Raw genomic sequence first — 72089 nt, forward strand, 5'->3', positions numbered from 1 at the left:
ACCTTTATTAGGACGCTAAGATTTCTACATCAATCTTTCAACTTTAGGGTTGTTAGATACATACAAATCACTTGCAAATTAAAATTAGTTACATTATTAATTACTTAGAAAGTATAAGCGACATTTTTTTCATAGACGAAACAGTAATAACTAATAAAAACTCACATCAGAGTTCCAATCTTAATGATAACGTCTAAATTAGTAATATTACCTTCTGCCAATTGAATTAGGATTTGCGGAGGTATAAGCATCATTCTATTATAGAAAGAAAGTGGGTAGGGGAAAATGCAATTGAGGCAAATGAAATTGATAGGTTTTTATAATTAAGTTGTTCATATAGGACTTTCAAGTATTGCAAATTGCAAGTACTCCACAATAAAGTTACAATTCAAATAAATAAATAAATCAATATATAGCTATGATTGTAAAGATTAATATCTGAATAATAATTTGAAAAAGGGAACCATAGGGAAAGAAAGAAAGTATGACTATGACAAATGAACTACTAGAGCAGCTTTTGGTCACAAATTGTGCTTTGTTATTTTAGGTAACATCCAATAGAGAACAAGTAACAATAAATGTTGTCATATATTGTAAGTTGTAAGTTGTAATAAGTGAGACATTTGGTCTGCCATTGTTCAAATGGCCATGATGCATAAAAATAGGAATAAAGTCATTAAAATGATATAGATTTGTTCAGAATTCATTTTAATACTAACTTCAGCTTCCATCAACTTCAATGACTATCAAAGTTAATTATAACCATTGATGCATGTTAATCATTTGTGCAATTTAAATTTGAAGTAGTGCTATTACATTAAACAAAACATGCTCCTCTTCCATTTGGCACAATTCAGTTGTTGCATAAATTCAACTGTTACTCTTCTTCACTGATTTTCTCTAACCATTAGACCAAATGATACATAAATCGATCTAATTTTACAGTGGTCTAACTTGCAATACCAAAAATTCAATCAAAAATAGTTTAATCGGTTGAATCGCGAATAGACACTATCTATAGATCGATTATTTGAGTAGTTTGAACTTGATTTTGTTCGAGTTTGAACCGTTTAAACTAGTTGGGTCATGATTTAGGTATTTCATTGATTTAATGCCTGGTTTAATATTTAAAATACAGTTTGCAATCACAATTACTCACTAGTTTTAATTCCAATGAAACATGGTTTTAAAATACAGTTTGCAACCGCATATACGACCGTAATATTGTTGATGTAATATTCTATACAATTTGCTACTAAACAAAAACATAAACTAAAATTAGTATCCTTAAATCTTAAAACTAAAAATCTTCAAGATCAAAATGATTACAATCGCAATATCCTCAAGTCATGAAATAAACATAAATCTAGTATCCTTAAATCTTAAAACTAGCTACTAAACAAAAACATAAACTAAAAAGTCAACAAATACTGTAAAATACAAAATTCAGTTGACATACTAGCATAACAATTTCATTAAGATCAAACAAAAGGTAACAAGATTCATCAAATTCTACACACACAAACACAAAAAAAAAGACTAAATTTTTCATGAAAAAATCAAAAACTGAACACTCGAGTAACAGAAACAGTTGCACTTACAAACCCCATAAGAGAACCGAGAGTGATACGAAAAGATCAAGAACGAAGCTCAGATTTTGACGAAAGAGTTGTTGTGGTGGGACCCTCAAATGGTAGATGAGAAAGAGGTTTGGTAAGCATGAGAGGACGATCATCATTGATGTTATCATCTTCAGTGTCGGTGGTGCTAAGGTTGATGCAAGAACAACGTTCCAAGGAAGCAAAGAAAGCAGAAGCCACGTTGGCGCCGACCCAGCTGGCAACTCTGTCGAGTTTGTCGCAAGAAATCAAACCAGATGTGTTGTTGTTGTTGTTGTTGGACATTCTTGATTTATCAGAGAACTGTCGGTCGTAGGTGGTTGTTGTTGTTGTGGATTGGAATGGAATATGTAGTAGAGAGAGATGAACTTAGAGTTAGAGTTTGGAATTTGTCAATTTGGTTTGTAGATACTAGAGAGGTGGATTTTGTTTGGAATGTGATTGTTTTTATGGAAAGGGAAAGAAAATATTTTATATATTCTTGTGTTAAATTTAATATTCTCTCTAATCCTATAAGAAAAAATTTATTTTAAATTTATTAAATAATCAATTTATTTAATCTATTATATTTACTAAATTTATTTCTCTTATAAATAAGATCATAAATAATAAATTAAATTATTATTATTTATTTATTTAATTAATTATTTTATTTTTAATAAATAAATTATTTAAAACTTACGTATCTAAGTCGTCAAGACAAATATATTATGGATTATCTATTAAAAAATTAAAATACAATGCTAAGTAATACATAGGTGTGAACCGTGATAGAAGAGTGAATCAAGCCGCTCAAGAAAAAAAAATAGAAATGACCTGGTGTTAGGTATTAAATTGTGTTAATATAGAGTATAGTTTTTGGTACCTTTCGACTATTTTCTCGCATATTCATGTGATCCCCTTTTATTTCAAAGTAAATATTAGTAGTTTAGTTAATTAAGCTTTTGTTTTCTATTAATCTATTTTCTAGTTGATTTTTGTACAGGTTTTATCTTTTAGGTGGAACTTGGAGCTTGGAAAGTAGAAAGATTCATCAAGAAAAAAAATTCAAGTCAGCTTCAAGCGCGCGTCGCGCAGCTTGGGACTCATTTTTGGCCTTTTTGGCTGAATGCAGCGCGCGTCGCGCGGTCTGAAGGGCGCGTAGTGGAGTTAGGGCGGTTTGATAATTTAATGAGGTGGCGCGTCGCGGGCTCTAGCGCGCGTAGCGCATTCTGTTTTTTTCTATTTTCCTTATATATAGATCAGACAAGATATTTTGTTTGGTTAGACCATTTTGAGAGCAAAGAAGAGCATATTTCACTGTAGCAACATAGAATCGAAGAATCAGAGCATTGATCGTCGAGAAATCACCGTAGATGCTTGCTATTATTCATCATTTCCTTCTTGTACAAGCTACCATGTCAATGGATAGCTAAATCCCTTTTGTATCAAGACAAGATGTAATCTTTCTTTCATTTTGTATGTCTTTCCATTGAATATCGTGTATGAACAAGTTAAGAATCAATATAAATGATATAGTTTGTTTATTCTTGGATTTCTATGGTTTAAATGTTTGTGAAATACAATATTTACATCTTGACCTAACTTTATCATCTATCAAACATTAAGTCTAGATATGAAATTAATGGTTGATATTCACTTTGTATCGGTTTATAAATGTTATTTGTGTTGTTTGATCGGTTGAGAAATTGTTGGTTTAACAATACGGTAAAAAAATTTATACCGTTTCAGATACGGACGATATAGACGAACAATACGTGATAATATTGATTAGTAACAAGTTCATATGCATGATTAGTAGGAGTCATACAAATAAGGTTGATGAAATCAAGTCTTGATACTTTTTTATAACCTTAGAACTTTCCTTATTTAAATCTTTGCTACTAAAATTTGTGAATGATCAAACCAAACCCAAAGTAACTTTAGCTCAAGACAATCTAAACTGTAGAACAACGGTAATATCATACAAATCCATGTGGAAACGATAAACTAAAAGTACTCCAAAATACTTTCAACACCAGGAGGAATTAAAACTCTAGAAAAACTTATCTTTAGTGAATGGTGTCCATGATATTATTGTCAAGTCAGGAGTTGATATCAAAATAGTTAGAACTTCTAGCTATTGAGGAGTATGATGAAAAAAGTGGACCCATATGAGCACCTCATTTTCATAGATGTCTTGGTGACCTTCATAATAGACATCTGATCAAAGTCAGTCCGAATCATGTTACTAATAATAACAGGTAGGTCATCCTACAACCTTGTTATTGAAAAATCTATATTGAAAGCCCTTGGAAGTCGATTTTCACCCTCATATAGATAGAAAACATTCTACCTACAATGACATTTTCTAAAAGAGATTACAAAGGTCAAGACAAGAAATAAGACAACTCTAGAGTATTCTTAAATGATATAGAGAACTGCAACATCAAAAGGACTTTGATCGATCAAGGCAGTTCAACCGACATCATATTTAATGAGACATACATGCAACTAGGACTACCTAAGACAAACCTAAAACATTACAACAGTACATTGGTCGGATTCTCAGTAGACATCACAAAAGTTATGGGATTAATATAGGTACTGATGACCTTCACATTAGATGTTGGATCCAAGTGACTTCAAACGATGTTGCTAGTAGTTCAAGGTATGTCATCCTACAAACTTGTAATTGGAAAATGTACATTGAACGCGCTTGAAGTCATTGTATCAACAATGCAGTTGATAATAAAATTCTCTATGGAGAATTATATGACCACCACCATGCACCCATATTAACATGTGGCTAGAAAATTTTATGTCGAAAGCCTCAAGGAAAACCTAAGGGACCTTAATCAAATTTTGAAGCCCGTTTGATCATGAGACTTAGAAGGAAGAGTGCAAATTCATACAACTAAATCCAAGGGAGAAGCCATAAAGATTGACACTTAATTTACAATAGAATATGAGTCCATGTTTGTTCAAACATTAAGGGTCAACTCAAACTTATTTGCATTGAGCCTTTTCGATATTCGAGACATTAATTTTAAAATAATCTCACATAACCTATCCATCAACAAGTTGTAGTTCAAGAAGAAACTCAAAATCTATTGAAAACAAGTTTCTTTCAAGAAATCACGTACACATCTTAATTTTCCAACATTACATTAGTAAAGAAGAAAATTCTTATAGTTCATGATAAAAGGGATAAAAGTAAATTATGATAATTGAAGGTAATATTGAAGATATAAAATTCTACTTTCATCAAAGAAGTGTTGTATCTAGTGGAAAGTATATCATTTTTATCCCATTTCTTTTCCAAGTAGGCCAGTCTCCTTGAAATTTTATCAAGTTCTTAAAAATTCAAAATGTTATCAATGGATCCCCTTAATGTGAAAAATTCTTCAAAAAATTAAAGAGATTCCTTTCATTCCATTTAGTCTTAGTCATACCTTCTTTATGTGCTTAGCTAACTATTTATTTAATACTTGTATTAGATGTCATATGTTCAACTCTCGTAGAAGAAAGAGAAGAAATCAGTACCTAGTGTGCTTTGTTTGTAAGGACTTACAAAGAGAAGAGGTGTGGTACCAAAAAAATTGTAAAACTAGTCTTTAGTATAGTAATGTTAGCTTGAATTATCAAGCACTATTACCACTCATATATTGTCGTCAACAAGATTGATTTCCTCATCAACATCTTCATAAAGCTCGTAATTTCAGGAACAATGGTAATTTGGCTGGTAGAACTCTCAATGTTCCAAATCAACTTTGATCCAAGAGTAGTGATCAAGTCTCAAGTTTTGGCAAGCATCATGGTAGAGATGACACATCTACCAAACACTGGCCTTTAGACCACCTTTGTCGATGATTCATCTAATTCTAATGGAAGCGTGAGAAGAATTATTCTTGAAGGCTCGTGAGTCCTTAATATACATCATACCATACTTATCAATTACAAGAGGAACAATAATTAGGAGAGTATGAATTTTTGGTTGCAGGCCTTCAATTTTCTTGGGAAATGGGGTTTTCACTCCTCCAAGTCAAAAATGACTGTAAAAGAGTATCAAGTAAAGGCAGATTTCTTGATTAGCTACTTAAACAAGGTTAAGTCAATACTGGGGAAGTTCAAGGAGATAAAAATCAACCATTGAATTCTTTTCTAAGTGGGTAAAGTTTGAGCCCTTATACACCATAATTATAAGGAATAAAAGAGTTTTTTTTTTAGGAAAAACACTGCATGTTGTCATGGTCTCCTGTATTTGATCATCAAAGACAAGAAATCTCAATTTAAGAGTTAAAGGCTCCAATATTTCTGCAAAAACTCATTATCTAGCTTAAATTCACCTTAGTGGAACATTTGCAAACAAATGTGTAAGCCAAATCATCCAATAAAATTATCCATATGTAAACTGATTTTAAAAAAATAAATTAATTTTAATTAAACAGTTTTAAGATCCAAATCAAATTATATATAATTTAATTTAGTTTGATTATTGATCCATGCACACCGCTAATTAGACTAAAGGGAGAAGAGACTCGATATTTTTCCATTAAACTTGTAACGCTCGGAAATTCGATTATTAGCTTAATCTAGACGTTCGGAGTGTTTAATGAAGTTTTCGTATTTTGAGACGATTTAGTCGGTATTAGTTAGGGATAGCGGATCGATATTCAATCAAGAGTTTTGATATTTTCAGTATTAGAAATATTATTGGAATAATATTTGAAGTTTCGGGAATTTTCCGAGTAATTAAGATTAGACCGAAAATATGATATATTGGTCGAATTTGGATTGTCGGTGTTATTTTTAAGAAGCGTATTTGAATTTATTAAGTTAAAAGTCGGATTTTAGTCGGACGATCGAAGAATAATATTAAGAATAATAGTATTTACAAGTCGGAATTTATTATATTGTTGGAATATTACTAAGAGTGATATTTTGATTTAATTGGAGTTATTTATCTTATTGGGCCTAAATTGGTTTGTGGAGTATAATAAAGAAGAGTTGTTATATGTTAAGCCCAATTGGAATAATAAATTAGGGTTTTAGAGATATGAAGAGTAGTGTTGTCATTTGGGAGAAAATAAGTTGTGAAGAAGGAGGCTAGGTCTTGAAGAGGAGAACCAAGTTTAGAGAAATCCCAAACCAAGAGTTAAGATTGGTAGAATTTTTTTCAATCCAAAGAGGTAAGGGTGGGATTCTCTTCCTATAATAGGGCTCATGAAACTTTGTATGTGGGGATTTAGAGATTTTGGTTGTTGCTATTGCTTGTGTTAATTGATTGCTTGAGGTGATTTTACTATAAAATTGTTTGAATATATGTTGTTGTGTTGCTAAATTCTGTTAGTAAAACGAATTTAAATGTTGAAAAATGTGGAAGACGCCCATACCATATGTTGGGGGTGTCTGCCCAAATTGATGCAACTAAATGTTCTTCTTTCATTCTAATATGGCTGGTAACTAGTTTCACGGACATTGGAGATGTCCGCCCCCTGTAGCAATAGCAAGTGCATCTATGACTTTTCTTTTTAATATTTGTTGGCATGAAAAATTGGTTTAATAATAACTAGCTTCCTATGATAAGATGACCGCCTCCACCTGTTAATCCTTGTTAATCCTTGATGTCGCTGTTTTTCTAACATAATCAAATAATTATGATCTTGAATGCAACAGTTAACTAAACCATGCATACTTGTCACACTTTAAATCTCTATAACTAGTATTATGTACCCCTTTTATTTCATGGTGTGATAGACTTTGGTTATTAGATACAGAGCATAATGAATAAGTAAAGTAAGTTAGTAACATGGATAGAACAAATATAATTAGTAGGAGGTGTGTGATATAGAATTAACAAAATGCAAAACAGTCCCCTTTAATTGAAATAGTCGAATTAAGCGGTATAATTAGTTGTCCGGAATTTGATGAAAATTTACGTGGTAGCTAAGTTTAATTAGTATATTAACACGGTAGTGTTCTTTTGTTGAAATTGTGATATTAATCGGTCGATTAAATTAATAGTTGAATTAATTTTTAATAAGCCTATTTATTTGGAATAAACTTGAACTTAGATTAACTATTCGGTTTATCGGTAAATTACGATATCTTGAGAATTTAACCGAACGAATCGAATAACCGGTAGAGAATAGAATTGTATCCGAATTAAGCGGTTGAGCGGTGTTTTTAGTGACTTGGTAGTATAACTCGAAAATCCGTAAAGTCGTGAACATTATGGATTTAACCGGAAATTAGATAACCGGTAGTGACGCGTGATGTATCCGATTAATTAGAGAGTATTAGGTGATTAATTTTGGTTAGTTGATAGTGGATTAGTGAGTTAATTAGAAGACTAATTTATAGAGGATTATGAGACTTATTTGAATTGACTTAATAAGTCGAATTGTTGTGATATACCGAAGCATGACGTTGTCGTTTTGATACCTAACATGATATCTAATTTAGTTAAATGTTAAGTGGAAGTTGATTCGGTTTACGTGATAAATTAGCATGTTGAGATTACTCTATGAACCGACCTAAAATTGTGATTTCGGTTTGAATGCCTTTGTTGCGAATAATGTTGTGATTGCCAATATGTTTATTAATGTGCATCATATGTGATTAGCCTTATGGCATGAACCCTAGCGAGTTGTCATTAGTTTAGTCGATTACGATGATAGTTGTGATAGTCCTGATGAAGTGTGTATTTGTGATGACGTGCCGAACATGATGATAATTGTGATGATCTTGTTTATATGAGAAGTTGTATAATTGCGACGATGTGTTGAAACATGACGATATTTGTGATGATTGATAATATGTGATGTTGTATATATTTGTGATGATAATTTTGTGACTAAGTGAAGATAAATGATTAATTGTGACGTTGAATTACCTCTAATAATTGATAATTATAAGTGACGTGGGCGCATGCCTAGTGATGATGTGTGATTGTGATGAGTATGTTGTGTATGTCTTGTTTGTCGAGTCACATTTCATATGCATACTCTGTGACGACCTGGATTGGCAAATTAGTGACGAAGGCTTATGCCTTATGTCTCAAATTCGGGCAATTGGTGACGGGGGCTGAAGCTCCGATTGGTACCACATGCATATACATGAGTCATGTTCCATGTGTCTTATGTGATTCGTAGTTTGTGATGTTTTGTGACTATATCGTGATTGTATTTCGTGACTCATTAAATGATGGAAGTATGTGAAGATGTGAATTGATGATTTTATGAGTAGTATGATGATATCAATATTTGTGAATGCGATTAAGTGAATATGTCTGGTGTGACTTATATGTGATATTTTGTGACTAGATGTATGACTTATATGTAATTGATGTGAATATGATTTGTGGTGACTTGTTGTGAGATGTAAAGTATGTGGGATTTGTGAATTAATGAAAGCATGAGTGTATAGCAACATTAATACTTGTGATGTGATAACTATATATGTCTGATTCCTAATATACAATTTATCATACGCTCACTTATATGATTTGATATCTCACCCCTTTCTCTTGTTCGTCGTTGCCTTTATATTGGTAACGTGCAGGTATTCAAGTATGAAGATTTAGTTGTCGTTAATCGAGTCGGTTGTCGCTCTGATACGTAGCACTTGGGGGAACGATTTATGATGTTATGATGTTGTTGTTTATTGTTTATCTTAGCTGAATAAGATGTTATTGATTTAAAGATTTAGAATTATGATTCCGCGATGTTCTAATGAAAGAAGTTATTCTGTTTTGAAAAGTATTATATGCTGAGTATTTGTTGATTGATTAAAGAAAGTGCTATGTATCCGCTAAATGCGATGATGTGATTTATTGTTAAATGAATATGTGACGCCTCATTTGTTTATCGAGAAATTTCTAAATACTCTGATATTTTCCGAATTATAATTGTCGGGTAGAAATGGGATCTTACAAAACTCAAGAGCTCATGATCTCTTATCATTGACCTTTTTAACAAAGTTAATGAAATATTTTCTCTTAGCAAATCTCGTTCTCTTGTGACACCTTGCTTCTTAAAATTTAGTATCATGTGTCAAGTGTCATCTGCCCTCAAGGAATTCCATTGCTATAGTGATCTTTTTGCCCTCACTTGTAACACCTATTTTATTACTACCTCCGTTCTTTTTTATAAGAGACAATTCACTTTTTAGGTTCGTTGAATAATCAATGTATCTAGTCTATAAACAGACCAAATACATTGGTTATTCAATGAACCTAAAAAGTGACTTTTCTCTTATAAAAAGGAACAGAGGTAGTATTATTTTAAATTAAAAAAAAACAGTACAAAAGTGTGGTTGCTAATAGCAGTGTGGTTGCTAATAGCATCACTTCTACTATCTACCCAATATTATTAAATTGACCATACTACCTAAAATAACCTTCTTGCAAAAATATATTACCCTTGCAAAAGGTTGTTTCAGTAATTAACAAAATGAATTTTTTCATTGGCCATGTGTGCTTCGCTGATTCGTCCATTAACACAAAATTGTACTTTCCCTCCAAACCTACTTTACTTTGTCTGCAGCTTCTCACGATTTACCTTCCTTTCTCACACTTCAATTACTTTCCCTCATTGATCAGTTTTTTTAATTATTGTACTTCCATAAACCTTTTCTCTTTCTCCCTCCCTACGTTTTTGTCTATTCCCAAACCCTACCTCAGCTCTGGTCTTCTCTCTCATCTCTCACGGGTTTTCTTTCTTCTCCTTCCTTTTCCTTTCAAACCCTAGCACAACCACCCCCTACCCGGCCCGGCATTTCTCCCAAAATTTTCCCCATTTCCTTGCAAAAAAAACTCATTCTTCCCCCACATTTTCACAAAACTTTCCCTCACTCTTCCAAACTTTTTGCGTTTCCTCTCTCTTGTCCCTTGCATTCAACATTCCGCCTCCAACCTTTCCACCACAATCATCCATCGGTAAACAATCCCGTCTCTTGAGAAAACGTTGATTTTTCTAAACTTGTATGATTTTCGCTCTCTTGGGTTACTTCGTTATTCTCTTTTGTTGTCTATTTCGGTGTTGTAGCTTATTTTCATGCCTTTCCATGACTTTTGTGTTTATTCAAGCTATTTTCTTAATTTTTGTGAAAGATTGTGCTTTAACAGAGAAAGATGTTGTTCAAACTTTCTGCGTTTTGTGCGTAATGATGTTGCTAACGATTTTTCATGGCTTAAGTGTTTATTCGTTTTCAACGAACATGTTTATACAAGTTGGTTGTTTTATTTTTCTAAAATACTTAGTTGGTTGTTGATTGGTGTGGGACGCATTTGATGTGGTTGTTTGTATTTAAAGTTGGTGTTTTGGATGTTTATTTTTGTTTGTTGTGTTTAACGATGTTACTATAGATGTTTATTTTTGTTTTGTATTTAATGTTGTTGTCTTATCTTTCAATGAATATACTATTTCAATATTTGATGAACACTGATAAATCAATTTTCAATAAGGCTGACCGGATACACGCAGAGTGACTGCATGAGAATTGATGGGGTTAATAAGTTTCATAGGCTGAAGGTATATTATTTGATAGGTTAATGAATAATAACTTCAAGTTTCTTTACAGGCTCCTAAGATTTGATGTTATGTTTTGTCTTCTTCCAGCATTTGTGGTTTTCCCCTAGAAAGCATTGGATGTCGTTCAAATGTGCAAAGAGGATCAAGGGCGAGCCTTTAAAAAACTCCTTACCGGTTAAATAATGTAAGCTTCAATTTTATCCTTTTACAGTTTAAACAATGTAAGCTTTTTGCGATTTCGACATAATTAAGGTTTCACTATAGCTTATGATTCTGTTTTGCTTTTGATTTGAATTAAATACACAGAAAGCAATTATGAACCTGAATCGGAGGGTTATTCACATGTTGATGCGACGAGGAGAAGAAAATTTAGCTTTCAGTCTTGCTTACAAAGTGTTCGATGAAATGCTTTCGCCGGTTTTTCGATTATTTCTTTTCTGTTTTCTTTGAGTTTTTGCTATAGCATTGTTGTTGTGTTGATTTTCTGTTGAGGCTTTGATTGCGGTTTGTGAACTGGTATTGAATTGTTGCATTAACTGTATAACTCAGCTTTTTATTCTTTGATTTCAACTTTCGTCTTTGTTGTTTGTAATATTACAAAAGCCTTTTACTTTCTTAGTCTTATGTTGTACAAGGCCAGAATATAAAGTACCTAGAATAGGTTTAAAATTTCCTGTACAAGGCCACAAAATAAAGTACATATAATACGTTTAAAATTTGTTTGTATGTATATCACAACAGCCCTGGTACGGTTTTTGCTTTTATGTGCTTTTTTGAATATTATCATGTTATCCGTGCTTTTCTGCTGTGCAGTTTTTACTATATTCCAGCCTAGCTGTAGTGTGCATTATGGTCGATGTTGACAAGGGGTCAACTAATCACTAAATACAACCTGCTACTTTAATCAAAGTTCACAGCCTACTGTTACTTTTTGCACGAATTGAGGTCTGCTTTGCTTCAAACTATGGTTGTTTTTCTGCTTACCACATAAGTTTATACTAATCCCTCATAAGTTTTTCTGCTGTTAATCAAAGTTCCAGCCTGTTGTTTCATTTTCATATAAGTGGTTGGTTTCTTTTCTTAACTAAGCATACATGTAATTCCGATTGTGGTTCATTGCCAGCATCATCATTGTTTTTTTTTTGTATCTTATGATCTACTATGTATTTAAGTAGCTTGCTTTGGTTTGGTTGTTGTAATTGTATATTGGAGAATGCAAGTTATAAGTTGTTATTAGCTACAAAAAGGATAAGGTCCGAATTTGTCATATCCTTGGCTGACGAAGAGTTTTCTCAAGCCAACAATAAAATATGGTGGTAAACCGAGGCATGTTTTGGTTGATAGAAACATTGATTTACCCTTCTACTGACTTTCATCCTGCAGCTTATAATCTTCCTAACTTGACTTTTATACATATGGCAGGCCTAATTTCTTCTTTAATTGAGGTGCTGATGAATATTCAAACACGTCTTAGATTCCCAGAAATGACACCGAGGCAAGTTACAAACATCGATTTTATCTCTATATACCGATGCATATGTACATATATCTATCTATAAATATCATGCAGTGCTTTCAGTCACTGCGAAACTTGGTGCATAGCATTTCAAAAGTTGATCTTGATTGGTTTGGGCGGGTTAAGTTTATTGATTGCATCATCATCTTATTTCACTACATCCTCAATTTGGTCAGATGGTTTTTATAATTTTCATGGCCTGTTTTTTTTAATGATTTTCTAGATACCGTGAGAGTGTCCTACCAACGAGAGAGAATTTTGATATTTTTATGGTGAAAATGCCTTTTGCTGTCTTATTTCAGAATAGAGGGCTGGTTTGCTGCTGATTTGGATACATTTTCACTGAATGGGTTGGATTAATAATTTGAATAAATCAACTTGAAGATATTAATCTTGTGTTGCCTATTAAGTTCCCCCTTCCGCACTTAACTTATGCACTAAATGATCTACTCTCTTTGCTTTTATATACAGGTAGCTCCTGCAGTGAAATAAATAATCTGTAAAGTCATCTCATAATGCACATTCTAAGTGTTCATTTTTAGTTGTTATCTCATAATGCATTCTATGTAGCTCCTGTAGCTTTTAATCGAATCTGAGCTTACATTTTTAGTTGATATTCTTTTGTTCATTTTTTCATTTGCAAATATGCTCTTGGGAATTTTGTGCTCGGCGTCATGAATAGATCATCCCCAGAAGATAGTTAATTCCTCATGTTGCTGATTGAATACTTTCTTTATAACTTGATTCTGTATCAAATATCAATATTAATGAATACCTCATTAAATACTATGCTGTGATGGCTGACATATTTTATTGAGTTAAACGAGTTTTATATTATTGTTTAAAATGGCCATAGCATATTTTCATATGGTAATATATATGCCAACCACCACCCATATAATCTATATAGTGGTTTTAACAAATTAATACTTACCGAATTAAATTGCTGTTTTCAGTGAGATGTGAAACTCAATATTGAAAACACATTAATTAGTCTTTTATGAAACTTTTCCATATAATTGATTTAGTTGGAACTTTGGTATACAACTAGATTATTTGACTGGATTTTTTTTGGTTGCAGAGCATGTACGATCTGTTTGGTTGTATTTCTCTTTTCCTCCATAACATCCTTGGATATTTCTCATCACTTTCCACAATTTTTACATGTTATTAGGCTGTATTTTACGGGTCATTATCAACAAAATACATATTTTATTTATTTTTTTAAATGTTAAAATTATTTTTATTCTCTTTCCGTCTCATGGGTCAATTTTTTATTTATATAATTATTTAATATTAAGTAATTTATTTCAAATTTATTTGTATTTAAATAATTTTATACCATATCAATTGCATGATAGTATTTAATAACATTAAAAACGTATTTATCTCACGGGCCACTAACAAGTAAATATTTATTTTACTTTAATCAATCATTATTTTAATTTAAGAGACAAAATCTTTATTTTTAAATATTAATTTTTTCTCCATCTAACAATTATATTTTTTCTTCTTTGATTATTTAATATAATTAAATCTATACGATTACTGCTCATTTTAAAAAAAGATAAATCATTTCAAATTTTACATTTGTATTTTATATTATCTAAATATTACGACATTAAGACTCATTCATGTGTTATCACATTAACAAATATTTTATTGTTATTTTTTATTTCATGATTAATATTTGAAGATTCTAAATTACTAAATATATTTTTTAGTTATTTATACAATATTATAATTAAATTACCCGTGCGGGAGCACGGGTCTCTTACTAGTTCTTTGTAAAAGAAAAAGAAAAAAACTAGCATCACCCTCTCACCCCGTATCACTTTAGCTATTTACTAAAAGTTCTTATCTTAAAATCTGAAAAATGAAAAGCTATTATTAAAAGTCCTTATAGTGGACCACTCTTCACGTGCCTTTTCTCCTCTTCATCTTGATCTTGAAGCTTTCATTAGAATTCTGCATCTCTTGCAAACCTAGGCATTCTTATATGATATTTACTATACTTCATGTATCAAATGAATCACATGTAGTAAAAAGGAGAAACTAAAGTACTTAACAACTTAATTTCTCCAAACAAACAAAAATTACTTGAGATCTTACTAAATAATGAAGACTTAATCACAAAGCATTTGTGCACTATTTGTTCTCTCATAACCCAACTTATGATAGCAATTATTTTCTTAGCAATGAATACAACTTTAAAATGAAAACTTTGTTACAAAGCATTCATATGCTCTTTAATTTCTCTAAATTATTATATGGTTGAAAATTTATCCTTTGAATAATATCTATACTATAGTTAAAAAAATAATGATAACTAATCATATTTTAATTTCACTATAGTAAAAACAAGTAGAATATCAAAATGAAACGTGTAAGCTATTGGATCCAACAACTAGTCCTGCATGTTGCATTCTTACTAGAAAAGTAAAGCATACTATAAAATTGAAAGACAATAAAAATTTGAACAACATTAATTTTCTCAAACTCCAAACTCAATCCAACAACAACAACAAAAAAACATCATGGATTTTGTGACTCTGTTCTTGCCTTTTTTCCTTGTGAAGCTTGTTCTGAAATTAAAGTATCCCAATTCCATGATTACAAGTCGTCTCTTCCAAGCAACATTCCACTACTACCATCCCTAATCCATTTCTCTTCCACCTTTTACCACTTTTTTTTCCTTTCTCACTCTCTTTTTCTTCTTACACTCACTTCTATACTCATTTCATTTCCGTTCCATTCTTCTATTATACTTCTTCCATGTAGATATATATACACATGCAAATCCTAGAATTCAGAAACATGGGCATACTCAAATTACATAAGAAAATTTCCCTTTTTTGAAAAACCATTTTGGAATAATGGGTATGAAGGAATTTTCATTTTTTATTCATTGGCATGAAAAAAGTTTCAATTTTGAATTGTGGGTATGAATAAATTTTCAATTTTGAATTATGGGTAAGAGTAAATTTTCAATTTTGAATCATGGGTGCGAAGAAAGTTTCAATTTTGATTCATGGGTATGAATAAAATTTCAATTTTGAATTGTGGGTGTGAATAAATTTTCAATTTTGAATCATGGGTATGAAGAAAGTTTCAATTTTGAGTTGTGGGTATTGAGTCTTAAGCCATGACAGGGTTAACAGTGAAACCCCCACCTCAAATGCAATCATTTGGAATTTTCCTCCGTGAACCACCGCAAAATGAGGTCACCAACGGCGAAAACCACCGCAACCCATCACCGGTGATAAAGAAAACCATCAAGAAGACACTGATCATGGATGAATCATCACTAGAAAACCCTGATTTGGGTCCATTTCTTTTGAAGATGGCACGAGATACCATAGCTTCCGGTGAGAATCCAGGTAAGGCTTTGGATTATGCAATTCGGGCATCCAAGACCTTTGAACGGGTATCGGGTCCGGGTTTGGATCTTGCCACGTGTCTGCATGTTGTGGCTGCGATTTATTGTAGTTTGGGGAAGTTGGATGAGGCTATTGAGGAATTGGAACGGTCAATTTTGTTGTTGGATGTTGAAAATGGGTCGGGTCATGGTATGGTGAAATTCTCTGGGTATATGCAACTTGGTGATACTTATTCTATGACTGGAAGGTTGGATAGATCCATTTTGTGTTATGAGTCGGGTTTGAAGATCCAGATGGGTATTTTGGGTAAGTCTGACCCGAGAGTTGCAGAAACTTGCAGGTAAAGTTAACACTTTTATACAACATAGTACAATGTAATGCATGTTTATTAGTTAGCTATATAAACTCGGCCACTGACACTGGGACATGACAGGACGCGTGTTAGACACTGCGACATGTTTATTTTTAGAGGTGTCTGTGTTTTATAACATTCATTTGATAAGGTGCTGAAATATTTTCTCACTAATTGGTTTCCATGGATATTAGATACTTAGCTGAAGCTCATGTTCAAGCCATGCAATTTGACGATGCGGAGCACTTCTGCAGGAAGACACTTGAAATTCATAAGGAGCATTGCTCACCCGCCTCCCTCACCGAAGCAGCTGACAGGCGTCTCATGGCCCTTATCTGTGAAGCAAAGGGAGATTACGAACCAGCACTCGAGCATCTTGTCTTAGCCAGCATGTCAATGATTGCTAACGGACAAGATGATGAGGTTGCAGCTATTGATGTTAGCATCGGGGATATTTACTCGTCACTGTGTCGTTTTGACGAAGCCGTTTTCTCCTATCAGAAAGCACTGACAGTGTTCAAATCCACCAAGGGTGAAAATCACAGTTCTGTTGCTTTGGTGTTCATTCGTCTCGCGGATCTTTACTTCAAGACCGGAAAATTAAGAGAGTCAACATCATATTGTGAAAACGCGTTGAGAATATATAGTAAGCCCGTACCCGGAATAACCGCCGGAGAGATTGCGAGTGGCTTGACCGAAATTTCAGCAATCTATGAAGCTCTAAACGAGCCTGAGGATGCGTTGAAGCTCTTGCAAAAAGCGGTGAAACTATTGGAGGGTATCCCTGGACAATATAGGACAGTAGCAGGAATAGAAGCTCAAATGGGAGTACTATTCTACATGGTCGGGCGACATGTGGATGCCTGGAAATCTTTTGATAACGCTGTCGTCAAGCTGAGAGCCGGCGGTGAGAGGAAATCTGCGTTTTTCGGATTCGTGTTGAACCAGATGGGCTTGGTGTGTGTTCAGCTCTATAAAATAGAAGAGGCTGCTACACATTTTGAAGAAGCTAGAGAGATATTGGAGAGGGAATGTGGAAACTATCATTTAGACACTCTTGGAGTGTATAGCAACCTAGCTGCAACTTATGATGCATTAGGAAGGTAAAAATCTTACGCAGTTATCAATTACATGATCTCGGCCGTTAATTTAGATCGGTAATAATTATGTTTAATATTGTTTTGTTGCAGAGTTGAAGATGCAATTCGGATATTGGAATACATACTGAAAATGAGAGAAGAGAAACTTGGAACTGCGAATCCGGATGTTGATGAAGAAAAGAAAAGACTGTTTGAGCTTTTGAAAGAAGCTGGAAGAGTTCGAAGTAGGAAGGGAAAATCTCTTGAAAACCTTATCGATTCGAACTCGTTGAAGATGAAGAAGGATGGAAGAAGGAGATGGGGTGCATTTAGTTTTAGAACTTAAGAGATGTTTTGTTCTTGCAACAGAAAATTGGTCTCTTTTGTTTTGCATTTGTGAGAGAATTTGTGAAGGTTTTAGACGGAAGATGTTTCCTTCTTCCTCATATATTTTTTAATATAATGCCAGTTTCATTTAGCTTTTTGTCGCATGATTTTTTTCAAAAATCTGCAAAATGGAACTATTATATTAATAGGCTGACACAAAAACTCTTAACAACAATCTCTTAGCAACATGCAACAAGCTCAAAACCATGTAAGCTAAACCTGTGGAGACTAACATTGACCTCCTATAAAATACTTGGAGCTTACGGAATACCTCGATGACAAAACAGAACCTCAAAAACTAGCACCACCACACATATTAAAACTCACAGGCTGCAAAAAGCTTCCTGCCGCGCCAACACCCAACTCGCTAGTTGATGCCATGATTAATTTTATGCTTAAATTGTCTCGTCTTAGTGAAGTTTCAGTTGGATACTCTATGAATTGTCTCCTTGTTCTTCCTATGAGACCTTCCTATCAGATCCTGGGTTATAATGTTTGCCAATTAATCATAAATGTATTATCTTATGCATTTAAGTTTATTTATTTTGTGGCTTCCTTTACGCTAATTTTGGGTCGGATGGATGACTCGACTTGGCCTCTTTTACCACGGGCACGCCTTCGTCACTTTGGTGAGTTCTTCAAACTTCATCCCATAGTTCAGTCCACTCTTAGGGTGTGCGCTTCTCATATACAGTTCCGACCTACTAAGAGATCAGACATTTAGTCAATCCCTCAAGCATTAGCTGCATAAGGGTGAAATATTTTTTCGAGACCGACTAAGAGATTAGACATTTACATAATCCTCAAGCATGAGTCGCGTATGGGTGAAATGCTTTCCTGAGACCGGCTAAGAGCTCGAATATTTACATAGTCCTTCAACCATGAGCCGCATAGGGGTGAAATGCTTTCTTGAGATCAGAAATGCTTTACTGGGACCGGCTAAGAGCTCATACATTTACACAGTCCTTCAAATATGAACCGCATAAGGGCGAAATACTTTCTTGAGATCAGAAAATCTATACTGAGATCGGCGAAGAGCTCTGAGGTTTACACAAGTCTTTCAAGCATGAGCAACGTAGGAGTTAAATGCTTTCTTGAGATCAGAAATATTTTACTAAGACCGACTAAGATCTCATATATTTTCAGAGTTCCTCAAGCAAGAGCCGTGTATAGATGAAATGTTTTCTTGAGATAGATTAATAGCTCTAAATTTACACCAATCCTTCTTTGGCAAGCTTACTATAAGAGGAAAAATTTACCTGTGTAATAGCTTAAGTTGTTGATAGTCCAGATATCAAGAGGAAACTCTTAAGGACTAAAGTAGGCGTGTGGTTTCAATTCAAACCAGGATAATCTCAAGTGTGATCTCTCTTACCCTATAAAGATATTTATTTTTGTCATTTATCTTATATGTTGCTTAATCTATTCCTATATCATCTTCTTAAAATGAATCTTTTTTAAGTCAATCATTTTTCAAAAAAAAATGAAAACCAAATATCACAATTCATCTCCCTTTCTTGGGTTTGAAGTTGCTTGTCCAACATAGGTTTTTCCTTAAGAAAAACTCTCCAACCTAAAAACAATCATGTAAGGAGGGGCATCCGACAAAGGGATAAGTAAGACATTCATCTTGGGTCAAGACATACCATTGTGATAGCACCCAAATGCCCCTAAATTCTACAGAAATCTATCACATTGCGGCTCACACTGTTCCTATAGAGAAGTCACTCAGTTTAGTGTTTTTCGCAAGAACAAAACCCCTCTAGGCTAAGTAGATGTAAGTAGTGCAAAACCATCAGTAGTGTAAATCAAGAAACGACTCTTATTAACTAGTCCTTCTTAAGAAATTTTTATTCATTTCCATCATTAATGACACAATTAATCTCTTACTTATATCCATTGATCAAGAAAACGATCATGAAATTATTTGAACGCTCAATATCAAATACAATCTTAAACCAATAGATGGCAACTTTGTTACATCCCCTTTAGACTTTTCACCCCCAATCGCTTTGCCTCTTACGGGACTACAAATTATCATGTTTTCGCCAGAAACCATGGCATCCTTATAGGTCTCGTGCTTGAGAGACTCGAGACAATCATGTTTTTGTCATATTAAAATCAAAATAAGTATAAATACATGGTGAGAGAACCAGAGAATGGTCATCTATTTTTTAGAACCAGGGAAAAATATATTAGGCCAAACTCAATCCTAGCCCTTCCAAAAAATGGACAAAACCTGCCTCTTTTCATGCAGAGAAAAATTAAAAGCTCCTTCGCTTGCCACGCCTACTGTTGATATCAGTGTTCCCCACAAATCGTTCGTCAAATCCAAGACCACTCTACCTTAGTAGAATTTGTTCATCACTAGTCACTAGTCACACCTACAGGCTACACCTCCCCTTGTATTCTACCATTTCCATTGACTTGACCATGCACATCTTCACCTATCGAGTTTGAATTCCCTACGGGGAACGGGATTCCATGCCTTTGACGCGAGAAAGGTATGTAACTTTAGTCATTATTATGCCTTAGATCAATCTTGAAACCATATTGTGCCACGTGTGAAAGAAAATATTTAAATACAAAAATTTAACACGATCTACTTCAACCTCAAACTCGATTTTACTTCACTTTGGATCATCTCTTTTCCTCTCCATCCTCTTTATTTCTCTCTCTTAATTTTATTTTCTCGATTATATTTTATTTTTTAATGATGAGTGAGAGTGAAATCAAAAAAGAGATAAATAAGATGGAGAGGGAAGGAGAGGAAAATAAAGGAGATGATCCAAATCCTTTTGTGACCATAGACTTGTATAAATTGTCGAATGACCCCTATTTTCTTACAACCAAAAGGCACCACTTTCATCTTTCCCCTTTTCAAACTAGTCACAGCTTTTACTAACTTTTTAAAGATTTACTCCATTGCAAACAAAGTAGTTAAAAGTGGCTAGTATTTTTGAATAACAATTTGTTATTTTTTCTCCCTTAATCAGTAAGATATCCCTTCCCCATAATAACATACTCCAAATAATAAAATGAATTTTTTTACTAAGCCCCATCTGTAATTCAACTAACAAAAAAAGGACCTTCTACATTCTACATATGAGATATGATAACAACAAAAAATTAACTGGAAAAACATGTAGCATGGTTAGAGTACATCTAAAGTGAGACCCCGTGTTCTGTTTTGTTCCTCTCCTCATCCCAAACTTTCAACACATCTTTCCTATTCTCACTCCCCACAAACTCATGCATATGTACCCTCCGCACAGCTTCCCCATACTTACCCTTCACAAACTTAATCACCTCCTCATTCAACTCCCTCACCTCCTCCCCCTTCTCACCACATTCTCCAACATACATATCATAACACCTCCTCAAAAAATCCACTTCATCCAATGGAACATACTCGCAAGCAGGAACATAACGACTCTCCACCTCCACCGCCTCCTTCTTCAGCTCCCTCTCCAACAACGCTATCCTCCTACGTTGCTCAGCAATCTCTGCTACGATATCCGCCCTCCGCCTCTTCTTTGCCGCAGCCAACTCCGATAGTTGACGCTTCAGCATCGTCACGTGTGTCAGGCCATCAGCATCGAGACCAGATAGTTTTGCTTTCTTGTAAAAACCGGAGAGGATTTTGGAGCCTTCTATGGTTTTAAGAAAGTCGCAGAACTTCATTAAGGTTTTGGGAGTACAGTTAGGGTTTTCAGTCCAGAAACCACGTTGGATTGCTAGGGACATAACATCGTCACGGACAGCATTGTTGGTGATGGAAGTGATGATTTTAACGTTGGATATTAGGCGTTTGGGTTGTACGAAGTGTTGGCTGAGTTCGGTTGTTGTCCAGGTTTGAACTGGTATGTTGGTTTCTTCGAAGGGTTTGAGGGCTAGCTTTAGATCTTCTGTGTAGTCCTTAGGCGCTAATGGATCGAAGACACGGGGCTTGGTAGTTGAATCGTCACCTGTTTCGGACATGTTTGTTTGTACACGAGAATAAGGAAAAGAGAAGGTGCTAGGTCAGAGGGAGTGATGTTGTTGTTTGTAAAGGAAGGGAGAGGTACGGTATAAGAAGACATCCATGATGATACGAGGGAGACTTGAATCGATTAGAGACAAAAACGGTTCCATAATTTAGGCGTTAGGTTATCCACAATCAAGCCCAGAAATGAAAAGGTGTTTTAATAAAAATATTAATTTTAAATAGAATATAAATATAAATAAACCCACTATGTAAAAACATGACTAAAAATATTAATAATAATTCAATTACAAAAAATATTAAAATAAATGATAAATACATTTATTTTATCAATTGTAAACTAAAAAAATATTATTGTTGGGTGTGTTAATGGTGAATGATGTTGAATCGGTGATGTTTGATCTTTAATACGACGATGTAATGGTGGACTTGCAAGGATAACACTATACAGTTAGTTCAGGATTCAAAATGGATGTAGTAATAAATAGAGATCAGGAAATGTGCCTTCAATATCGTTTGCGATAGCTTTTATGTAATGGGTTGTTTATAGTGGATTGGTATTGGATTGAGACTTAGTTTTGGGGGGCAGTTGCCCCAGAGGCTAGTCAAACGATTATTAGTCGTGAAAGTATTAAAAATCAAGGCTGGCCTCTGAGGATGTTGCTCATTATAGGTCAAAAGTTGAAACAGTTTGGATCAATTAAAAAAGTAATGGAGAACAGGTGCATTAAACGTCTTTCCATCATTTAAAAGTTGAAACACTAACAAAATTGTTCTTTCACCAATTGATTGTGACTTGCTAGGTTATCTTATCTATTGACAAAAAAACAACTTATATATAAACAAAAATAGGGAAAATTCTTTTGAATTACATATAGGAGTGGGAATAGGCCAGACCGGCCTATAGTCTAGCCTACTTAAGGTTAGGTCAGGCCAAGCCTATTTAATAAAGAGGCCAGACTTAGGCTTTTTTATAAGTCTATTTTATTAAATAGGTTAGACTTAGGGTATTAAAAAAGACTATGTTGCCTTATAGATCGGTCTATATTTTCATATATGTTAGAGATATGCTAAATAGGCTGACTCATGTATGCATATGTATTAGAAAAAAAGGGCTAAATAGGGCTAGCCTATGTATGCATATATATTAGAACAAAGGTTAAATAGGTCTGCTTATATATGCATATATAGGCCTACCTATAAGTCTTATTAAGTAATATAGTTTAATTGAAAATTTTAACGAGATACATGCTTTTAAATAGGCTTTCAGGTCAGACCAGACTTTTAAAAAGGGCAGGCCAAGCCAAAAAACTGAGCCTATGATAGGCCATATGTCATACTTAGGCCTTTTAAGCTTATCATAGGCCAGACTCACATCTTCTAAAGCCTAGCCTAACCTAGCTTATTTCCATCCTTAATTACATATTAAATCGTGAAATTTCAAGGATCTGCAATTCCCCAATGTCAAATTTCCAATACACTCTCATAATTTTTTTTATCAAAATTTGCTTTGATATCAATAGATGGAAACCAAATGATATATAAAAGAAAATAAGAAAGACCCCTTCCAATCTATCATATAAGAAAAATAACTCAACTCTTTCCACAACAAGTCACGTGTGCGTAAAATATATTGTAAAAAATGGTACTTCTTTAAACATGGAATCATTTTTTTCTTTTGTTTTGTAATTGTTACAACTCAATTTCTATTCTTGATGTTTCAAAATTTTAAGCTCCTGCATTTGTTCCTCTTTCAGTTTTTCTTCAAATCTATAAAAGATTATGGATGGGGTTTGATCTGGACCTAATAATAGATCAATAGTATGTTATCTTCAAGATATGGCGATTTAATATTTTATTTTCATTTTCAAAGATGTAAAAATTTTATGAACCAACTTTTGTATGTGTAGATAAATTACTTTAAGTTTTCATGTCTTTATGTTATAAAGAGAGATTTATTTATATTGAATATTTTTTATATTTTGCAGTCACATATTGTAATAACCCGATGAAGAGTTGAAGATGCGATTCAGATATTGGAATACATACTGAAAATGAGAGAAGAAAAACTTGGAACTGCGAATCCGGACGTTGATGAAGAAAAGAAAAAACTGTTTGAGCTTTTGAAAGAAGCGGGAAGAGTTCGAAGTAGGAAGGGAAAATCTCTTGAGAACCTTATTGATTCGAACTCGTTGAAGATGAAGAAGGACGGAAGAAGGAGATGGGGTGCATTTAGTTTTAGAACTTAAGAGAGGTTTTGTTCTTGCAACAGAAAATTGGTCTCTTTTGTTTTGCATTTGTGAGAATTTGTGAAGGTTTTAGACAGAAGATGCTTCTTTCTTTCTTCCTTATATGTATTTTAATATAATGCCAGTTTCATATAGTTTTTTTTGTTCACGCGAGTTTTTTTCTTGTTCATCATACATATTTTGACATTGCCAGTTTCATAATAGGGAAAGATTAAACATGCGGCAGCGGTAGTGTATGTTTGGAATAGTTTTTCTTTGGAATAGTTTTTCTTTTACCGGACTGAACACGTCTACATGACATTTCACCGTGGAAATGAGAAACTAAAAAGTGTAGTTTTTGGACCACAAACGTGCGTCTGACATTTTTTCACCGCTTATCCAAACATTATAACACAAAAACTCTTAGCAGCAAATAACAAACTAAATCCTTGGAGACTAACAATGACCTCTAAATACTTAGATCTGACGGTTACTTTTAGATAGTTAATTTTCTATTTTCAATAGCTTTGGTAAGACTTGATGCTTGTTTAGAATGAGGTTTTCACTTTCAATTATAAAAGAAGATATTGTGTGATGGCCATAATTTTCGTTAATCCAATAATTTTTTGAAGTTTTTAGTCTACTTTGAGGATTTGAGGATTTAAGAGGTGATCATGAAACTTATGAATTAGTTGTCAGCTTATAAATGTTAGTGCTAAATTGCGTCTAAAACGTTAGAATTTACGTCCAAATAGTGAAACAGTGAGAAAACACCAAAAGATGCTGCCAATTTAGGTCTAGACGTTGAGCAACATGTTCAGACGTTCAATACTCTTCACATCAACACTTAAAAGATGTCAGTGGTCAGGTCCATGTCCTCAAATATATCACATCGGCACGTTTAGAGACCAAAGTCCATATCGATATACTATGGCGTTGTTGGAATGTAAGTATTTAATAAAAAAGCCTAAAGCATGTTTTGGTCCCTTAACTTAATTAATTGTTTCGTTTTGATCTCTTAACTAGAAAACATTACAAAATAATTCCTTATAAACTATTCGGTGGCAACTCTTGCTTTTGTAAGTTAAGTTAATCAATAGCTTAATCTCAAATTTTCTGCCGCTACACGGGGTTCTTGGGCTTATATAAAGATGTTCCAATTTTGGGCGAGTATAGGTCTTGGAGACCTTCTCCTCGACTATTTTTAGATTTGTTCCATGTTGTACATACTTCCCAAAATGATATCTAAGATCAGGGGCTTATTGAGCTTCAGTAGTACCTTCCCTTGCCCATTCATTTCAGTGAGGACAATGGAAATTTCTTGAGGCACTTCGTGCTGGTGAGGCCTTGTACTTAGGAGGCTCACTTTGTCTTATGCTTTATCCATTCCGATTTTTTTCGCTATTGTAAAAGCAAGTTTTTGAAATAATGGTCTTGGCCCAATTTATGCTCTGAGCCTCATTCTTACTACATCAAACTGAATTTCCTCTTTGCTGAAGAAGTTATGACGAGGAGGGATCTAGAATATCTATACTAGGGACTTGGTTATGAGAAGGATTCGACCCCGATAAATTGACGTTTTCCTATCTGAGGAAGAAATTTATTGACATTAGTGTCATTAAGAGTGTGGCCATATGCACGGAGAGGAAAGAGATCTTTAGTGAGGACGGAGTTCTCTCCTTTTTTGTCATGTGTCTTTTTACTTTGCAGATAAAATGTATGGTTTGTTAAAGCTTTATGCCATCGCCTTTGCTTAGGGTGTCAATCATGGTCCCTTTGTTCGGGTTGTTACTCCTCCTCCCACTATTTGATTGCATCTATTGCGGTTATCGAGGCTTCTCCGGCCACCTAGCTCTTGAGTAACCTTTTCTTCAGACAAATGTGGGACGTCACATACACCTAATAAGAACAACTAATTTAGTCGAGTAAATGTCAGATTGTGTAAGCCACAATATTTTTCTTGTTGGATTAGCTTTGTCTATAACTAAATACATATTTTATTTTCAACATACACAACCAATCAAATTCATTATTTTTTTTCATAATTCATCCTTATAGTTTATGTATGTTTTCATAATTTCTATAACTCATAAAAACACAACTCTAGGGTTGACATTTTTTAAAAGAGTTTAACAAATCCATAACATAATCAATTGAAACAAACTACAATTACAAATTAGTTACTTGTTTGATCTCTAACAAAAACTACCTTATGCTCGGTTTCTTTCACTCAACTATAGAGTGAATAAACGCTATGCTTCATCTTCCTCTTCCTCCAACACAGTAACAATGACAACAATCTCATCATCTTCTCAACCCACCAAAACCACCATCGATCACCACCTCCCCCTCCGTCTCCTCAGATCCGAAATAGTCACACCCGCTCCCACTTTCTCCCATTCCACAATCGATTTTCTCCATTACTTTGCAGGCTATTCATGGATCGCTTATGGAGCTTCTTCAATTCTCACAATCACCCATTTCCCTTCTCCTCTTTCCACTCATCAGACCCGCATCGGTCCCGTTTTTCGTCAATTCTTTGAACTATCTTCCGATCAGTCCTCCCCTGTTTCTGCTGTCTCTTGGTCCCCTCAATTGCCTTCCTCCGGTGAACTTGCTGCTGCCGCTGAAAATTGCATCTGGGTTTTTCATCACGACTCTGTTGCGTCCAAAGGTAACTCAAAGTTTCAATTTTTATGGTTTTATTGCTATCATGAAGAAAAACTATAATTGAATAGATTTTGGAAATTTAAGGGTAAGTGCTTTTTGGTTTAGTTCAATTATTCAATACAACTAAGCACATACACAGATACAACACTGAGAGTGAGAGGTAGACATTGGTAATAATTTAAGAAAATGGATGATTTGATAGGGACTGCTATACCACTAATTGGAGAGTGATATTGGGTTTGAGTAATTTATGTTTGATCTGAGAAAAATCTCATTTTTTAATTAATTAATAGTATAGTTTTACAAGTTTGTATAGAGACGGTTATGATCATTTGATGTGAAATCAGTTGTAAGTCTTCTCTTGATCCTTCCTATGTAGGTACTAGGTAGTAGGTAGCCAAGAGCTGTGTGTAGTGGGTACATCTATCGTATGTTCGATTCTGTTGTGAAAAAAATTAATTTAGAGTGAATTGATTCTGGTTAAAAGTGAGTTTTAATGCAAAGTAAATGTTTGGATAACTTTATGCAAAATTGAGTTGAAGAATAAATTTCAATGTAAAAATCACGTTTAAATTCAAAAGCTACAAATTCTATCTTCAAGTAAAATCAATTTTACTTTAGAACAACCAAACACCTCAAAATCATTCCAAAATCAATTCTACATCTCTAGAATTGCTTTTGGCTCTTAGAAAAGCTAAACAAAACATACACCTAGTTTCTCAAGAGTTTTCACCGCAGAGTATCCCGGGCACATGCTCACCTTTTAATTCTCCCGAATCATATTAAGTGTAAATAAATGAATGGTTCAGATTCCTCAATAGAAAATTTTCGGCATAGAGGATCCGTTCCCCATAAAATATGGGAGCTGATCTCTACTTTGAGTACTTGTGAACTCACAGCATTGTGTTTCTATCCATTCTGAAATTAAAAAAACATGGATATTTTCACTGTGACTAAGTGAGTTTTGCACTTGTTTTTTATTTTTGTACACGGGACATCTTAATCTTCTCCCTTGTTCTTGCACTTTTTCTTTGTTGTTGCTAATATGTTTAGTCATTTCTGAACAAAGAAAATTTTACAATAGAAAAATGATCCACTTATTTGATTAGCTTTATATATTAAAAACACAATATTGTCACTCATATTCAGGTTCTTTTTGTTGGAGCCAGAATGCAGTGCTTGTACAAAGTACAAAAGTGGAGACCATAAGATGGACAGGATCAGGAGATGGAATTATTTCTGGTGGAATGGAGGTAGTTTTCTGGAAAAAGATTAATAGATGTTGGGAAATCGCGTGGAAATTTAAAGCAGACCAGCCCCAAACACTCGTAAGTGCAACCTGGTCTATTGAAGGTCCTTCAGCAACTGCACCGTATTCTCGTAAAGAACAGATTGAAGGGTCCTTGATCAGTCAGGAAAGCAAATGTGTATTCGTATGTCAGAGCAATGGACTATCTGAATATTCAAAAGCCAAACTTCAGCATCCTTTACCTATTGTGTCAATTCAATGGAGACCATCGAGGGGAAGACTATCAGACAAATACAGTAGGTATTCAAAACGGAATGTGTTACTGACATGCTGCTTAGATGGAACGGCAAGGTTATGGAGTGAGATTGATAATGGAAAGGCCAAGAGGGCTGGGAAGAACACAGGGTGCTCTTTTTGTGTTATTGCTGTTATTGAGATTAATCAGTGTTTAAATGGAACTCTTGATTCAAATATATTTGTGATGTGGGGGACGGAAATCGAGGGGTTATTTAGAAAAGGTGAAGGAGACAAACAAAATTTATCCAAAGAAGGAATTGAGCACGACATTAGAAAATGTGACTGGTTAGTTGGATTTGGTCCTGGAATGTTGCTTAGCTTTTGGGCTGTCCACTGTCTTGACGATGTTTCCCCACTGAGATTTCCCCGAGTTACATTATGGAGGAAACATGAACTCCAGAACCACGACATAGGAAACATTTTTAAGTTTGACTCATCTGATTTTAAAAACGCATTACTTTTGCATAAAGTCATTATATCAAGAAACTCTTTGTCTGGTCCACCAAGCATGTGCTCTCCACTACAGCTTTTACCTTGTAACTCCTTAGTTTGGTCATTTTTTCATATTAAAGAGAGACATGATGCTGTTGAGAACTCCCCCGACGGTGGTAAAACAGATGAAATCTCCTCTCATTTGTCTGGTGGATCTTTAAACTTAGATGGACACAGTGGGAAAATATTAAAGGTTTCAATTCATCCTTATATTTGCAAAGCTCAGGTTGCTGCTTCTCTTGATTCTAATGGACTGCTTCTTTTCTGGTCGCTTTCTAATATTTCAAACGGCATTTTGGGATGTCCAACGTTGGTTCCTACTTGGGAGTTCTGTGGAAAACTTGCAACTCAACACTCATGCTCCATGTATACAAGCTTGACATGGGCACCTTCAATACTTGACGAACAACTTGTTTTTTTCATGGGACATACCAGGGGGGTTGATTGCTTCATAGTCAATATTAGTCGAACCGAAGAAGATAACTTAGAATGTCACTACTTATGCACTATTCCCTTCACTGGTCATGGTCCTTATGAGGATGGCCCACACGATATATTTACAATTCCTTTGAACTCTACTTCTAATAAAACAATTAGTAACAATAAACTTATGCTATTAGCAATTTGGACAGGGAGATTTCAGGCCCTATCATGGGAAGTTAACGTCCAATCTTTTGACACGTCAACAATCGGTTGTGAATGCAATTTTGATGCTAAAAGCCTTAATGACAACCATATTTGGGCATTTGAAAGTACATTTGCTAATAAAAGATATTGCATATCTGTAATTCCATGTTCATCCGAGTTTCCAAGTTCCGATGATCTGGTTACTAGTTTTGCAGTGGGAGATCCAGGCACTCTGAGTCATAGACAACAAGAGTTTGGCTTTGCAAATGATCATTGTAGTAGCAATTCTACATATATCTTGGCCACAGGCTGCTCTGATGGTAGCTTGAAACTTTGGAAAAGTAACCTAGGCAATCTGTTGACCCTGAACTTGCCATGGGAACTTGTGGGTATGTTTATCGCACATAACAGTCCTGTCATGGGTATATGTTTCACTGATTGTGGTCAGAAAGTTGCAACGTTCAGTAACAGAAATGATTCCAATGCTGTCAGTACCATCCACATATGGGATGCTATAAATCTGATCATTGCAGGGACTTTTATTTTAGAAGATACACTAACGCTTGAAAGCGATGTTATTACTCTCAAGTGGTTAACTTTAGGGACTGGTGAGTTATTGCTTGGAGTTTGTTTGCAAAATGAGTTGCAAGTATATGCTCGGAAGCGTTATGACGGTCTGACTTGGTCGAACTCTGTAAATTTCCCAAAATTGAATATATGGTCTCACATTGCATTTGCTCGTACTCCCCTTCCAATAAATGATTTCTTATGGGGGCCCAGAGCTACTGCAGTGGTAATTCACGGAAATTACTTCAGTATATTTAGTCATTGGTTGTTCCATGTGGATAAAAAGCAAAAGAGTAATTTTCGTTCTCGTGATTCAGATCCAAGAGCCTATAACAGCAAGGATGAAGCATATGAAGACATAAGTTCTGCAGTGTTTACTGATTGTGACATTGGTGCTTCCGGAGAGCTTTCAGTTGGGGACAATAACCTATACAGTAGCATGTTTCTGGCCAAGGAACAATTAAGATATGAACTCCTTAACAAGGTTGGTTTGTGGAGCATCTTAGAAGTAGCTGAGCTGATTAGTGGATCGTTGCCTACTTATCACCCTGATGTACTTCTTACCAATATAAGTTCAGGTAATGGTCGAGTAAATTGTTTTCTTCCAGGATGATTGATTACTTGGCTAATTTACTCAAGCATGTGATGGTAATTATATCATCTTTTTCATGTCGCATTTTTCTAAAATGTTTTTCAGGCAACTGGAAACGTGCTTACATAGCTGTCAAGCATTTTGTTGAACACCTGATTTCTAATTGTGATCCTAAAAAGAAACAGATTACCAAAAGGAATGGTCTTCCGAGTATCATATTGTCAGATTATCTAGAAGGCCAGATGCCAAAAAGTTCCCAAGATAAGGGATTTAATTGGAGTGGGGATGTTACCTCAATCGCTTCATTTTCACTAGCTCAAAGTAGCTCGATCCAGTTTCCATATCATTCAGATTACAGTGATGAAAACAAAAGCAGTTCCACCTCAACTAGATCCGAGCTTAACGGATTTATTGAATCTTTAAAGAATTTTTCTGATTTACCTCATTTTATCAACATAGAAAGGACAGAGATTCTCTCAATCATTGATCTGCTCAGTGAAGTTTGTAATCCAGACAAGTCTTCTGCATATCAGAGTCTTGATGAACCGGGACGAAGGTATTATTGAACCTATTCAATAGTTTTTTGGTTCCTGTTAAATCTTCCTGTTTGATGATTTTTTTCCTCTCACAGATTTGTTTTACCACCGACGATTGGATATTTTTAAATTTACTTTATATGTCGTCAGTATCTTCCAAAAAATTATCTTACCATTACCATAAAAAATAAACTAGGCTTATGGAGTCATCTAATTTATCGACAATGAAGATTCAGTGACCAGTAAATCATTATTCACATGTCAAATTCATTCGATAAATGGCTATGGAACAGCAAAACTATGGAGTGCCCGCGCAGATGGGAATTATAAATTCAGATGATGATTTATATATTTTAAAACACATGTCGCAGTGATGATGAATTCAGATGATGATTTATATATCTAAAAATACACATGGCAGTGATGGTGAGACCTGATGTGTGTTTGGTTGATTTTTCGTACATGATAGTGATGTGTTCTCTCTATCTTTTATTATAGGTTTTGGGTTGCACTAAGGTTTCAGCAATTACTTTTTCAACGAAAGTTTGCCAGAGCTGCATCTGTTGAAGAGATGATCATTAACTCAAGGATGTTCATATGGGCTTACCACTCTGATTGTGTAGAAAATTTATTTGGTTCTGTCATACCCAATGAACCATCGTGGCAAGAAATGCGTGCTTTGGGTATGGGCTTTTGGTATTCCAGCATACCTCAATTGCGTGCTAGGGTAATGCTTGGTCCTTTTCCATTTTGCATTCTTCTCCGTGTTTGTTCTATATACAAGCAGAAACAAAATCTTGAAATTATATAGCCTTCAATTATGCTAATTGCATGATGTTGCAAGAAAATAAGGGATTTCTCTTTAGCTTAAAAACTTTGGCATGTGGAAAAATATTTTTATTTCAGAAATTTCTGATATAGCCTTTGTTTACGTGATTAACATTTGTGGATTATTGTCGTCATATATCCGAATATTTTGTTGTTTATTACTCTTTTCCAATGCAGACAGCTTAAATACTTTCATTATTCCTCTTAACTCTAGATGGAGAAGTTAGCCAGAGCACAATATTTGAAGAACAAAAATCCTAAGGATTGTGCATTGCTGTATATTGCATTGAACAGAATTCAAGTTTTAGCTGGCCTTTTTAAAATCAGCAGGGATGAGAAGGACAAGCCTTTAGTGGGTTTTCTCTTGCGCAATTTTCAGGTAAATTGTCTGACAGCACATCTGCAAGTACTGTTTTTTTTTTTTTTTGGATTACTCCCTTAAACCAACAAAGGACTTATAATTAGACCAATGTTTTAAAAACCGGACCAAACTAGCCGGCTCAACCAGTTGAACTGGGAATTGGCTAACTTGCAAGTTGGTTTGATCCCTGTCGTACCACAGTTTGGTTGAAATAGGCTGAATCGGTTAAGCTCTCTTTGATTTGTTTTTTAAAATGTTGTTTATCACGTTTATTGTGTTAAATTCTTAAATTAATTATAATTAGTAGGCCTGATTGTTGTTGTTGTTGTTGATTGCAGGATGAGAAGAATAAAGCTGCTGCTTTAAAAAATGCTTATGTCTTATTGGGAAAGCATCAGCTGGAATTGGCGGTTGCCTTCTTTTTGCTTGGAGGTGATCATTCTTCTGCTGTAAATGTTTGTTCTAAGACCCTTGGGGACGAACAACTTGCACTAGTCATTTGTCGCCTTGTTGAGGGCCATGGTGGACCATTAGAGCATCACCTAATTACTAAGTATATATTACCGTCTGCAACCGACAGAGGGGACTACTGGCTGGCTAGCCTTCTGGAGGTCCTCAAAATACTTTCATTCAATTTATCGATGAAAAGATTGTTATATTCACTGCTTGTAATGGCTTTTTTTGTACTTGATCCTGACTGTAACTAGCTCTCATTGATTTGCAGTGGGAAATGGGTAATCACTATCAATCTTTTCACAGAATGCTACAGTTTTCCGTAAAGATTGGGGATCCAGAGTCCACCATTATGTCCAATTCTGGTTCTTTTCTGGACCCTACTGTTGGTTTTTATTGTCAAATGCTTGCAACAAAGAATAGCACACGGAATGCTGTAGGAGAGCAAAATTCAACCATCCTTTTAAGGTGGGCAACTTTGATGACAGTTACTTCCCTAAAAAGATGCGGTATACCTGTAAGTTTCATTTACATATTACACAATAATTTGGTTTTTTAAATGTACTTATAGAAGTAAGCTTAATAGACAGGTACATCTAGCCAAATCAAGTTATTATCTTTAAACTTCAACTATTTGTTGGATGTGTCTTGAGCTGCGTTTATCTAGGCTGGTTGACATGAAACCTATGTACTTTCCCACTTTGTTCTTCATATGCGAGAAATACGTGTTGTACCTTCAATAACTTTATATTTAGACGTGGTTATTATTATTATTTTTGAAAGTGAAAAAGTTAGTATGTTATCACCTTGTTTATAGAATGGTCCATTTTTAAAGAGATTTTGTCTTCCTTTTTGCGGTATATTTCTTAGGCCTTTTTCATGTAATTGTTTCCACCTGTTGCTCCTAGGAAGATTCTATGACGCACTTGATTGACGTGCCCTCAAAGTTCCTAGTTTGGTGCTTAGTATAACCCTCGGAGAATTGTTGAACAACTCTATAACAAGTTTAATTTTCTTATTTGTTGTAGCTCTAGATAAATATTTACAACCGCCTTTTTTATGTCTGATGTTTTATGTGCACGCCAAGATATTACATACATGTCAGTACAATGTCAATATATATGACGTTATATGCATGTCTACAAACCTATGTTTCCGGTTAGTAATCATTTGTATGTTCTCCTGCTTTAAGCTTGAGGCATTGGAGTATTTCTCATCTTCTCCAAGCATGCTTGGGACTGCTGATCAAGCAAATGAATTGGGCGATGTTCTTTCCAGTACATTAAGGCCTTTGCCAAGAAAATCCTCTAACTGGTTATCTGCTGATGTATCTGTGCATCTGGAGTTTCATGTTAAATTGAATTTGGCACTTTGCTACTTGTCAAAACTGATAAGAGAGCATCCAAGTTGGCCTGACACTTTTATAGAATCTGATGGAGAAGGCTCTTTCTCTGAAGAGCACATGATTCAATACGAGAAATCAAATGATAGTTTTAAACAAAAGTTATATGCCGGGTTTGATCTTTTGGAACAAAGGTTTTTGCTGACTCCGTGCTATCTAATCAGCATGGTATGCTTTCCTACTCCATTTTTAAATTTTGTTTAACCTCTTGTGTGTGTGTTGCCATTGTCAGCAATATATTTACAGAGATCACTCTCTTTCGAATTCCCTTTTTATCTGCAGATCTTACTCTTACTTTGCCATCATGGGCTATGGTACATTGGGTATGATGTGACAGACGGAAGCGCTCAAGGAGAATCGTCTCAAAAGAAGAGTGATAGATTTGATGTTTCCATTTTATCTCATTCTCAATTCAAACCCCTCTTTAAAACTGCAGAAGAAATCTCCTTTTTGTATTCAAGATTTTTTTCTGCATGCGGTATGGAATATTCTCAACAAAGTTCAACTCTTAAGAAAGGCGCATCGGCTGATATTAGGTCCAAATTTTCGGATGCTTCACAGTGTCACTTTGAAGGTCTTCTGATTTCATTGTCGTATTTAAGAGCTGTTTTGAGGAGTCAATTGAGGTCTATTAGCAAGGATCTTGTCAAAAAGCATCTTGAAATCCTTGATTTAATTGAATATTATTTATATTTTTCATTAGCTTGGCTTCGTAGAAAACCAGAAGCCCTTTTATTCATGGTGCAACCTTTCTTGATTGCACATGATGGCAGTAATCCTTATGAGGTTGATATGGTGAATCTGAAGAACCTTATCCCAAAAGTTGCGCAGTTGTTGTCTCAGAATTCTTTCACAACTAATACAGAAAACCTTCAAATATCCAAATCTACAGAGAATAAACTAGAGGCAGATATGAAGAGTTTGGTTCCGGATGATGAAAGATGGAAGATTTTAGGGACCTGCTTGTGGCAGCATATGTCGAGATTCATGATATCTAATTTGAATTCAGTTCTTGCTAAACTCGAAGATGAAAGTTTATCTAGTTCTTTCCACAGTTATAGGGAATCTAACACTCCCAGAAATGTGGATTCTGATAGCATCAGTTTGCCAGAGCAGATTCTCTTAGTCACATTTAGCTTATGTGATTTACTGACGACAACAGTTACTCATATTTCTTCTTATCATGTTAAACAACTTGCGGAATTTTTATGGCAAAAAGTGCAGAATGATTCAAATGTTATGACTCTTGAATGGATAAGACAAACAAGTCAATCAGAACCCAATCAGAATGAAAACCTGGATGTTTCGGAATTGCTTAACAGGAACGATAATTATCTAGCTCATCAGTTATTATGGGATCATTGTGCTGATCCCAAATTGATACGCGACTGCTTTACACAGGAGAAACTCAATTGGTCAAAAGATTCAGACCACAAGCCTATCAAAGAATGGAACGACTTGTATACAATTATGACAGGCTTGCATAAAACTGATGATTCACATAATGATGAAAGCAAAGTTGGCAAATTATCTGCTAATCATGAAGTAGGATCTCCTGTTAAAAGAATGTTTCCAAGCACTCATACTTCTGCTAGTTTCGACCAGAAAGAAACAATTCGTGCAAATATTGAAGATTTTCAGAGTCCCAGAGAAATTTACAAGAGAAATGGAGAACTTTTGGAGGTGGTTATTATTCCTTCTATCTAATCATTTTCATATGATATGGCGTCATATATGCAAATATAAGAATAACATTACTGCTATGTTTGAGCAGGCACTGTGTATAAACTCTACCAATCAACATGAAGCTGCAGTTGCTAGCAATCGTAAGGTTGTCCTCTTAATTTCTTGCCATTCTGACATTCTGAAGCTATGGATGATTTTTTTTTTTATTTAAACACCATTTACGTGTCTGTTATTTATGCAGAAAAGATCGTATAATAATTTACATATAAGGATCAACATATTTGAGATTGTGATGGTTATATATGTATCATTATATTATGAAATTATAGTTTTATAAATATAATTGTTTTACGATTATACTTATTCATCCTCCTAGATCTTTGTGTTAAATTTCAATTCAATCAGACTCACTAAAATCTTATCATTCATTCAGCGAAGTGTGTAAATGTTTATGTTTCCTCTTATCTATTTCAGGGTATAGTATTCTTTCACTTGGAAGATGAAACTCCTTTTAGTGGCGAAGCGGACCTTTTGTGGACCAAGGCCGATTGGCCACAAAACGGATGGGCAGGTTCAGAATCCACCCCTGCTCCTACTTGTGTTTCTCCTGGTGTTGGCCTTGGAAGCAAGAAAGGGGCACACCTCGGTCTTGGTGGAGCAACTGTCGGTATGGATTCTTCAGCTTGGCCCAGCAGAGACTTGACAGGCGGCGGGTCACTAGGAATGCTAGGTTATGCTGGTATTGGTGCCTCTGGACTGGGTTGGGAAACTCAACAAGACTTTGAAGATTTTGTTGATCCACCTGCCACTTTGGAGAATACAAGTACCCGGGCATTTTCTAGTCATCCAATGAGGCCTTTCTTCTTGGTTGGTTCAAGCAATACACACATTTACTTGTGGGAGGTTAGAAAATCTTTAGTTTCTGTACACAATTGTAGAGATTACTAATATCTGGATTACTCTAGTAAGTTGATTAATTGCATTAATTATTGATATTTCAAGCTTATAGCTAATGAGGAGCCTTATAATGTACAGTTCAATAAGGACAAAGCTACTGCTACATATGGGGTGCTGCCTGCTGCTAATGTTCCTCCACCTTATGCTCTTGCGTCAATTTCAGCTTTACAATTTGACCACTTTGGGCATCGTTTTGCCAGTGCTGCATTAGATGGAACCGTCTGCACATGGCAGCTAGAGGTAGGAGGAAGGAGCAACGTTCGTCCAACAGAATCATCCCTCTGCTTTAATGGCCAAGCATCGTATGTATACTTTGTTTTTTAAAACTGAGTTATGATTTTAGTCACCCTTCATTGTAAGTTGTGTTTGGGTGTTAATTTATTCATGTAATTGAAAATCTATTCTATGTTTGATTTCAGCGATGTCACATACATTTCTTCTAGTGGATCAATAATAGCCGTGGCAGGATATAGCTCTACTGCTGTCAATGTGGTTATATGGGATACTTTAGCTCCACCTTCTACTTCTCGAGCTTCCATTTTATGCCACGAAGGTTTATTTCTAACTTCATTCCCAGAATTTTCTCTCCATGCGAACTAATTTCTAACTTCATTCCCTGAACTGACTTGCCTTTTTTATGTACTAACCTTTGCCTGTCTTGTGAAGGTGGTGCGCGTTCTCTTTCTGTATTTGACAATCAACTAGGAAGTGGTTCGGTTTCCCCTCTTATTGTGACTGGTGGTAAAGGTGGTGATGTTGGACTTCACGACTTCCGCTATATAGCTACTGGAAAGGCTAAAAGAACTAAGCGTTCTGATAGCATTGGGCGAAGCTCTCTCACATCTTTGAATTACGACAAGGACCATAATGTGGATGGGATGCTTTGGTATATTCCAAAGGCACACTCAGGTAAACAAAGTCTATCTGGATTTGTAGTTTGTTATGGTTTATTTCTTATCTAATAATCTGCATAATTTTTATGATCTTAGGGAGTGTCTCAAAGATAGCTACCATCCCAAATACGAGCTTGTTTTTGACTGGAAGCGCAGATGGAGACGTCAAGCTCTGGGATGCCCAGAACACAAGGTTAATACATCACTGGCCTAAGATACATGAAAAGCACACTTTTCTCCAGTCAGGCTCTCGTGGCTTCGGTGGCGTTGTTCGGGTATATGTTTTTCACATTTTCATGTCAAAATCTGTTTTTAAATGACTTAACACGAAATTAGCTTATTTCAACATACTAATATTGTTAGCTTAAATTGCGGCAGGCTGCTGTTACAGACATTCAAGTTGTTCCGCATGGTTTTCTAACATGCGGTGGGGATGGAAATGTAAAGCTTGTACAGTTGAAAAATCACCTGCATGGCTTCGGAGACGAGTAATGATACTCTTGAGATGCTTTATTATCGATCTTAATCTCTACTTCCCGAATGCCTCATTGAAAGTGGTCATCGACGAGAGATTGTTATGTTTTCTTCGATCTTATTTACAAGTGGAAAAACACAACTTCATGTTGGACAGCAAATAGTCCTTAAATTAGGAAAGCATTTCACTCTGGAGATGAACATGTGATGGTTATGAACCTTATTGCATTGAATACATGGGTTCATTTTAGGTCTAGTCATTCATTCTTTGTATATAGTATAAGTTCAATCATTGGCAAGTATTTATATTCCATGTTATGAATACCTCAAGCCTGGCATAAATTTTGAGAAGAATTAGTCTTGTAATATTCTGACCTATTTTATAATAGTTAGTTTTTCAAGTAGGGATCTAAACCAAAAAATGAAAAAAAAAAAAGATTATTAACTTACTTAATCCTCTTTAACTTTTGATAACTAAAAGCTTACTAGTATTATTTTTCTAAGAACTGAAAGAAGGTGACAAACATTCTAATTTGCATATGTAGAGTAAGTTTCAATTAGAAATTACATAAAAAAAAGGATTTTAAAAAAATAAATTATTAACGTATTAGTTTAGAATTGTTTGAAAAGTGAAAATTTATGATTTATCTTATTTTATGTTTTCAAACAAGAATTTATTTATAGGATTATAAATTGCTCATAAATTCATCAACCGATCTTGATTTTTTTTTTTTTTTTTTATATACAACAATAAGTTTAGGGTGAAAGGATGGTGCTTCTATCTATAAACAAGACTTTTTAATTTATAGATTATATTATATACATACATTTATCAATTGAATTGCTTTAACTAGACTTATGTTTCTTATATATAAATTCTTTGGATATAGCCTTGAATATTCGTTTTTTTTCCTCTTTAATATTCGTTTTTTCTTCCTCTTTGTTATCGACCAAAATATGAAACAAACTTAGATCGTAATTAAGTTCCATAACTTTATTACACGCACCATTCACCATTGTAATAATTGTTACTTATGAAGTTATGATAATCAACTACAACAACCACAACAAAACTATGGGCAAGGAAAGCATACTTTGTACCCAAAAAAAAAAAAACCATGGGCTAGGCAAGCACACAGACTATAAAATTTGACTCAACCTTTAGCCAAACATATGAACGAAATGCAATTCACACACTAGTTCAATATTGACACATATTGCATTTACAATAACTTAAGCTCTATCATTTCAGATTTTAGACGGACCTCAATCACAATCACCATTAAAAATGGATTCAAAAATGCCACGTGTCATGAATAAGATTGTCCATAGATTCATTTTTTTCTTTCTCAGTGGACCCCCTTACGAAAAAGAGAACGGAACGGAAGTGAAAACTTATTAAGAAAGAAACAACACCGTACTACATGTGGTCACTCACATCACACCACTTCGGTTATACTCCTTGAGAAAACCGACAACATTGAAATGATAACTAAAAAACAACGTTAACATTCACAAAACAAAAACCATAACTCTCATACATATTCATAGATTAGTAACCAGTAACCGCCACCATCTTCTTCTTTTCTTAATCATCATCATCCATCATCTTCCATTCAATGGCAACGTTTCACTTTTTTGGTAAGTCATTCATCGCATTGATACATGTTTCAAAACCATGTAACCATTTTTTGTTTGATGATTAACATTAATGTTGTTGGTCTTGTCCATTTATAGAATCATAGACGTTTATGTTTTTTACAGATTACTACATGTTATGAGTATGTGATGGCATCAACAGAAGATGCTTCCAAATTCGCATCTCGTAAATCTTCATGTGTGCAACCATGGTGGAAAACTACAGATATAGATGAATTAGCGTACTTGGTTTCACAGAAATTGCTTAATCATGTTGAGAATTGTGACCTTCCACCTCCTCCTCGGAAGACTCATATTGGAGAACAACCATGTGCTAAATCCACTGTCTTTTCCAATCTGGAACCTTCATCCAATCAAGGGCATTTCTATATTTCTTTTGACAAATCCTCAAGGTATTTTCATTTATGGTGTTTTAATTAAGTGATTATAAGATTATCTTTCATGTTATATGCAATTTTGTTGCACTTATACTGCTATTCATGAGAGTGACAGTGAACAAGCTTTTGAGGGAGACCAAACCAAAGCTCAATTGATGGAAGCGTTGCGTTATTCGCAAACACGCGCGAGGGAGGCCGAGGACTTCGCGAAAAAGGCTTATGCGGAGAAAGAACATATTATTGCACTCTTTTTTATACAGGCTTCACAACTTTTTGCATACAAGCAATGGTGTAGACTCTTACATTTGGAAGGCCTAAACACTAAGATTAAGAATGAGCATACATTAGGCTCTACTCTCTTGCGCGACGCCATTCCTTCGATGTCATTTGAAGGTAAGAAACCATTGATGAGAAAGGGAAAGATTGTTGATGAGAAAGATGGAAAAGTAGGCAAGTTGAAAAATGATGTATCAACAACATATGATGTTGCATTTGCTTTAGGATTGAGTCTTGTTGGAGCTGGATTACTTTTAGGATGGACTGTTGGGTGGATGTTACCTCGTATGTAGTTTTGTAGAGAATTGGTAAATAGAGAAAGAGTTCCAATTTATGTGATTAGAATGTAGTTTTGGTAGATTTTGTTAAGCCTTTAATATACATATTTCTGCCTTATCTTTCTGTCATGTATGCTACTTATATATGGTGACTATATATATGCATAAAAAAGTTGGAAAAAAGTTGTTAGAGTGAATATCTACTATCTATCTAAAAATTGAAACTGAATTTATTCAATTCAAAGATGCAAATATATGGAGAGTGTGAGCTTATATATAATAAATAATAACTCAAGATACCATCCAAAAAAATTGACAACACAGCTTTGTTATAGCACTGGCTTGTTATGGATTATGAGAGCAAGTCAGAAAGTTGAACAAATATAGACATTGTACATTGTTGAGAAAAACAAGTGTGAGCTAGAAATGTTGAAAAATAAAGTGTGGGGAAGTTCTACATTAATTAGAAAATTAGAGACTTATCATTTATAAGTGAGAGAAATCACACACATATCACCTTAAAGTTTTGAGTGAATACGTGGTGTGTATCGCTCCCTCATGTTGACCCTTCAAAAGTGATGATCCAACAGTGGTATCAGAGGCTGGTTCAAGTGAAGGACCGACTCACTTGTATCGAAAATACTCTTCACTTGGTGGTGGGTAGGAGGTGTCCCATTGAAAAGTGTCAACGACGGTACAAGTGTATGTGAATGAAAGAGCTTCCGCTTGAGGGGAAGTGTTAGAGTGATCATTTTGAAGTTATGGAATTCTGGTGTGAAAAGTGAGATTGATTAGAAAATGGTAAAGAGTTTTTCAAAGCGATGGAACGAGTTTCTGATAGGGTGGAACGAAGGTGTATCTGCAAGGTTAACACTCAAACACTAAAGTTAGTAAGCTTAGTGAGGTGTAACTTTGCAAGAGTGAATAGAATAATATGTGTTATGGAACATGATGGAGCTTGTATACAATAGTTGTATACAAGGAATTCTATAGTTTTTTATCTGCCAGCTTAAGGAATTATATTGTTTTTTATCTAGTGTTTTCATCCTATGGTTTCAAGGAATTCAAGAACTCCTTTCTCATACACAATAATGTATCGGCTTTCATCCCAATCATTCATAAGCATCACAGTTGCAACAAAAGTTGAATAAAACCAAAACACATTTGCAACAAAACAAAAATAAAAGGAAATGTGAATGTCACAAAACCTAAAACATGAATAATACACATTCATAAGAACATAAACATATGCGGTAACCCTAAACATTCATAAGCGTCAGAGAGAGAGAGAGAGAGAGAGAGAGAGAGAGAGAGAGAGAGAGAGAGAGAGAGAGAGAGAGAGAGAGAGAGAATGGTGACACACCATAAATGATATTCGAAGAGGATGGTGAAGATTTCACTTCCAAAAATGATATTCGAAGAGGATGGTGAAAATTTTGCTTCTAGAAATGATATTCAAAGAGGATGGTGAAGATTTCACTATCACCGACGTCTCGTTCGCTAGGGCACCCCTATGTTTTATGAATGAAATAAAGTACCTGTTATTTTTTAATTTTGTGGGAAAATTTTCACAATGGTTGCGAGCTTCAACCGTAGTGATATATGAAACTTATAACAACGGTTGAATAAAACAATTGTAGTTGTTATACTTTCAATTTTTAAATAAAAAATTTGTTAAGGAGTGCACACTTATTTTTACTGTAAATTTAGAAAAATGTTGATGATGAGAATCGAAGCTTGTCACCCAACTTATATGACAACGATCCTTTATAGGATCCATGATAAAAAGTTTCTTAATAAAAAAACATGCTCGTAGAAAATGTGATATGACTACAGTGGATATAAGGACGTGGTTATATAGTGCCACTGGATGTGTATTCCTTAGTAGTGTTTGGTGAAGGTTTACCTGTTCGCATCCAATCTTTAAGATTCTTTGGATTAAGTCGTTCGAATTTGGACTGCCTTTTGGGACTGTTAGGTGATGGGTCTGTAACGTATAGCCTAAATATAGAACTGCAAGTGCACAGCCTATCGAAGTAATATATAAGACTATCGAACCACAGAGACCAATCGTCAATCTATCAACTCTATTGCTAAGGTGCTTATCTAAGGTGAACAAGAATATTGTTGTGAGTGCAGTGCAAGAAAGTAAATAGCAGATAAAGCAACAGGTTCGAATGTAATTCACGTAAATCAGACAATGGTCCAGTCATGCAGAGATGGAATTACTTATGGGGCAATATTTTCTACTTATAGCAAAGAACAATTTAACAGGAACTTGTAGCTTTCGCATACTAAGAACCGAATTTACTCTTTAAATTAAATTCCCTTATTGTCACATATAAAGGGTGTCTTCCGCGTTAAAGATGCAAACCTATTTTTAAGAAATTAGTTATTTTGACTTAGTAGAAAAGTAATTTTGACTAGGAAAAATTAACTTAAAGAGACTCTTGGCTTTTGGCCAAGGGTCAGATTTTGAACCTACAAATGCGTTCAAAAATAGTTTCAAAATCGTTTTCTAAAAAGTGTTAAAGATTCCTATTTAACCAATCAAACTGCTTTCGCCCTTTTTGTTTGGTTAAATACTAATTAAGTCATATCATAAGTATGGACGGCTTTCGATCTTACCCAATAAACAATTAAACATAGTTGACTTAAGTTAGAAGCAAAACATCCCCAAAATGTTTTCACTAGCATGACATTTGGAACACGATCGTCACTACGATCCTTACATCCTAACCTTTATAAATTAGCCAGACATAGTAATAAATGCGAGCCTATAAAACGTGTAGGCTATGATAAGAGCAAGTAAGCAAATTGTGCGAGTCTATAAAACGTGTAGACTATGGTAAGAGCATTTAGAGTCTATAAAACATGTAGACTATGGTAAGAGCATTTAAATTAAATAGAACCTGCTCCAGGAGGAGACTACAAATCTGGTACAAGATGCGGGAATGTAAATGATCCAAACTTGATACAAGAACAATTGCCATAACCCTCCGAGGTGGAGGATTATGAATTTCAGATGGTGAAGTATATGGCTTAGATTGCACTAAGCTTGGATGAAACTACAAAATGAAAAACAAAACTTATTTATAGAGGATTTTGGAGATGCGTAAAGACAGGAGTGCCCCTTAACTCCTTCTGAGCGGGAAGCAAAACGTGAACACCGCGCCCGCGGTGGGGGGGGGGGGGGGGGGGGCCTGCGGCCTTTGGAATTTGAGAAGATCGTGGGATCGTGGCGGTTTGAGGATCAGTTGAGAAGAATCGCGCCCGCGGCCTTCATATTTTCCATGGTTGTAGATCTTTTCGTTAGCTTTCCAACGCTTCGAACGGGGGGTCATTCTGACTTACGGTTTAGGAATTATGGCCAAAACAGTCGGACAACGTATCGCGTGCAAATTACTTCATTTCTTCCGTTTTTTCGTCTGTTTTGCTTCGTTTCTTCGCACACGCCTCTAAAAGGGCATGGAACCTGAAAACAAAGAAAACAAGGGAATAATACAAGAAAACAATAATAAAAATTAGGGAAAACATGTGATATTCGAGCCAAAAACATAGTGCGATTTAGAGTGATCATTAGGCCGATTCATAACAATTCCCCTTCCCCCGCGAGCCTTTGCTATCATTCGCGAAGCTGGGATTTGGACAAAAAATTTGAGAGTGACCTTCTTAGTTACCTTGATGTTCCTGGGCCTATCCGCTACTTGGAGTTGGGGCCGAAGATATGTTGAGTAGGAGTAGGTGACCTCAGAAATATGCACATTAAATGTTTGTCATGTAGCTGAAATGTTTCATAATAAATTTCCCCCACGTGGCCCTATGTCCCAAATTTTAGGAGTGACAACACCGTTAGAGAAGTTGATTTTACCTCTTGTTATTCTCAATTCTAAGCCACATAATTTTCCTTCTTAGATTATCTATAAAAAGGGCTCTCCACCCAAATCTGTTCTTTTGATTCTTTCTCAAACGCCTTGCATTCCATTTTCCCTAACTATCATCTCTTGCACTAAAACCAACACTTCTAGTGATTTGTTGCATGTTTTCTCCTACTTTCATCCTCTTGTAAAATTTATAAAGAATAAGGATATCTTTTATGGTATGAGGAGCTCTTGAGGTGATACTAGTGGGTCTGAAGGTCCCCAGGATGAGGAGAACCTCAATGTGCATGCAAAGGAAGATGGGGGAGTAAACGCGTTTAGGCTTGATATAAAGGAGGTTGCCCGTAGGTTTTTTTCTCCCTTATATACCATAGTAAACCCGAAGATAGTAGGTGAATACCAGGATGTTCTGAGGGTCCGCTCCTACATTTAGGATTTTAGGCGTTTAAACAATTGAGAACCTTGTGATGATGAGGTTAGGTGGAATCTTGAGTCTCAATCGCATTCCAAAACTCATAATCGTGATATTTTGCTAGTTGGTAGTGAGGAGGAGATGGTTCAAAGGGGACATCGGGACCTCTAGCTTCTTGCTTATATGGATTAATAACCCTATTTTGAAAAAGATGTTTTGAGGATAACTTCTATCTTTAACGAGGCACGTCGGATGGAAATGCCTATCGGGATATGGGTTTGTCTTATGATTGGTTGGAATCTTCACATAGAACCCCACGAAAGATTATGTAGCCATTTTGGTGAATGCTCGTTGCATTTACATGAGTGTTTGTTTTCTAAAATGGGGTTTAGACTTCTACGCTACATGTGGTTATTTGTATTTTTATTCTTTCTTAAATAGTAATGTGTACATTGTGTGCTATCTTTTGTAGATTTTATGTGTTTATTTGTGTGTAGGAGTTGCTTTGGTGGCGGGTTCTTTTACGCCAAAAATCCATGACCAATACTTAGCCGGCCTTGAGTCAAAAAATGTTAGTAAAAGGTTTGAATGTCAACGTCATGGATTATATGGCAGAGTTTAGAGGAAGGCAATTAGGGCTAAACCACAAAGTTTAAGAGATTAAAATGAACTATATAAGACAAAAATATGAAAAAATTGTTTTGAAACCTGCCTTAGCCACCCAGCAGAGCGGAGACCTACCTTGAGACATGTTGTCTCCCCCATGCATTATGTACTACCATAATACAAATACTAGTAGACAAAGGAAACATGCTTTATTATTTTTCTCACCATAAGTTAAACTCATTGTGTTGGTCAATAAGAAGTTTAAAAAAAAAAAGTAAGCTTTTGTGTGATGTGAATTGATTTTAGTGGTTTATTATTTTCATATGCATTAGTGTTATATATTTGTTTCTTTGGCTGATCATCAAGGAAATAGACTATATTTTATTAGTGTTGAGAAATCCTCTAATAAATGGACATCCTAAAAAATATGGATAAAATAAGCAAGTACGAACACTTGGCCATTAATTACTTTAAGGATAAAGAACTAAAATTTTAGGGGAAGGAAGGACATAGTAAAAAAATGCATAAATGCTATTGGGGGGCTTAGAAATTTGTTTCATAGTTATTTACTGCACTTATTCAGTTGTGGTAGGCATGAACCACTAGGTCATGTTCTAGCCTTATTTTTCACGACAAATATTATCACACTAACACTAAGTAAGTTATTAACTAGATCATTTTTCAACATGTTTTTAAACTATATTAAACATCCTTACTTCATAGTTACTATGTTAAACATCCCTACTATTTATTATTATGACCAAGTAACAACAACCAATTACTATTAGTGTTTGCCCTTTTTTTTATTGAAAATCAACTTAAGTTAATACAATCTCTATGAAATCGATACTCTTACTTTTAATACTTCCTACCACTTTGATTGTGTATACTTACTCATATAAAACAATCAACAATTATTCTCAAGGAGATAATTGTATATGCAACCTTTCAACCTGAAATCACTATGAACCCTAAATGTGGAGTCCAATATTTTATTGTCATTTAAACGTTTCCTGTCATAGGGTGACTATAAAGATGATTGATGTGTACTCCACAAGTCATATTGAGGGAGAAGAGTGTCCTAGATGGAATTTTGTCCATCCAATTTAATAGGATAAATGTCAAAGGGTCTAATATGAAATTACTCAAGGGTTACATGATATGTATCTTGTGTTCAATATAAACATAAGAGCAAAATAGTAATTGTACACATAAACATTATTATGAATTTTTTTTCCAGATCACATGACAATGTAACTTAGGTAGCAGTAATGTGTTCCTAGATGTTACTCATTGTTTATTATATTAAATGTATTATTTATTCTAATTGCCAAAATTAAGAAAACCTATAGAATCACACACGTATGGACAAATTGATGAGATATGAATTGAATAAGTGAAGTATACTAATATACCATGAATATTTTCCGCGAAGATAATAATATACCACAAGTTAATTTTGAAGAAATAGCAATCAAAGTTTTATTGAAATTGTCTCTAAATCCAAAAAAAATATAATTCAAAATGATCATTGAATTTCATTTTTTACGATACTCACTAATTTATTTTTTCTATTTTTTTATTTCCTTTTTTATTAGTTTGATTTATGTCGTCCAAACTTGATATTTTTGTTTCCCCTTAAACTTATTTAGGAATAAAAATTAATGTTATATATAAAATAATTATAATAATAATTATTATAATTTAGATTGAACTAAATTGATATATACATGTAATACGGTGAACTGACTTTTCATTTTTAAGCAAGCAATGTTGCGGTGAGCAAGAGTCGCCACCGACTTTTATTTTATCCAATTTAAAGAAAGGCTAAAAGAACAGAAAAAAACCTTTTCGAAAGAGATTTTGAGTTCGGGGGGTAGGTTATACAAAGGGAAGGTTTAAAGCATCCTTTGTATCCATGGTTATCCATGGGCTCTTAATTGCTTAGCTCATTTGTTTTCAAAATGTTTGAGATGTAATAAGAATTTGAATAAGGACTTTAGCTTGTAAAATAAGCGTAGCCTTTTTGAAGGTTTGTTGAAAGAGGAAAATTTGAATTTAAACCAGAGCAAGCAATTAATAGCAACTACCCTAAGTTTTGAAAAAAAAAAGTCTTTTAGCCTTTCAGGGCTATCCATACCATAAGAGGGTAGGAAGTCCTTTTATTGGATTTAAAGGGTCATCGAGGTTTATTGTTCGCCATAAGACTGACCCTGCCATAAAGAGGGCAGGTAGTCTAAGGGAAGGATATAATAGTCATTAATCTTTTTTAGGCATCATGCGAGGATACCTTAGCAATGGGGACAAATCATCATTTACCGAGGCAACTTCGAAAGACAAATTTGATGATGAATGAACTGAGGGCAACATTTGCTTTAGGTATCCTCGGAATCGAGGGACTTGACTATTTTAAGGCATAAACAACAAGGCAACAATGCAACGGTATAAGGCAACAGGCAGGGGTTACTTAAAAGTGTGTGTGTGGCACAATCAGGTGGTTCAATTCAGATATTTTATCTTATAGGGTTTAGTGATTCTAAGTTCATTAAAGGCATGCACTCCCTAAGATTACTAACCATGCAGATAATATAAACAAAATTAACGGCAGAAAATAAAATCCTAATTATTACAATAAACACCTGCGGGGACGGGCAAATAAAAACCAAATAATAGTAGAGGAAAATATAAAAAGGCAAATTAATGCTCATGCCTCGCGCCTTCGTCGCACCCCTGATCAACCCTGAAAATTACGAGCGAAGAAGAGAAAATGTTAGTGCATTAAAGATCGACAAACCCTAATTGATACAAACCCTAGTTGATAGAAATCTACAAACCCTAATTGATTAAAAATAAACCAGATTTAAAACAAATGGTTTATATACAATAAACAATTTAACATTATTGCGAATTAAGAAAATCAAAAGTTCTATTAAATCAAATAATTTATGGGATTAACCCTAATTAATTAATCAAAAGCAAATGTGAGAGACAATTATTAAAAAGATGATTATTTTTAATGTTATGAGAAAAATCGAGTTTTCGATTAAATAATTATAAAAACATTTTTTGTAATTATATAAAAAAATTATTAGAATAAGTAATTAATAAACTAAAATAAATAAATAAACTAAAAGGGAATTATGCAATAAAAAATAAAATAAAATAAGAAAAACTTAGATGCGATTCTGTGTGGCATGCTGGTGAAGGACCATGGTGCACCAGCGTACATATGCACGTTGGATCTAGGATTGGCATGATCCAGTGGCTGGATTGATACAGGTACATTATAACACGTACGCGTATCGCGCACAGGATCTACGTAAAAGAAGTTAGAGAAAAGTAAAAACAACAAAAAGTGATTTGTAAAAGAAACACTTTTTGGAGGTCTGCAAAAGAAACACTTTTTGGCCACGGTTTTGGCTTCTTCGCCATAGCCCCTGCCAAACACAAATTGCAAAATACGCCATAGAAATACAAATGGAAACCATAGATTAACTTGTTTTGATCCCCTGAGTATGGTGGCGTCTTTTGTTTGGCCTAATTTTTCCTTAAACGCAAAACCCTAAATTGGAGCTTCAAACCCTATTAGTGGCGGATTCTCCATACAAGCACATAAATGCAATTAAACTTCCAGAATTACACATAGCATCATGACAAACATAATTATGCAATTTAAATTCATTTATAATGCACCAAATTATGAAATCGAGCTTAAGAAAATTCGGCCAAACCGTGACTTCTATGCGTGCGTTCTTGGTGATTCAGAACCTTGTAGTGATTGGTACAGTTCCAGGAAGCCTTCAGGAACGTGCTTGAATCTTTAGGATGTCTTGAATTAGCCTCCAACCTCGAATTCAATCTTTCACTTTCTTGAACTTTTTAAGAGCTTTACTGTGGCTTTTGGTTGCAGAATTTCGTTCCAAAATCCTTGTCCTTGAGTCTGGGAATGCTCACTACTAATACTAAGATGGATTAGGGTAATGAAATTTGATTAAATCTTCGCCAAATCAAATATTGAATTTGATTGAAACTTGATTTGTAAATGTTTCTAAAATAGCCAAATTTCAATCTTTTCCCACCAATCACACTTAGCACGAATTTGTTGTGATTATGTGGTATAATTGGTGATTGGAATCAAGTGAAAATAGGATCAAACAAATCTCCTTCATATTTTCTCATATTATTTGATTTATATTATATTTTCCATGAATTATAAATTCAATAAAAATATGAATATTAAACCAAAAAAATTCGTGGCATTGGATTAGACCTTCTAGATAACTTGAACAACAAGTTTGGACCTTAAAAACTTGGGCCTATTTGCAAAAAAATTCACTTTGAACCCTTTTCTTTCACATTTTTCCCTTTAAAATTGTCCAACTTTGACAAGGCATATCTCCCTCAATTTTTAAGATATGGAGGAGTTCTAGGACTTTTTGGAAACCTCAAGATGTCCTCTACAAGCCTCTTTGGAAGCTCTTTTTCCATTTGAGGATTTTATCTTGGTGATATGGGCTTTGACAAAAAATGCTTTTGGTTGTCTTTCAAAAAGGACCTATAATGTTTTGATCCATATCTCTCAAATTAAGCATTTTTGGACTTGGCTTATGAGAGACAAAGTTGTAGAGAATTCAATTTCCTTCAAAATGAGCTTTGGATGGGAAATTTATGATGTTCCATGTGAAAGTTATGGCTGGTCAAAGTTCAGTTGACTTTAGGTCAAAAAAACCCTAATTTAGAAACTTTAGGTTTTGTTGATTTCTGAACTTTCCTTGATGAATCATGATCAATCCTTGATAAAATGATGAATGAGACTTCAAAATAAGGATGTTGACAAAAAATCAGGAATTTTGATTGTACTTTGACTGAGCAATCCTTGGAATTGAAGCTTGTATTTTGCCACAGAGATAGTTTGAAACATCATAAACCATATGAAATCAATTGAATACTTTGATTTATTGATTTTCTTTAGGGAATTCAAAACCCTAGTTCATTGAGCCATTGTTTAGGAGAATGTGTCTTTGAGTTTTGAACTTTGGTATGAGCTTGAAAGGAGAAATGAGATGGGAAAATTTTGGGGTATAACAATACCGTTAGTGTCAAAATATTAACATACGTGTCTAATTATGTCCCATATTATGACATTGTATTATGTAATACACTAATCGATTAAGTTTAATCATAACTTTGAAAACATGTTAGAGAGATCCAACATCTCTCTAAAAAATAATTAGAAGTATGAAGTCTATCAGAAGAGGTAGAGAGGAAAGAGGATGTACTAGAATCATTTCAAGAGAAGAAAGTAGAAGGTTGAAGGGGAAGTGGGACGCAACTACCATTGGAGGTCATTATAAGGAAGGAGGTCAAGAATCAACAACCATCTACTTTACAGAATTTGATGAAAGATGGAAAGCCAGACCTTTAAAATGAGTTTAAAGCGTTAGGGGTAGTAGAAGAGGTAATTATACCGAAGAAAAGAGATAAGAGGCGTAGAAGATATAGTTTTATTCGGTTTCTCAATGTTACGGATCCGAGACATTTGGCTATGAAGATGGATAATATCTTAGATGGGAGGAAGATTTTCGTGAACCTTCCTAGATTTTTAAGGGAGGAGTGAAGCATTTAAGAACAAAAGGGATGTTGGCTGGGAATTCATCGAGTTTCAAGGATGGAGAAGGGGGGACACTAAAGAATAATTTATACCAAGTGATGGAGTATTCAGCTTTAGGTGATCAGAGGAGGAATCTTGGGAACACCTATACGAAGGTGACAAGAGGCAATGTTCAGGGGAAGGTGAACCTAGTAGTAGGGACTCGTGGAAGTCACCCTAACATGGTCTTCAACACAGTTGAGGAAGAGAGTTTTAGATTCGAGAAAGCTTTTGTGGAGAATCTAAGGTTAACCTATACCATTCAAGACCTTCTTCATGGAGAGGGTTACTTCTCGGTAAAAGTCACACCTTTGGGTGCTAATCTCTTCCTGTTGGAAGATTTGGAATATGGTGAAATGGAAGCTTTGGTAGAAGAGGGGCGTGATTGGCTTAAATAATGGTTTAAGGAAGTTAGAAGATGGATAAATACATATGTGGATCCAGAGAGGGTCACTTGGTTGAGGTGTTACAGTACACCTTGTCATGTTTGGAACCCAAGGTTTTTTGAGTTCTTATCGGCTACTTTGGGTCACTTTATATGTGGCGATGATTTTACGTTTGGAGGGAGTAAAATGGATGTAGCAAGGTTGATGATACAATCCAGGTGTACTGCGAAGATAAATAGAGTGATTAATCTTGTAGTGGATAGGGTTACATTTCAGATCAAAATCATGGAGGAAGCGCAAGGTCTGGTTATCTCTTATAAATTTGAAGAGGTGAAAGAGGACTCTGATACTAGCTCTGAAGACTCGACACCTGTGGAAAGTGGAGATGAATTAGTGGTGGGTAAAGGAAACCGCGTTAGTGAGATACCAGAAACGGTGTTCTCTATAGGGGATGGAGAGGTGCATATGGGGAGGGAGGCAGGATCTAGGAGACATGAAGAAGGAAATCTCATGACTTTTAAGGAGGGAGAGCAGGAACCTATCATAGCTTGCAGAAAGGTGGCACGGGTTTTGGGAGGTTTGGAGAATGTGCCAAAAAGGTTGACGTTGACAAATCCTGTGCTAGAGTATTTAGGAGATGACGTGTTGCTTTCTAAGGAGGGGGAGTCTGAAGAGGGTGTGTTGGTCAATCCTAGGTTTTATTCCTGTCCAGTAGTGCATGGGGACAAAAACGTTAGTGGTTTTCTCCGGGCTAATGTTGGGCTGGATAGTTCGGGCCAGAACTTGGGCCATATGTCTTTTGACAATGCCTGTTTTTTGGTTAAAAAGGCTAATAGAAAAAAGAAGAAAAAGTTACGTGATGTAAATAATCTGAGAGGTAAGGTGTTCAATAAACCCTCTTTCTATGTTTTTCTTATCAATAAACCCTTATCCATCAACCGGAACATTGGTGAAGATCAAACGAAGGATCCAGTAGAAGGCTTTTTAGGGGGAGAGGTACTTTATTACGAATCTATGACGGATTCGAACGTGATGCAATGTAATTCCAGATTAAGAGATAATTCAGAATTAGTGGTAGGAGGTTACGTGAGAGATACAATTCTCAAGATGGGGTTGGTGAGTAAAGAGGGGGAAGATAAGCTTTTGAAGGAGATTAAAGAGATGGAAAGAAGGGATAAAGAAGGATTGGTGGTTAGGAAGGCAGGTAAAAAATCATGTTCCATGATTATCCTAAATCTAAATATCAGGGGAGAAGGTTGCAGAGCAAAAAGGAAGAGAATAGGTTATCTGCTTCAAAGGAGTAAGTTTGATGTGTGTTTTTTTACAGGAAACAAAATCGCTCTAGTTTGATAACAAAGTGGTGGAGATGTTTTGGGGGTCGGAAGATGTAGAGTTGTCCTCTTGTGCCTCGGTTGGGGCATCGGGTGCATGTGGATTTTATGGAGAAAAAACTTATTCAACCTGTGTGTAATTTTAAAGGTGAAGATTTTTGGGAGTCAAAGCTTTATGGAGAGGTACGTTGATCAATTTTATCAATGTTTATGCTTCTTGTTCGTACACGACTAGGAGATTTTTGTGGGTTGCTTTAATGGAGAAAAAATGGTGCATTGTGGGGGAGGAATGGTGTATAGGGGGAGATTTTAACACAATTTTAAAGAAGGAGGAAAGAGTTTGTAAGGGTAGATGAGGAACAGACAAGGGATGTGAAGAGTTCAGGGAGTTTGTTGAGGAGATGGACTTGGTGGATTTGCCTTTGGTGGTTTGGAAATTTACTTGGTTTAGTTATAATGGGGAAGCTATGAGCAAGTTGGATAGGTTATTGATGTCTGATAAGTTAATAGGTGATTCGAAGGTGACGGGTTAGAAGGTGGGCAGAAGGGAGCCATCGGGTCATTATCCGGTTTGGCTGTAAGCAGGAGGGACAGATTGGGGGCCAAAACCGTTTAGATTCAATAATTCGTGGTTTAAGCATGACAAGTTCAGTAAGTTTGTGGAAGAGGAATGAAGGTGTATGAAAGTATCTGGAAGAGGAGATTTATGTTTATATGAGAAATTGAATAGGCTTAAGACTAAACTAAAGGTGTGGAATAAAGAGGTTTTTGGGTGGATCGATTTGAAGGTGGAGGATAAGGTCGATGATTTGAACAATCTGGATCAATTCTTACTAAACAATTTGGGAGGTGAAAATGCAGAGGAAGTGGAGAGTAGAAGAGTGGTTAGTGATGAGATTAGAAGGCTTATTGTCATGAAGGAAGACATGCTCAGATTAAAATCTAGAGTCAATTGGCTAGTGAGAAAAAGATTACGGAAGAACTATATATGTTCGACTACTCCTCATGGCTTGGTGGAGGGTGTGAAGGAGGTGAAATTGGAGGTCAAGAGACATTTTGAGAAGTTCTTTAAGGAATCCAACTTCATGAGACCAACACCGGATGGTATTCCATTCAGTATATTAGAAGAGGTGGATAGAAACAACTTGGAATATCCTTTTTCGTAGGAGGAGGTGAGAGTAACGGTTTAGGGGTGTGACGGAGATAAAATCCCCGGAACGAATGGGTTTACTCTGGAATTCTTCAAAAAGAATTGGAGTTTGGTTAAGGAAGACGTTATGTGTTTTGTTAGAGATTTTCACGATAAGGCAATTCTAACTAAGGCTTGTACATCTGCGTTTATCACTCTTGTCTCGAAGGTTCCTAATCCTCAAGACTTATCGGAGTATAGACCAATATGTCTTGTTGGTAGTTTATACAAGATTTTATCTAAGCTATTGGCTACAAGATTAAAATATGTGATTGGTAAGCTCATATCCATCAAACAATCGGCGTTTATTGAAGGTAGGAACATCATGGACGATATTCTTATGGTAAACGAAATTCTCGATTTGGCTAAAAGAGAGAATAAATGCTGCTTGGTTTTGAAGGTAGATTATGAGAAGGCATACGATAGTGTAAGTTGGAACTATTTAAGCTATTTACCTGTAAGGATGGGATTTGGATCTAAGTGGTTGAAATGGATGGAGGTTTGTGTCTTCTCTAGCTTTATGGCAATGCTCGTGAACGGTAGTAACATAGAGGATTTCAAAGTGGAACGAGGATTACGACAAAGGGATCCCTTGTCACCTTTTTTGTTTGTCATTTTAATGGAAGGATTAACTATATTGATGGAGAAGGCGGTGGAGTTAGAGGATTTTAAGGGATTTGGTTTTGGTGAAGGCGGTTTTGTGGATATCCTCAAATTCGCGGATGATACCGTTATCATAGGTGATGGGAGCAAAGACAACTTATGGAGTTTGAAGCCCGTGCTAAGAGGATTTGAAATTATGTCGGGTATTTCGTGGGTGAGTTGGAGGAATGTATGTAAGGAGAATAATCAAGGTGGTTTTTGGTGTTATGGATTAGATTGCTTTAATACTAATCTACTTTTGAAATGGAAGTGGAGAATAATAAAGGAAAAGAGAGATGTCTGGAGGAAGCTTATTGATTATAGATATGAGAATGCAGCGGCAAAAATGTTTGTTAACGACAAAAGAGTTATTACGAACAAAGACTCAATTTGGTGGCGAGATTTAATGTTACTAAATGACTATGAAGGTTATAGGGGCCTTTCTTTTTTTTGATTTGGTAACCTCCAGGTTAAAGAAAGGAGACGATATTTCGTTCTGGTTCAGCAGGTGGGAGAGAGATCAAGGCTTGGCATAAGCGTACCTAGAGTTGTACGCTACAGTAAGGAAAAAGTTTTTGACAGTGGCATAAGTGGGGGTTTGGGAAGAAGGTATTTGGCGGTGGAATTTGGAGGATATCGATTTCAGTGGAGAAGATGGGCATGGGGGGTTAGCGGCGGAAGTTAGTCAGATGTTGCAGGGAGTGAATTTAGTGCAGCAAGATGAAGAAAATTTTGCTTGGGATGCGGCGGATGAAGAAGGCTTCTCGGTGAAAAGTTGCTTGATAGCATTTAGGAACAAGGAGAACCAACCGGTATTGGATGAAGGTTTTAAAAAAATCTTTGAATTGGTTGTGGATCTTGGGAATTCCTTTGAATATTAGAATTTTTAGTTGGAGATTTCTACTAGACAGATTGCCGACACAGGATCAGCTCTGTTACAGAAATATTATAGGGAATATGCATGATATTAAATGTCCATTATGTGAAGATGAAGAGGAGACTTTAATACATTTATTTGGCAGGTGTTCTGTTACAAGGAGAATTTGAAATAAGGTTACAAAGTGGATAGGTACTATGAAGGAGATATCAGAGGAAGCGATGGGGTTCTATTGGGGAAATTTTGACAAAATTAAGGATAAAGATGAAAGATTAACAATAGGTTTGATTTGGATAACGGTAGCTTGGAACATTTGGTTGGCTAGAAATACCATTCTATTTAAGGGTAACCGGTTCAATTTTTTATGATAGTTATTCTGCCATTGTTACCACCTCGTGGAGGTGGTTTAGCATTGTTAATGGTTCCTCTGTATCGTGTAATTTCCATTTCTAGAATGTCTTACCTCTGAGTTGTATAAAGAGATAAGACAATTACTGTGTAGAGTACTTGTATTTTTGCGTTTGTTTTAATGAAGCATTACTTATTAAAAAAAACAGTGTTACGTTGTTTGCTTAAAATATATTTATAATTATTAAAGGGTTAAATGTACAAAACACTCATGTAATGTTAGCGACTTTTAATTTCAGCCCCTGTAAAAAAAATTGGACCCCCTTGTAAAGTTAATATTTCATGTCTTTAACCTCTCAAGTGACAAAGTGGCGTGGAATCTTCAATGTTGCTTACGTGGCATGTCCACGTGGATTTTTTTAATATATTTTTTAAAATTCTCATGGAATTTATTTTTTTTTCAAAAAATTGTTTTTTTGAAAATTTTAATATTATTTTTGTTTTTATTATGAGGGGGTAAATCGAAATTCGCTAACATTACAGGGACTAAAATATAAGTGCTAAAATATATTCAAAATAAAAAAATATATTTTATCCTGTAATGTTAGCGAAATTTAATTTACCCCTTATAATAAAAACAGTAATAAAATTTCAAAAAGAAAGTTAATTTTTTTTTGAAAAAATTAAAAATTTTCAAATTTAAAAAATATTTAAAAATTAAAAGAAATTACCACGTAGACTGTCACGTAAGCAGTTAGAGAGAATCTTTGATGCATTGTGACAATCAAAGGTGTACTTAAAGGAATGTGAAAATTTTATGGGAGATTATAAAAACTTTACCAGAAACTACAATCTAGTTTCGCTAACATTACAAAAGTGTTTTACACATTTAACCTTTATTTAAATATTTCGTGTTTGGGTGACATTAAAACTTATTTACCAAACAAATCATACTTTTTTAGTTGATTTTATTATTGTATCTCAAATGTTTTATATAGTTACCGTAAAGATTCATTTTTATATTTAGTTAAATTAATTCAACTTATAGAATATTTATGCTTGAGTAGTTTATACAATTGCTTCGCATGAATCAACCATTTTTCTTTTATAATTTTTTTCTTCTTATTTATGATCGAATAGTAATATCATTTTTGTTATCATACGATATTTATGCGGCGTATAAACTGATCCTAAAATTTCCATACAATTTAAAATTCATAGAATAATTATGTATATAACAAAACTAATAGCATTCAATTCATTTGATATGAACTGATCATACATTACACAATAATATCTAGTATAAATATTTGTCATAGTAGATCATGAATTTTAATATATAGTTTTTTTTATAAGTTTTAACAAAAGCTCAAAGTATTTATTTCAAAAATAATTAAGAATTATCCTGCTTGTAATAAATTGGTTCAAGTGTGAGAATATTTTATGTGGAATCTCAAGAGCATATTGCATACTAAAATTTATATTTTGAATAGAATTTTTCATATATACTCTTTTTAGATATCTTTGAACACTACAAAAATATGTTTTAAATTAACTTCTATATATTGAAGAAAAATTTGAAAAACAAAAATATTATCATATTGGATTACATAATTTTTTATTTCTTGTAAAATTGAAAAATTTGTTTTTTAGTAATATAAAATTTTCTTAATTTTTTTAGGGTTAATACCACTTTACCTCTGTAATGTAGACGATTTTCGTTTTATCCCTGCAATATTTTTTTTGGATTATCCCTCAAATATTATTTTTTTGAATTTCGCCTAAACATATAAATTAAACACTGAATTAGGGAGTAAATAAAAAGATATCACACAATAATTTGTGCACTTAAGGTGTAAAATATATAGATTTTAATATTTTAAGGGTGATCCAATTTTTTTCAGAGAAGTAAAATGAATTTCGTCTATATTATATAAATATTATATATTTAAACTATTTTTTTATATCATATTATTTTTTATTAGAAATGTTATTATCTGTTGTTAATTATGTGTAACCCTCCAATTATTTTTTTCTTCTTATTCTTGAATAAATAGCAGATAAATTCAAAATGAATTTGTCTAGCCACATATCTTAGTTAAAATATTAAGAGAAGCTGTTTGGACTGACTAAAATATTATAATTAAAATTTATAATATATATATATATATATATATATATATATATATATATATATATATATATATATATATATATATATATATATATATAATCATTACCTCTTTTTAATGAGTATACATATCAATTACTAATAATATTCAGCACCAAAAACTTTCTTTTTAATTAACAATAATGCAAAAACTTGCAATTTCATTAAACAAAATTCAAATAATTAATCCCCATTAATTTTATTATGTTCAATTTCAAACCAAATTTAAAGTATCAATATTTTTCAATTAATTTATTTTCAATCAATTTATAAGAACAAATGTGAAAATAGTCAAAAATAAGACAAAATATAAAAAAATATTGCATACTATTTTTTTTGATATAAAATAAATAGAAGAGAGAATAATGTTGATTTTTTTTAAAGTGCAACAGTATATTCTAAAACTAAAAAAAAACTTAAAAAATGAATTTAATTGAATTTTAAACTTAATTTTACTATCCAGATCAATATCCTTTAATTATTTTTTAAAACAATAATTTTATCATTTTTAGTTCTAATTATTTTAATTTTTTTTTTGCATTCCTTAAAACTATGCAATTTTCAACACGTTGAATTCATTTCACCCTACCATTCAATATAAATATAAACTTTAATAATCGTAATAGATGATAACCATCTACTAATCAATATTCAAATTTATTCACATCATGAAAAGTTGAATTAAAATTAAATAATGTTAGACACAACTAGTTTTTCCTTTATAAGCATAAATAGCATCACCGCCCTATTAAAATTGTGTTATGTTTCTTTTATATTAAAAAAAATTGTTTATAATTTTTTGAGGCTACAATAGCTTCCTTCCACTAGATCTAATATTGCCTACATAGAAAAAATAAAATGAAAAGAAAATGAAAAAATTAATATAAGAAAGATGTATAGGAATTTAATTATTTGACTTCTTTTGTTTGTTTTTCTAGAATGTATCTCAGCCATCCTAGATCCATGCTTCCATTTGTGTTAAAATATTCAATAAATAATAAAAATATAATTGAATCAATAGTTATCTCTATAATAAAATATCATAAATAATTATTTATAGATAATACCTAATAATAATATTATGAAATCAACCTTTAGTGATGTGATATAATATTGGATCGTGATGATTTTCAATATCTAACTTTGTAAGTTATTATTAACTTTATGTCAACAGAATTCACATGATCACTGCTCATAATTTTATATTTTTCTTTCTTAAAATAAAATAAGAAAATAATTATCTAATAAAATATCATAAATAATTATTTATAGATAATACCTAACAATAATACTATGATATCAATATTTAGTGATGTGATATAATATTGGATCGTGTTGATTTTCAATATCAACTTTATAAGTTAATATTAATTATTTTTTTTGGCTTTACACCACCGGTTTAGTCCGGTTCGGGAGCGAATTCTGACATCAAGTGATAAAGTAATAATTAAGCAGACCATATATTTTTTATAAAGAATAGAATCCAAAACTTTTAAAGCACATCTTAAATAATCATTCGTGACAAATAATTTTCATAATTTTTTGTAATACTAAATAATTCTAAATTAAAAACAAAAATTATAAAATTTATATCAGTGGGGTCTCGAACTTAAATCTATTAAACGATAATCACTGTACAACTAGACAAATTAATTTCAATTGTTAATATTCTTAATCATGAATATTTATCTTAATAATTTATAACAAACATTTACTTATTTCAAATAACATACAAATAAATATTTATTAATTTCAAATATTACACAAGTTTAAAAATAAAATTATATATATATTTTTAATCAAATAGAAATAAATTATATTATATTTAATTTCAATTAAATAACACATAAATAAATATTTACTTATTTCAAAATAATTCAAATTAAATAATAATTAATTAATTTAATAGTAATTCAAATAATTGTTAAAATATTTAATAAATTTAAATTAAATAATCAATTGATTTTTAATATTAATTCAATGAAATATTAATTTATTTATTTCTATTTGATTAATCATATTTAGGATTTAATGTTACTAGAAATCATGGGAATTATTTGTGTGACTAAGGAATTCCATTATTGATTAGAAGATACTCATTCATGACAATTAATTGAATTACCCCTAAATATAATTAATAAAATAGAAATAAATAAATATTTAATTGAATTACTATTAAATTAATTGATTATTCAATTTAAATTGATTAAATATTTTAACAAATAATCCAATTTCTATTAAATTAATTATTATTTAATTTGAATTAGTTTGAAATAAGTAAATATTTATGTATGTGTTATTTAATTTCAATTAAATATATTATAACTTATTTCTATTTGATTAAATATATAATTTTATTTTTAAATTTGTGTATAATTTGAAATTAGTAAATTTTTATTTGAATGTTATTTGAAATAAGTAAATGTTTGTTCTAAATTATTAAATTAAGTATTCATCATTAAGAATATTAACAATAGTAATTGATCATTTGTCTAGTTGTATAGACCCCGTGGTGTAAATTTTGTAATTGTAAAAAAATTTGAAATCGCCCCACATATGAAAATTTGCCATAAAGTGTTGAACCCTAGACCCAAAGCATGTAAGAAGAGTCCCCCTTACCACTAGGTTGTGCCTTGATTTTTGTTAAGTAATTGCTTTAGTTAAAATATAATAGTTACAATTAATTAATTACTATTAACGTATTAGTTAATATATTAGTTAATTAAATTATAAAATATAGAGGGCATATAATATGGTAATTATTTTTTATATGAGAATGTGAGAATAAATCGGAACCATTGAATTTTAAAATAAATGGTGGAGAATATGTGTGAATCTTTTTTCTCTCTCCTCCATTATTAAAATAAACGATGTGAGAGAAAAAAATTCACACATAATGTCCACCATTTATTTTAAAATCCAATGGTTCAGATTCATTCTCACATTCTCATATAAATATGGCATTCTCATATATATGCCTCATAAAATATATTACTTAATAGTTAATATTTACATTATTAATTAATATTAATGTTATTAGTTAATAATTATCAGTTATTAGTTAATATTTATTAGTTAATAGTTAATGTTATTAGTTATTAGTTAATATTAGTTAAATTATAAAATAATAATTAATATTTATTTTACTGTTAAAGTTAATTGAATTATAAAATATAAATTAAATTAAACTAAACTAAATTAATATAAACTAAATTATTATAAACTAAATTAATTTAGTTTTAATTTAAATTAGTTTAATTAGTTTTAATTTAACTAGATTAATTAAACTAATTTCAAATTAATTAATATAGTTTTAATTTAATTTATTTTTAATTACATAAAAATATTAACATTAACTTAACCAAATAAAAGTGTTTTTATGTTTCATATAATAATTAATAATTTGACATCAATATACTGGAACAATTTAATGGTATAATAATAATTTGACATCAATATACTGTAACTAGGGGTGGAAATAGGCTGGGCCGAGCTAGGCTTTACCAAGCCTAGGCCTGGCCTGTCAAAAAAATCGAAGTCTAAGTCTGGCCTGTGGCCTGTCGTAGGCTTATTTTTAGGCATGAGTCTGGCCTTTTCGAAGGCCTGGTTAGCCTGTTAGCCTACATAAAAGCCTATTTGTTTTGACATACTAACTAAAATAATGTTTAAATAGACTAACTAACTAAAATACCAAGAGACTAAATATTTATTTGCATTGACTTATTTTAACTTACCTATTAGCATAAGTTCTGGGAGACTATTTGTTTAAGAGAACTTATGAAAACGCTGTTCATCAAGTGTTTTCATCTTATTTTCACAAGTTCTTTAAGAAAACCAAATTTTATTTATATATTTTAATTCAAAGTACAAAACATAACATAACGATAATAACAAAATTATTCATATTTATTTAATTGTAGGCTGACCTGATAGGCTTAAAAGGCTTTTTTTTTTGGCCTGAAGCTTAGCCTTTTTAACTAAATAAGCTTATAAAAAAAGCCTAGGCCTTTTCTATTTATAAAAAATGTGTGGCCTGGCCTAAGCCTTTATAGGCCAACCTGTAAACCCTCTTATCGGCCTGGCCTATTTCCACCCCTAACTGTAACAATTTAATGTTATAAATATTAAAATTATTTTAGAATTAAATGAATGATTTATATAGATACATTTATATAAAATGATGTAATTTAAAAAATAATGTAGCTATTATTCCATTTAATATTTTTTTATATTAATATTATTTTTAAATAGTAAATTAAATATTAACATTTTTAAATATAAACAGTATTTAATATTTTTTAAATATTTATGTTAGAATTGTTTAAATATTAGCGTTAAATATATTTTTTTAATAATTAAATAAATATATTATATTAAATAACATATATTAAACAATTTAAGTAATAAATATATACGGGATAATTAACAAATATATAGCCACATGGTGCATAATAAAAATTAATAGTTTTTTTATAGAAGCTGATTACTTAACAAAAATAGACGTTAACCACATGAATTAACCACGTGAAGGAGATATAGCCACATGGTGCATCATAAATATATATAGCCACATGAAGTATAATAAAAATATAAGGCAATTACTTAACAAAAACCAAGGGCATAGCATAGTGGTAACCAGACTCTTCATACATGTTTTGGATCTGTGTTCAACACTCTATGGGACTAATCAACACTCTATGGGACTAATTTTTTAAGCTTTTGAAACAATCAAACAATAAAATAATAATAAAAAATGCCAAAGAGAATTAAAATAAATAAAAAATAAAAACGCCACCTAAAAATGCCACCTAAGTCAACCACGTCAATAATTCTGATGATTGGATTTCTTGAAGAGGTAAAATAGAGGAATCTTCATATGTTAGGGGCGAATCCAATTTTTTTTACAGGAGCGTTTTTCAAACCTCGCCCATATGAAAAAATTTTGATAGGGCAGTCTAGTCACGATTTAAAAGTAGGGAAAAAACCGGTTTGAAAAAATATTAACAGAATGACTAATATGGTCCCGTAAAATTATTTAAGGGATTAAATCGAGTCTTTTTTTATGAGGGACTAATTATTTGAGTTGTATAATTTTTGTGAGGGACCAAAATGGGTCTTCACTCTTATTGTAATTAAAGTATTTTGATTAAATTATTTCCATTAAATGTAGATGATTAAGTAATCTTAAAAATGAGTAATCATATTAAATAATAGCATTAACTTGAAAGGTCAAAAAAGTGTGTAATTGAAAATCAAAATCACGTTAATCTCTATCTATGGCTCTATCAGTCAACTATCTCAGGGTTGCAAAACCTTGGAACTGTGTGGTTTAATTGGTTTGAGTTTCGAGGAATACCCATTCACTTGGTCAAATGGAAGACAGGAGAGCGAGAATGTTCAGTATCGTCTCGACAGGGGTTTAGCAAGGAAGGCTTCATTAACAGATTCTCACCAGTTAAGATTTTTCACCTTCAACATTTTGGATCTGATCACGCAACCATTAGTATTGATCTGGAGACGTTTACAAGGACTTCTGGTTAATTGTTTTTCTAAATTATTCTCAACTTCATATCCTTCAAACATTCGAGAGGCCTATGCAGCAGTGCAAGGAAAACTGAATCTAGACCAAGTCAGATGGTGTGAAGGCCAATTTATCAACCAGGAAGTAAAAGAAGCCATTTTCCAGATGCATCCCTTTAAAGCTCCTCGACCTCATGGTTTGTTTGCCATTTTATTTCAAAAATATTGGAATATGGTGGATTTTGAAGTGTGTAAGATGGTTTTGGATATTCTCAACAACAACAGCAAAGATCCTACCATGATAAATAACACCTACATTGCTCTCATCCCAAATGCAAAAATCCTTGAGGTCCAAAATTTCGCCTTACAAGTCTCTATAATATGGTGGTGAAAGCGGTAACAAAAACGATAACAAATAGATTGAAACATATCCTCCCTGAGGTGGTTAATGAAGAGAAGAATGCTTTTGTGAAAGGTAGATTGGTCACAGATAATACCCTCATAGCTATGGAATGCTTCCACTGGATGAAAAAGAAGACAAAAAAAAAAAGGTTTGATGATTCTGAAACTTGACATGTTGAAGGCGTATGATAGACTAGAGTGGGAGTTGGTTATCGAGGTTTTGACCTCAATGGGATTTCTTGGGTCCATGGTTAATCTAATTTGGCGGTGTATCTAATCTGTCTCATACCATGTTCTTGTTAGAGGCCAACCCAACAGGAGTTTCCTCCCTGAGAAGGGTCTTCGTCAAGTCGATCCTCTCTCACCGTACTTATTTATTTTGTAAGCTTTTCGTGGCGGGAAAAATACCCGAACGCATCGCAAGCTCAAAATACAGACAGACTCGCCACTGAATTTTATTTATCCTAAAAGGAAAGAGAAATATCAATAAAACACAAGGGGAATAGATAAGGGTACGAGAGTCGGTTATGCAAGGGAAAGGTATTAGCACCCCTCGCATTCATTGTACTCAATGAGAACCATTTTGATTATCTGTGTGTTAAGGTGTTGTAAAAGGGATACTGGTTTATTGACTGAAAATAAGTATTTAATTAGTGTAGTCGCCTCAGTGTTTAAACCTCGTACCTACGTATCCCTATAGTGCAATGGAGAAGTCAGAGCTCTGTAGTTCGTCTAAAAAATTGTTTTGTTGTGTTTTTATAGGGAACGGAGTTATAATCATATCCTAGAAGTGTTTAGACGTGAGCTATTTGATCCTAGTTCGGATGCTCGAAGCTATTAGTCATACTGCTAAGGAACATATTATAATAGTTCTTTTGTGAAAATAGTTTGTTTTTGATATTATCAAGAAAAAAAGAGTTTGATGTGTTGTTGTAGATTGTTAGGATGACAAGCATTCAGATGGTCAAAAAAAAATTCATCAAATAATTTATGAAAATGTTTGTGACACTAATGATCATATGGATAGTCTCCTCATACGGGGAGTACCCAGAATAAAGGGGTATGCACCCCAATATTCCTTAATATTCCTTTACCATTGACTTAGGGCTAGTGGCGTCCATTTCACATTGTAATTATTAATGTTTTTTATTTGATTAAGGAAAATGTTTTTTTTTATTTTGAGATGTAAAAAGAAAATAAAGGAGAACTAGAGTAAAGAAACAACATATATCAAAATATGAACCTATAGAACAAGCATAGAAAGATGACATGGAAAGTGACACATAAGCATATGAGAATAATACATATAAAAAGAAAAACTAAAAGCAGACTAAAATATCTAAAGCTCTATTAAGAATAATTCTAATCTTATGTATGATGTTAAGGTAAACTAAAATTAAACTAGAATTATATAATGTAAAAGATCTAATTCTAAGTTATAAAAAAAATCACAATTTTTTACATGATTTGACACCAGCTTTAGCCATACTCTGAATATCAATCCACTCATTATTCACTTCTATTGATACTAATATATTTAAATGCATCATAGCATGTCAAGAAATAAAGTTTTTCATCTTTTATGTAGTAAAGAGTACTACAGAATCTATATGCAGCAGTGAACAGTAGTACTTTATAATAGCCCACAAGTAAATCAGACCACAAGTCTATGAAACTTTAACTTATTATTAAAAAATTTAATTCAAACTTATTTGGAAGACAACCCACATAAGTTTAACATCTTATTTTAATATATTTGCGATTTGGAAGACAGTTAAAACATTCCCTCCTTCTTTTCAAATTCTGTGACATTGAATTTCAAGTTCCCTCTAAATTCTCAAATTCTTCTAATTTGAAAATGGACTGGTTTTACAGATACTTTTATAATAGACTGGTTTTACTGCCATCTTACCACGTGGGAGAGTCCTCTAACAGCTTCAAACACACCGGAGTATATTTTAGAAATACACTACACTCTACCCCTTCTGTGCTTCTTCCTTCACCTGCTACTCCGAATATATCTATTGCAACACACTCTTCAGATGAAGAAATAGGAAATTCCGAAGATGATGACTCATTCGTAAACAGCTCTGATTCAGATGACGATTTAGAAGTTGAGGACACTAATGATCATCACCTTCAATGTAAATATTCTTTTAGTCATTCATGTCCAACTGTACATACTGTATATGGTTTATATGATTGATTACTGATAATTTTCTGAATGCAGCTTATTCTGATATTGATAACCCTGTATGGGAATGTGAAAATTGTAATGCATGTATGTGGTACGCAGAACGGAAAAACAAAAGAAAATGTACTACAAATGCAAAGTTTGAATTGTCTTGCAGGGGTGGTAAAATTGTAATACCCTTCATGAGACAGCCACCAAGTGTACTTGAAAAACTACTACGTGTATGTTTGGATTGGCTTCTACAAGCCCCTGTTTACGGTGATTTCCGGTAAACAACCGCTAGTCTTCCAAACTATAATAAATATGATTTGGTTACTTGCAGGATCGACTAGATTGATCCTAGGACACATAGTCAAGAAGATTGTTATCAATGTTCATTTGAATCATATTCGTAATTTGTCCTCTTCGATGAGTATTGTTCGATTCAAGAATCTTGGTAATTGCTTCGTTATATGTAATTATAACTTCAACAAGAAAGATAAATAACATAACATATGAAACTTAAAGTTTGTTAAAACATAAAGAATCTTAACCTGCAGAAACGTTAAAGACTTTAAAAGTAAATGATCATGAAAGTAAATTCGAAAGTAAAATAAAGATACAGGAATGTAAATAACAAGAAATAAATGGAATGCAGTAACTCAGAAATGTATTCGAAAATGAAATACAATACACATGTATTAAAATGGTGGTGTCATACGTACATTTTCTCAACGAACTCTTTCTCGTAACACTTGATACTTGAGTAAATATGTGAGTGATTTGTACAAAATGAACACACAGAATCCTAACATTAAGACTCCTATTTATACTAGTTTCGACCTTAACGGTCCTATACTAATCGGCTGCCACGTTTCTCATCAGAACTTCCAGCGAAGCCATCTGTTATTGAACGGTTACGAAACCGTCTTCGAATTTCAAATCTTCCCGCCTGAGTCCATCTTCGACGCGTGGCAGTGTATTAAACAAACACTACTAAAAAACACGCTAAGTAGTAATACTTGAATACATATTCTATGAATTTTGTCTAAGTCCCGAAGACATATGCTTTCATTAGTCTTTCAGTGTTCACTATCTTCAACGAACTTAGAAGTCTGTATCTTCGAGGCATGACCATCAGTAGCCATTCTTTCACTTTTTAAGGGATGGCCATCAGTAACCATCTTTCCTTCGATTCTCAACTCCTTCGAAGGACAAACAATATAAAACGAAATCTTCAGCTAACAAATTGCCCCCAATAAATGCCTGTTTCGAGAGTTAACAGAAATAGGCGTTTCTTGTCATTATAAGATTTCGTTTTTATGATCCTTGAAAGTTCCAAGACTGCTGACTAACGTCATAATCACTGATAACACTGTTTCCGAAACGTCTTGTCATTTTCAAAGATGTCTTCTCATGACTTACATTCCCACGTTTTAACCTTACTTACTGATCATTATTCCTATATACTAGGAGTAAGGCTAACTTATTCAACCGCCGTTGGATTAAATCACCAACCGCCATGTGTCTCTCGGGTTTTACCCAAAAGATTTAAAAGGGTTTCCGTTAAACCTTTAAATATTTGACCTTGTACCTTTATACCGCCTTCCATTCATCTTCTACACCGAGAAAACTAAGAATATCTTCACTCTTTCTAAAATCTTGCTCTCTTTAGCAAAAACTCTTCCATGGCTTCATCTTCAAATGTTCTTCAACCCGCTGTGAAGCTCCAATCAACAACACGTTCTGGGGAACGAGAGTTCGTTCCAAACCCTAACACTGAAGAAATACGCGCTATTTACGCTTCCCAGGTAATCATTCCCTTTGAACTCTCTGGAAAAACTCTTGCCTTTATGGGTCCGTTACCGAGTGAAAATATCCAATCCGTGAATAAGTTTTTTCCTGCTTACTATAAAACTAGACCAATAGTTAGCAAAGTTAGGATAGATGAAAACGGTCGTTCTCCTTTAGGCAAATCTGCTAATGTTGAGGAAACTTCAACTGCAACCCCTTTAGCTTTAACCAAAATTAGGTTAAACTATATGACCAATTCTGTAAAAGTTTTTAGGTCAATCCCTTTAGCCAAAGATCCTGACTTGTATTATGCTTGGCTAGAAAAGGTAGAGAAACAAAAAGGGTCCTTTTGGAAATCGTTAGGGATATACGATTTGATCCAACTGTCAAAAACAGGTTTAGAATACAACCAACCCATGTTAGTAGCAGCGGTTCATTTCTGGGATGCTTCTCACAATACCTTCCATCTTCCCTGTGGAATGGTTACCCCCACGCTTTTTGATGTGGCTGCTATTACGGGACTTCGACCAACTGGCGAAACCTTTGATCCCAATGACATGGATAATGACACTATAGGTTTCAACGATTCGCAAGTTACTTACACGACATTCATCCAGAAACACCATATTACCACCGAAGCGAGAGTATCTGACGAAGAGCATATTGCTTTTCTAGCATTATGGCTCTCACGGTGCGCCTTCTGCTCAAGATCTATCCAGGTTGCAAAGAGGTACCTTTGCATGGCTAATCAGTTGCATGCTGGTAGAAAACTCAACCTCAGCCAACTACTTCTAGGGTCTCTTTACGAAAACCTTAGTGAAGCTGCGAATCTTACCAAGAATTTCAAATCTGGCAGCTTACTTTATGCTGGTCCTTTTTGGTTATTGCAACTGTGGCTCAATGCCACATTCGAAACTTATCTTCCCTTTCGAGGAGATGTCAATGAGGAAGATAGCACAATCAAAAATCGAACTATAGAAGGGACCAGGTTAGCTTACCTAACTCCAAAAGAGGAAATGGGAAAGCTTCATGAACATTTCTTGGCGTATTCAATGATGTTTGCTCGGCGTGATCAGTTCGATCCTTCCATGGCCCCATTTGTACACAGAATAATAGGTCCTGAATGGTTTGCTCGAAAATTTCCACCAACATCTCAAGATCAGCAAACTGAATCCATGGAAATTTGGGAAGCCTTCCTGACTCCAAGGTTGCTTTCCCAACGTCTTCGACCGTCAAAAGGTCAATGTACCCTCATGTGCTATCAACCAAATTTGGTCTCGAGGCAGTTTGGGCTAACTCAAATAACACCCAAGTGCTTATATGAGAAAAGGAACCATATGTGTTTTCACACTTTGTATTTGACTGAAGAAGAATGTGAACGAAAAATCAACAAATATACTGACGTCACCAACCTTTCTCCTATTCCTTTCGAACCTTCTTTCTACTCTACACCAGATTTCCATCAATGGTGGACAGAGTATTATAGCTCTCAAATTTTTGATGCTGATAGCCTTGCTCAAGAACTAACCGCAGCTTTCACTGATGTGCAGGAGAACTTCAAAAAAGGTACTTCAACTCATATTAAAGAAATCCAAGCTTTTCAAAAATTATTTGAAACTATCTATAGGCCTGATGATCTTAGTCGGACCGTTCGTGAGGCTGCAGTCACTTTGCGCGAAAAGTTTTCCACCAAACTAAATAAATTGAAATTGCCCTCGTATGTTCGACCAGAACTACGTTATGAAGTGGCTTTCAAACTTCATCCTCCAAAATTCCCTCCACTACCAAGTGCTGATTTTGGTGTGGCTCTAAGTCCTCCTTTCCCAGACTGGTTTGTGTGTGGGAATGCTCTCAAAATTCTTCAAGAGAGTGCTAAAAAACGCGCTGAACGAGTGGTCCCGACTAAGCATACCTTGGATACTTTCAAAGGACATCTTCATATAGATCTTAAACATGTCCGTGTCCTGACTCCAATACCTGAAGGTTTGAATTAAGATAATCTTTTTCGACTGACTTTTCTTTTCTTTTACTGATATACTGATTTCAGTCTCAACTACAGCTGTTGCACGAAGGAGGAAGATTAAGGAAGCTTCTGCCCCAAAAGAGTCTGAGACATCTAAAAGCGACAAACCAAACGAAAGTGATTCGATCGTCACGGATAAGAAGCCCACGGTAAATACTTATCTCATACTCTAAATCTTGTACAATTCTGTGATTGGTACTCATCTTTCTCATCTTTCACTTGCCAGAGCTCGAAACCCCCAACGGGTTCGAAGCGTAAAGCTTCTTCGACCAATGCCTCAGATGATGAAGACAAATCTCCTCCTCAAACTAGACAAGGACAGAAAAAGAAACACAAAGCTGTTACCCCTTCAAGAAAAGGGAAAAAGGCAAGTCCTTCAAAAGCTGCTTCTCCTGGCAATAAGGCGTCTTCTGAAGAATCTCCTTTGAAGACTGCTAGCAATGCTCTTGTTTTGGAAAGTCATAACTCAAGCCCAGACAATAATCCACCCAAGGTATCTTGCGTTTGTCTTACATATTATCTTGTAATTTTAACTAACTAATTGCACTGGCATTTTACCTTGTTATTGCAGGATGATGCTGGCACTGCTACTTCTGGTTTCAAAGACCCTGGCCTCACCATTGATGTTGATAAACTTTATGGTAATTGTTAAATTTCAACTTTCGTCAATTAAAACTTTCGAAGGCTTAACCTCACGATTAACTTGGCTTCGTTCGAAACAGATACTTCTCAAGCTAGAACCCATGTTCTCTCACCAGTCTTCGAAGACGTTAGGCCAATTGCCACTATATTGCCTAATGAGCCAATCGAAGAAAGCCAATCTACTGACGAATCCCCACCTACTCATCAAGGCAAAGATTTGGAAGAGGATCATCCATTCTCCGGCAGCGACAATGTGAACCAGCAATCACATGGCAACGAAGATTCTGCATCGGAGAAAGATGCCATGGAGGAGATTTCTCAACCAAAAAAACCAATTTCTCAAGGAACTTCAACTCCCGATGTAAAAACTATTCCTGAGACAACTTCGACGCCTGCTCCTACGAAGCCTACTCCTTCGGAGCTTGAACAACTTAAACAAACTGATCCTCTTGGGTTCCTAAGGGCTATCATGAATGTGAATACTTCTTCACTTTCGGAGCCTGATGTCTCTCCAGCTGTAACTGCAGATTCTAGTGACAAGGAAGATACTCCTAATCTTCTTCGACAGATAAAAGATAGATTCTTTGGGGTCAATCTTGTAGATGTTCTCAACCGGGACCCTGTTAAAAGCTACAACTTAAATAAACTTTTAAAGAAAGTAGATTTGCTTCAAGTTTCCCCAGAAGTCTCAGAGATGATTGTTCTGCTAGGCTCTCTCCTTGAACAACTCCAAGCTGACATTCTTCGAAAGCAAAACGTCGAGAAAGAATTATCTGAGATAGTGGCCTCTCATGACTCTTCATGGAATTCTGCTGTGGAAGCCACAAAACAGGGTGAAGCCCTCAAGCTTAAACATTCGGCGAATCAAAAAGCCATTGATGAATATGAGAAGAAAATCAGCTCCTGGAAACAAGAAATAAAAATGCTCGAGGGCAAGATAAAGGAAGCTGAAAGTAGCCAAGTAGCCCTCCAAGAATCTAACCAACAAGATTTGCTCGAAGTGGTGCAGTCAGGAATCAAACATTTCGAGACTGCACAGAAGTTAGTGCCAGAGGTCGAAAAGTTGAAGAAACAAAGGGCACTAATTGAACTTCGAATGTCCTCATGGGAAACTCAATATCTGAAGATCAAAAGGGATCTCCCTGAGGACTTTAGCTAGATGTCTTCAATCTTGTTTCATTTGTTGGATTTTTATTTTGTAATCGAGACATATAATATTTGTACGCCTGACTCCCATTTCTATCTATAATATTTGCTTGCATTAATTTTAACAAATCTTTCAATTTTCTGCCAAATATATCTTTAGAT

At 34.1% G+C, this 72089-nt stretch overlaps 3 protein-coding genes across 6 annotated transcripts; all 3 read left to right on the forward strand.

Annotated features, from left to right (window-relative positions):
- Positions 1-15081: 15081 nt before the first annotated feature.
- On the forward strand, positions 15082-24160 carry LOC131630526 (protein KINESIN LIGHT CHAIN-RELATED 1-like). 2 transcript variants are annotated; one of them, XM_058901304.1, is made up of 3 exons: positions 15082-16370; positions 16577-17485; positions 23848-24160. In XM_058901304.1, exons 1-3 carry the CDS (start codon positions 15796-15798, stop codon positions 24080-24082), a joined length of 1719 nt encoding a protein of 572 aa, XP_058757287.1. In that variant the 5' UTR covers positions 15082-15795; the 3' UTR covers positions 24083-24160. The 2 variants fall into 2 exon arrangements, with proteins under 2 accessions (XP_058757287.1, XP_058757286.1); XM_058901303.1 differs by lacking the exon at positions 23848-24160 and adding an exon at positions 17573-17939 and having other exon boundaries at positions 15095-16370.
- Positions 24161-26163: 2003 nt separating this feature from the next.
- Positions 26164-38573, forward strand: LOC131630527 (uncharacterized). Of its 3 annotated transcripts, XM_058901306.1 has the most exons (17): positions 26164-26735; positions 27881-30541; positions 30661-31111; positions 31590-31818; positions 32134-32298; positions 32619-32891; positions 33005-33250; positions 33926-34303; positions 34418-34651; positions 34688-35818; positions 35910-35966; positions 36296-36724; positions 36857-37080; positions 37198-37331; positions 37445-37687; positions 37768-37946; positions 38050-38572. In XM_058901306.1, the coding sequence occupies exons 1-17, from the start codon at positions 26351-26353 to the stop codon at positions 38161-38163; spliced, it is 7533 nt and encodes a 2510-aa protein (XP_058757289.1). In that variant the 5' UTR covers positions 26164-26350; the 3' UTR covers positions 38164-38572. The 3 variants fall into 3 exon arrangements, with proteins under 3 accessions (XP_058757289.1, XP_058757288.1, XP_058757290.1); XM_058901305.1 differs by having other exon boundaries at positions 34418-35818; XM_058901307.1 differs by having other exon boundaries at positions 26369-26735; positions 27901-30541; positions 34418-35818; positions 38050-38573.
- Positions 38574-39566: 993 nt separating this feature from the next.
- Positions 39567-40853, forward strand: LOC131630533 (uncharacterized). Its single transcript, XM_058901313.1, has 3 exons — positions 39567-39786; positions 39910-40196; positions 40297-40853. The coding sequence occupies exons 2-3, from the start codon at positions 39934-39936 to the stop codon at positions 40748-40750; spliced, it is 717 nt and encodes a 238-aa protein (XP_058757296.1). The 5' UTR covers positions 39567-39786; positions 39910-39933; the 3' UTR covers positions 40751-40853.
- Positions 40854-72089: the final 31236 nt, after the last annotated feature.

Source organism: Vicia villosa, unplaced genomic scaffold (genome assembly GCF_029867415.1).
Source record: "Vicia villosa cultivar HV-30 ecotype Madison, WI unplaced genomic scaffold, Vvil1.0 ctg.000691F_1_1, whole genome shotgun sequence".
NCBI lineage: Eukaryota > Viridiplantae > Streptophyta > Magnoliopsida > Fabales > Fabaceae > Vicia > Vicia villosa.

Bases quoted from the DNA above. Each gene is read 5' to 3' on its own strand.
- LOC131630526 (XM_058901304.1), top strand. From the start codon at position 15,796: ATGACAGGGTTAACAGTGAAACCCCCACCTCAAATGCAATCATTTGGA. The intron at 16,371-16,576 runs GTAAAGTTAACA...CATGGATATTAG, and splicing joins AGAGTTGCAGAAACTTGCAG to ATACTTAGCTGAAGCTCATG. The intron at 17,486-23,847 runs GTAAAAATCTTA...AACCCGATGAAG, and splicing joins ACTTATGATGCATTAGGAAG to AGTTGAAGATGCGATTCAGA.
- LOC131630527 (XM_058901305.1), top strand. From the start codon at position 26,351: ATGACAACAATCTCATCATCTTCTCAACCCACCAAAACCACCATCGAT. The intron at 31,819-32,133 runs GTAATGCTTGGT...TCTTAACTCTAG, and splicing joins TACCTCAATTGCGTGCTAGG to ATGGAGAAGTTAGCCAGAGC. The intron at 34,304-34,417 runs GTATGCTTTCCT...TTTTATCTGCAG, and splicing joins CGTGCTATCTAATCAGCATG to ATCTTACTCTTACTTTGCCA.
- LOC131630533 (XM_058901313.1), top strand. From the start codon at position 39,934: ATGGCATCAACAGAAGATGCTTCCAAATTCGCATCTCGTAAATCTTCA. The intron at 40,197-40,296 runs GTATTTTCATTT...TGAGAGTGACAG, and splicing joins TCTTTTGACAAATCCTCAAG to TGAACAAGCTTTTGAGGGAG.